This window comes from Papaver somniferum, unplaced genomic scaffold (genome assembly GCF_003573695.1).
Source record: "Papaver somniferum cultivar HN1 unplaced genomic scaffold, ASM357369v1 unplaced-scaffold_52, whole genome shotgun sequence".
NCBI classification, from domain to species: domain Eukaryota; kingdom Viridiplantae; phylum Streptophyta; class Magnoliopsida; order Ranunculales; family Papaveraceae; genus Papaver; species Papaver somniferum.
Genome location: NW_020647860.1, coordinates 1,956,337 through 2,028,425, shown reverse-complemented (window position 1 = coordinate 2,028,425; position 72,089 = coordinate 1,956,337). Strand labels below are relative to the sequence as shown.

Sequence of the window (72,089 nt, the reverse complement as noted above, 5' to 3'; positions counted from 1 at the left end):
AGTCAAGGAAAGTTCCATACTAATGATCTTAGTATTGCTTTGATGGCTTTTGGAAAACTTGGTATTCCCAATATTTGTCCCTCCACAATTGAAAATTCTTGGTGGATTCATGAGTTTGCGGAATTGGTCTATTTCTTTGAAACGGATATTCCTAGTCTCGATATTTGTGGTTTTATTATCTCTCAAACAATTTTGATGACTTCACCCGTCAAGACGTTGGGATATCCATGCTTGATTAGTCAAATTTTCCATGATCGTGGGTTTGATTCAATTGGAAACTCTCTTGGGGTTCCCAAACCAGTTCGTCTGTATACCTTCAGGCGCATAAGGGAAAATGCCTGCAAGCGTCAAAGAATCGCTTCTCTTGATTTCAGTAACCCTACCACCGTGAGACTTCTTCAAATAATTCATAAAGGTGTGTGTAAGGTTGATCTAAGAGTAAAGTGTGTTCAAGAACAATTGTCCTTGGTTGCAGTGAAGTTTCCCGAGCTCAAGGAAGATTTGAACGCAATTCAAGCATCTTGGAGTATCTCTGATGAGGAAGAAGATGAGTAATTCGTGTTCTTATTGTTGCCTAGTATGTCTTCCTTTTGATTTAGTTGGAAGAATAACTAGTGCTTGAATAGCAATGATTGTGACTACACATAGCTATTATTTTTCATCTTCTTGTTTTTTTTAGGTTTATTGGTTTAAATTCTAAAAATATTTGGAGGATGATGTTTTTGTAGTATTAATCTTTATGGTTTGTTATATTGCAATTTGTTATGGGATATGTATGTTTACGTCCGTGAACTTGAAGGTCCCATATATTGTCAAAAGTAAAGTCGTTCATGAGTTTGTATTCACGAATTGGTAAAAGAATGAATAAACTTTTGACAAATACAAAATTCAAGCGTATATTGTCAATTCTTTGATGGAAGATAGGTTAAAATCTTTTGTTTTCAAGGATTGTGTCTATTAATATCGTTATGCAAATATTGATTGAAGATGGAATGAATCCTTGAGTATTCCGCAGTATTGATCATCCCTGATCCATATTTTATGTATTATTGTGAGGCTCCGTAATGTGTCTGATGTTGAGCACGATACAACCAAGTTGATTATTTTTTGATTAGCTTTGTTGGTTGTTCCGTAAGGTACTTTATGTTGAGCATTTTTGAACTAAATTAATCATCTTGTTTAGTTATTTAGTTATTGCTCAATAAGTATTTTTATGTTGAGAAAAACAATTGACAATTGAATTGATTACTTTTGTAATTAGTTTGGTTGTGTATTCCAATAAGATTAATTATGGGTTCACATGTAATTAATCTAGCTGAGTATCTTCATACTCCGTAAGATTCCTCTTATGTTGAGTATATGAACGACCATCCTATTCATTTTCTAATGGTTATGTTAGTCGTATGCTCCGTAAGTTTCCTTATGTCGAGCATAATCAATTAAGTTGATCACTTTTTGTGTTTAATTTAATTGAGTATTCCGATTGAATTAATCGTGGGTTACTTGTGATTAATTTGATTGAGTTTTTGGATATAGAAAATCATTCTCATGGTTTTTGGTGTCCAATAAAATCCTTCTTTTCTTTTGAAATTAAGGTCGCTCTTGTTGTTCTTTCGGGAATGACATCAAATGGGGGAGAGTTCTTTTGAACTTGTGCTTAATGGTAATATCTTGAGGGGAGTGCGGCTGTGGAATATTAGAGGGGTTTTCTTGTATCTTAAAACTCCTTGATGAATGCTATTAGCTTCGGCTATATGATTGCATCCAAATTAGATGGTATGTATTTTTTCTTCTAGTCATGAAATGTTTCTTACGAAATTTCATTATGATCCCGTTCTTGTACCTTTTCCAATTTTATTGACAAAAAGGAGGAGAATTAATATGTAGTTCACACTACAAATACATATGGTTTTCGGATCATTGTGTAAGGGGGAGTGGTTTCCATGTGAGATGGAGTATTGACTAAGGGGGAGTGATACATATCACCATAGTATTATTGTTGAAGTTGTGATATAATTGAACTTTGACACTGTGTAATAATACTATGACACTGTATAACAATGATCGAGATAGATGCTTTCTCATTGTTATAGCTACGGAACTTCAACAATGGTGATGCTAAAATTACAACCTTTGGGATCATTAGAGTACTTGGAAGTGACGAAGATTTCGAGGAATGTTGAAGATTAGACATGTGGAATAGGAGCTACTAAAGTTTCTTTATCTTTATCTTTTTTGTATTCCATATGTATTGATAGTTTTTCACTAAAATTGACAAAGGGGGAGATTTTTAGAGCATTGCTTGGTTAAACTCGCATGCATTGCTATCTCAAGCATGTTTGTCAATGTTAGTGATCAAAACTATAACTCTTGATTTTTTGTCTATTATAGCTATGTCTCGGACTAGGATAGAAAGTGTAGTTGAGCTCAAGGACTTCATGGCGATTCATCATACAAGAAGAAGAAGTACTCAAAGAACCGTGGAACTTCTCGACAAAAAGGTATGTGAAGACTTGAACTTATCTGTCACTCAAAAGTCTATCTACTCTATCTCCTACTCTTTGAGACAAGAAGTCGTATGCTATATATATAGACTTGGATTATGCACATTTGGTATTTCGAACCGAGTATAGCTCGCCTATCTATATCTCGAAATATGTGTTGGTAAGCTTTTCACTTCGATCAAGTTTATCTTTACCTAGTGACGAAAGTCATGATATGTTTCAATCACTTTTGAAAATTGCTTTGACGAGAAATGGTTTGTGAATAACAACTGTATAACGTCCTCTAAGAAAGTTTCAATGATTGAAATGAGAGTTTAAATTACATAACCAATGGGGGACATAAACATTGTTGTGCAAACACATTTATGTATAAGTCCTATTCCTTGAACCAAAGTTTGCGAACTTTGTTGATCAAGAGAAACCGGAAGAATGGCTTTTCTAAGTCCGCGAACTGCCGAACTTCTCATCCCGAAAAATTCTGTTGGAGTTGACAAACTAGACTAGTCCGCGAACCGGCGAAAAGTTTTTGCCGAGATATTCTGCTGGAGTTTGTAAACTCTACCGGTTGCTTAAGTCCGCGAACCTAGTCTGCGAACTTGAGAAAGGTTATATATCTGAAGATGATTTCTGAACTTAAACTTAAAAATACTAAGGAATGCAGTATGCAAACCGTGGATATAAAAGTTCATGAACCGATTCAAGTGAATCAAATCATATTTTCTTTAATTGTGTCTTGTGTAGTACATGAGATTTCCTTGCAATTGAAAAACTCTCTAACTAGTTCATTTGAAGTCATTTGAACTAGTTATGGTGAAGAAGAACATGGTTGATATGAAATGCTCATATGGCTAACCTTCTGGTTGACTATTATTGAACCAACAAGTGCATATGTTTGGTTACGTTTAACAAACCTAGAAGTGTACATTGCCAAGTGTGTGTGACAAGCTAAGTTTTCGATCTAACGGTTGAGAAATATTAGCTTGAATCTAAATCAGGTTTTCATCTAACGGTGGATATTGTTTGCTTTGTGACCAACGCAAAACCCTGATTTGAAAGACTATATAAAGGAGACATCTAGTATTGTGCAAAACTAATCCCCAAACCTTACGTGTGATATTAGTTTGCATACTAGAGTCGATTCTCCTTTAAACTCTCCGGAAATAATGAAAATCACTTCTCCGGATCTATCTCATACCAATAATTTTAACAACAACCTGTTTGTAATTTTATTTATTTACCTTCAATAATATAATTATTAAATAAGATTAAATCATTATGTTATTTTTACCTTGTTACTGGAGTATCAAATTCTTTGATGCATCCATAGCAAGTTTTTGTTTCATCCATAATCGCAGCTTGTATTCTATCATAATTTTCACATGCTAGGTAAAAATTGTGTTGATTTTTGTACTTCCACGACTGTTGCTTTGCATGTCAGGGAGTAACCCTAATTAATAATAAAAACACAAAAGATTAATAACTCATGCTGATATCATAATAAAACAATCATACTACAAACAATAATATTCTAGTTGTACTTACATTTTGTTCCTCTTTAAAAGCTTGCGTGCTTCTTTAATATTCTTCATGGTTTTTATTCCTTTAGTAAGCCTCGACATCATTTTTCTTTTCTTCTTGCGGTGGAATGTGTTATTTTCAATTACTATAGGTTTATATAGATTTATTAGATCCTAAATACTTTAGGGTTAGTAATTTAGATTTGTATTTAATTTGCAGTGGATTGTGGTTTTCGTCTTCCTTCAATAACGTAAATCTTGATAAGGAAATAATAATTTATTTATTTTGGTTTACTTTTAGCTAAATATTCTCATATCTTACGTAAATTTTGATATGGAAGTAACATGGTTTTTTGACTTTCTTTAAGCTAAATATTTTGGATTTATCCAGAGTTTGGGAAGGTAAGGGAATATAGATTTTTATAAGGTACAATAACTTTTCTCTTGCATAACCATGTAAAAGAAAAACTCTAACCTAACTTTTCTCTTGAATTAACTTCTATACACCGTATGCTTAAGACCACTCAATGAATTGCACTTGCACAGAAAAACAAAAAATAACTAATATTCATGATATTAAACTACTAAGTGATTTTTTGTTTGCCAGATGTCAATGTTTCTATCCCCATGCATCATCTTCGCTCTCCTCAGTCTCATAGTTATCATTGTTTTCATCAGTCATATCTTCGTACTCACTATTCACCGCTTTTGACATTTTATCATCAGTCATATCTTCGTACTCACTATTCACATCCATTGGAATTTCATCACCATTTTGCAAACTTTCTTTTTTATCTTCATTTTCGTCTTCACTGGTATCGACTTGGTCTTCATCTCCATCTTCGTCACCACTTAAATCGACCAAAGATGGCATTTCATCATCGATTTCACCACTTTGTGAAAAAGTGCGGGTCTAACAACACCACCGAATATTTCGCTTATCAATCTGTATGGACTAACTCCAATATACTTTACTAGAGAATCAACTAGACAGTCAGACTCAATCTAGATTAAAGTATATCGAGGAGTTAATATCTCTCTCTAGATTTGATCTTTACTCAAGCTAATAACAATCAGCGAGTCTTTATCAAATACAAGGAATAACTTGGATGGTACCAAAGACCAATATCCAAGGATCAATCAACAACCAAAGGTTGGATTTCCAATTGATTGATTCAAACGCACAACCTGTATTATTTCAATTATATAAACAAATATAATGCAGAAATAGAAATAACACAGACACCAGAAATTTTGTTAACGAGGAAACCGCAAATGCAGAAAAACCCCGGGACCTAGTCCAGATTGAACACACATAGTATTAAGCCGCTACAGACACTAGCATACTCCAAGCTAACTTCGGACTGGACTGTAGTTGAACCCCAATCAATCTCCCACTAATCCATGGTACAGTTATGCTCCTACGCCTCTGATTCCAGCAGGATACTGTGCACTTTATTCCTTTAGCTGATCTCACCCACAACTAAGAGTTGCTACGACCCAAAATCGCAGGCTTTGACAATAAACAAATCTGTCTCACACAGACAAGTCTATCAAAGGATCAATCTGTCTCCCACAGATAAACCCTAAAGGTTTTGTTCCGTCTTTTGATAATAATCAAGGTGAACAGGAACCAATTGATAATCCAGTCTTATATTCCCGAAGAACAGCCTAGATTAATCAATCACCTCACAACAATCTTAATCGTATGGTAACGAAACAAGTTGTTATGGAATCACAAACGATGAGACGAAGACGTTTGTGATAACTTTTTATATCATGCCTATCGGAGATATCAATCTCAAGCCAATCAATCTGATTGTACTCGTACGATAGAAGATGCAAGATCATATCACACAACTACGATAAAAGTAGTATCGGTCTGACTTCACAATCCCAATGAAGTCTTTAAGTCGTTAACCCGGTTTGAGAAAAGAAATTTAAAGAGTACTCTGTTCAGGATATAATTGGCTGAGAGGATAGCCTGCCCCCACAAGTTCGAAGGTAATCCTGAACTAATCAACATGGCATTCATCATATCCTTAAGGGTACAGTTCTTACGTTCAGCTACACCATTGGATTGAGGTGACTAAGGGGCTGTAGTTTCATGTATTATGCCATGTTCTTCACAGAAGTTTCCAATAGGAATTTCATATTCACCACCACGGTCAGACCTAAAAGTTTTAATGGTAGCATTCAATTGGTTTTCAACTTCACGTTTATATATCTTAAAGGCTTCTAAGGCATCGTCCTTCCCTCTAAGCAAATAAACATGACATTACCTTGTACAATCATCTATAAAAGTGACAAACCATTTCTTACCACCTCTAGTTTGAACTGACTTCATGTCAACTAGGTCTTAATGGATTAACTCTAAGGGTTTAGTGTTTCTCTGGACATTCTTATTAAATGATTTCTTAGCGTGCTTAGATTCTACACAAATCTCACACTTATGACTTTTATCTAAAGTGAATTTGGGTATGCAGCCTACACTAGCCAGTTTATGCATTGATTTGTAATTTACATGACCAAGTCTACCATGCCAAACATTCGATGACACACACATGTAAGCAGAAGAATCATTCAATTTCACTTCAGGACAGGTTACATTAAGTTTATAAAGACCCCCAGTCTTATAAGCCTTACCCACATAATCATTTCCCTTAGTTACTATAAGTTTTCCAGACTCAATTGAAACTTTAAAACCCTTTTCATCTAAAACAGAACAAGAAACAAGATTTTTGCAGATATTTGGAACATGAAGAACTTCATTCAATGTGAGAGTCTTGCCAGATGTGAGCTTCAGACCAACCTTTCCTTTTCCTGCAACCTCTGATGCAGATGAGTTACCCATATAGAGTTTCTCGCCTTCCCCTACCCTTTGGTAGGAGGTTAACAGGTCTCTGTTCCCACAAACATGCTTGGTAGCTCCAAAGTCTACCCACCAGTCCATCACATTGGTCACCAAATTAACTTCACACACTACAGCAGAAAACTCGTCCTTGTCCTTTTCAACCAAGTTAGCATTATCCTTCTTGTCCTTACGATGTCTACAGTGAACTGTCATATGGATAGTAACTCCACACGCATAACAAGCCCCCTTAATTTTAGTAATGCTAGACTCTGGTTTTCGAAACATACCTTTCTTTGGAGGACCACGCTTAGAGTTACGATTGTTACTCTCACTTTTTCTAGTTTTGGAAGATCTGTGTTCAGTCATATGAGCTTTGTTACTCATGTCCCTTGCAGAAGACACATTCTTGTCCTTGGTGCACAACATCTCTTCCACTTGAATTTTCTTTCCTAATTCAACCATGTTGATCTCGCCAGTTTCATGTCTTAGCTTTTTCTTGTACTCAGACCAAGAAGATGGTAACTTCTCAATTACCGCAGATACTTGAAACGTCTCATCAATGACCATACCTTCAACAAGAATCTCATTAATGATCTGTTGAAATTCGAGGAATTGATCAACAACAGGCTTATCATTCGTCATCTTGAAGTCCATAAACTTCGCCACCAGAAATTTCTTGCTCCCTGCAGTCTCCGCTTGATAATTTGCTTCTAACACAATCCACAAATCATAAGCACTGAAATTTTCTTTAGCATTGTAAAAATCATACATCGCATCTTCCAAACCATTCATGATATGATTTTTCGCCAGAAAATTACACCTCTTGTTATACTCGATCGACTCCTCAGTTAAACCTTCATCATTCATCATGTGGAACAAGTACATAATCCAGTTCATGATGGCTTAGATAACACAACATCTTGGGTTGCCATCTCTTGATCCTTTCCGTTAAACTTCTGTGGTATTTCAACGTCGTTCTTTCCCATTGTTACAAGGAATATTAATGTGTTAAGATTGTTGGAATCTTGCAACAATAGAAGAAACGTCAGATGTATCAAACAATAAATATAAAGAACCGTATCAAACAACTTTACCACGAACAAATTGATGAGGGCAGAATCACAGGTTCAACAAGCTGTCCTTAACACATTAGTTCGCGGGTATACTCTGAAGTAATGCTAAACCCCAACGTGCGAAGATGTGTCCAGGATAAGACTGCCCGATATAACTTGAGTTAGCACAACGCAAGTTACCCACTCTTGAACTCAGCAACAGGGATGGAAGTAAAACGCCGCACAAAAAATAAGAAGAAAAAGAAAAGTAGACCTGGAGATAGTCGTTGCTTGTGTGTTTTGAAAACAGAATTTCGAGTCATATTTATAGGATGAGATACTTGCAAATCAAGTTAGGTTTTGGTTTTCTTCAAAAACAAGTAAAACTCGTAAAAGGAATTTCACACAAATAAAACTCTTAAGAAAATATTTTCGGAATTAATTTCCTTAAGAAAAATTCGCCAAAAATAAATACGAGTAGAATAGGAACTTGGTGCATGGTATACGCGCATGGGCATGGGTCGAAACATGTATTTTTCGCCCCCCTGCTCCACTCACATTGTTTTACAACATATCCATGAGCACATGGTTATATAGTGGAGCACCTCTTTAGTTTTCCACAATGTGGGACTAAAGGTTCCATTTCATTCACTCAAAAATGAGTGAGTATCCTTAGACCTTTAGGTCATGAGATCAAACCACACCAAGACCAAAAACCCATTTATTAAATAATTCATTTTCTCCAACATCTCTTCCATCTGAGTCTCTCTGAATTTTCTATACTCGAGTTATCATCCACAGCAGCCAACTTCCATGCATAAATACCGAGGTTATCTCCATAACCACTGCCAAGCTTGAGTTAAACCAAAACCCAACTCGAGCAGCAACCTTCCATTGATCACGAGCAAGATCAATCATCCCCTTATGTCCTTATGAACTCCTCCTTTCATCTCTGGCATCAACCCAAACTCAAATGACCATCGTTCACTGAACTGGTTTTCTGTTAGAAGGAGAAGACGATGGCAACCCGTAGAAGAAACGACTGGTGCCTTTATAAATATCTGAATTTCAGCTTCCCCCTAGTAATTCTAGCATATACCTTTATCATTTTTAGTTGAACTGTCATTTCCGGAGAACCGACAAGCTAAACTTCTCGTTTCCGCCATAACTTCTTCATACAAAGTCGAATTGATCCATTTCTTTCGCCGTTAGCTTCGCCTTTTCGTCCTTTTCGAGATGATAGTAAGAACTCTTGGATTCGAACGAGTTCCACTTGGTATTTGGCCCTTCTCCGCTTGTAGACTTCACTTTTGTAGCTCTTTTCACTTCTTTTCGGATGATTCACCTAATAAAATATAAATAGAGAAAAACAAACGTAATATACAATAACTTGCAAGAATAAAAGCAATTACTAGCATGGATTCGACACTAAATATATGCAAAATATGCACTTAACAGGCGACAAGATGCGATTCCTTTGAATTTGCCTGAAACCTAGCGCAACAACCAACACTAAAAGCAATGTCAGGTCTCGTGGCCGTGAGATACAAAAGACTTCCAATAATAGATCGATAAAGTTTTTGATCCACATTTACACCTTTCTCATCTCTATGTAGTTTACTGGTGGTAGGCATAGGAGTGAGTTTTGGAGTTGACTTATCAAGACCAAATCTTGAAACAAGATCTTTTGCATATTTTTCTTGAGATAAGTAAATTCCATCCTTGTGTTGTTAAATTTGTAAACCCAAAAAGAATTTTAATTCACCAACATTGCTTATCTCAAACTCCTTACCAAGAGAAACTTGAAAATCTTTTGCAGGTTTCTTCGATGTTGATCCATAAATGATATCATCTATATAAACTTGAGCAATAACAACATCTTTTCCACTCCATCTGGTAAACAAAGTTTTATCAGCTCCACCTCTTGAAAAACCTTTCCTAAGAAGAGAATTAGTTAGTTTTTCAAACCAGGCACGAGGTGCTTGTTTTAACCCGTATAATGCCTTATTGATTTTAAGGACATGATCAGGGAAATCAGGGTTTTCAAAGGCTTTAGGTTGAGCGACATAGACTTCTTCCTTTAAGTTTCCATTTAGGAAGGCAGATTTAATGTCCATCTGAAACATCTTAACCTTAAGGAAACAGGCATGAGCTAATAACAAACAAATGGACTCAAGGCATGCCACATGAGCAAAGGTTTCGTCAAAGTCGATTCCTTCAATATGTGAATAACCCTGAGAGACAAGTCTAGCTTTGTTTCTGACAATGGTGCCAAATTCATCAGACTTGTTCTTAAATATCCACTTGGTACCAACAATATTTATATTGGGGGGACAAGGTATGAGTTTCCATACATCTTGTCTTTGAAATTGATTTAACTCTTCATGCATTGAGTTCATCCAAAATGGATCACTAAGAGCTTCATCAATATTCCTAGGTTCCACTTGCGATAGATAACAACCAAAATTGCAATTATTTTGAAGTTGACCTCTCGTCTTAGTAGTAGAGTCCTTACCACCAATAATATTGTTAGTATCATGATTCCTTTGAACCCAAAGGTGTCGTGTGGAGACACGCTCTTGTTCAAGAGGAAAAGCCTGGCTAAAGCTTTTCTCCCCATCACTAGAGACATCAAGATCAGCAACCGTTGGAACAACTTCTTCTGATTCTGACGTTTCTTTGACATTCTCAATTGTCTCGGTTGGGGGAAATTCAGTAGGAGAGTCATCATGATGAAAGTTACTTAGATCATCAATGATAACATTAGCTGATTCCATCATGACTTGGGTTCTGATATTAAAGACTCAGAAATCACGACTATCAGATGCATAGCCGAGAAAAATACCCTCATTGCTTTTTGAATCAAACTTCCCTTTCTGTTCTCGATCCTTTAGAATGTAGCACTTACTGCCGAACACTCTGAGATAGTGTAAGTTGGGTTTCCTACCATACCACAACTCATAGGGAGTGTTTAAGGTCTTTGACCGTAAGTAAACACGATTGATCAAATAACAAGCCGTAAAAATAGCCTTACCCCAAAACCTTAATGGTAAGTTTTTGTTATGGAGCATTACCCTGGACATTTCCTGAATATTTCTATTCTTCCTCTCTGCAACTCCATTTGCTTGCGGAGTGATGGGTGATGAGTATTGTTGAATAATTCCCAGAGAGTCACAATATTCAAATACCTTGGTGTCTTTGAATTCTGTGCCGCGATCGCTTCTAATTTTCTTTAGTTTGCGACCTTACTCATTCTGGATTCTATTAACAATAATCTTGAACTCGCTGAGAGTTTTATTCTTGTGAGCCAAAAATGCCACCCAGGTAAATCTAGTGTAATCATCTACCATAACCAAAGCGTACTTCTTCCCAGCCACTGTAGTTTGTTGAATTGGGCCAAAAAGATCCATACGAATTAAATCAAGTGGAGCTTCGGTGAGAATATCCTGGGATGATTTGTGTGGAACTTTCATTTGTTTACACTTTTGACAGGCACCACATACACCTTCAACCTTAGAGTTGATTTTGGGAACGCCTCTAACAAGTTCTTTATTAATGATCTTAGTTAGAAGACGATAATTGATGTGACCATAACGTTCATGCCAAAGGTGTGTAGATTCAACCTTAGTCAAATTGCAACAATTACTAAACTGGGTATCTAGAAGATAACAGTTATTTTTGCCACGTGATCCTTGAAAAATCACTTTTTCAGATTTGTCGACACTGTCACATCCTTTATCATTGAAGACAATCTTATGTCCCTTGTCACATATTTGACTTATAGAAAGAAGATTAGAAGTCATACCTTTAACGTATACGACATCATGAATTTCAGGAACGCCGGGTAATTTGATCGTCCCTTTCTTGCTTATGTAGCAGCAGTCTCCATCTCCAAAAGCTATGGGTCCACCATCAAAATTGCTTTAATTGATGAACCATGAGAGATTTCCAATCATGTGCCTGCTACATCCACTATCAATGAACCATTGAAAAGGTGATGTTGACTTTAGAGAAAAAGCTCCCATACTAGCACTACTAGCCATTTTGGGCTTTCTTGTTAGTATTGAATGTCATTTAAGAGATAACACAAGTTGAGTAGTCTTTTTATGAAAATCACTAGCAACCTTTAGTCTTCTCTTGAAAGACAAACACACATGTTGAAAGTGATTGTGAGAACCACAAAACAAGCATGTACCAACATCATTAACCTTGTTTGAAGAGTTCTGAGCGCTGTCAGATTTCACAAAGCCTGGACCTTGTTTATCACCTGACAAACGACGATTCTTCAAGGAAGAATTAGAGTTGTTATTCAAAACTTTTGAAACAGTTTTTTACGGACTTCAAATCCTTAAGCTTTGTTATTTCTGCAGCAAGATCAGAATTGATCTGGATTTGTTTATCTAACTTTTTTTTGGAGCTCAACAACCTCTTCAGAGCAGTCTTCAACTTAGCTTTTTTGATATAACCTTCGCAATGAGGATTATCGATTTCTTTCATCCATCGAAATTTTTAGAGACGCAAGAACTTGATAAGTTTTTCTAAATCAGGATTCTCAACCTTTTCGATGGTTTCTAGAACACACTCGATGTTGAGTTTATCCATTTCTGGTGAAGCGTTTTTAGAGACAATATCGTCCATATAAGATCGCTACAAACACAGACTTATGAGGTCTGGTACCAATTGAAAATGCGGGGGTCTAACAACCACACCCGACAATTCTTTTGGCAATCTCAGAGGACTTACTCCAATATATTTTCTAGAGAATCAACTAGATAGTCAGACTCAATTTAGAGTAAAGTATATCAAAGAGTTTAATATATCTAACTCTTAATTCAATCCGCAATCAGCAAATAGAAATCTGCGAGCCCGATTGAATAAGAGGAGTAACTTGAACGGTACCAAAGACCAATGTTCAAGTGTCAATCAATGTAAATCAACAACCCAAGGTTGCATATTCTAATTGATTGATCTTAACGCACAACTTGTGATATTTCAATTATATAACAAAATATAATGCGGAAAAGAAATAACACATACACCAGAATTTTGTTAACGAGGACACCGCAAATGCAGAAAAACCCCGGGATCGAGTCCAGATTGAACACCACACTGTATTAAGCCGCTACATACACTAGCATACTACCAATTAACTTCGGACTGGACTGTAGTTGAACCCTAATCAATCTCACACTGATTCAAGGTACAGTTGCGCTCCTTACGTCTCTGATCCTAGCAGGATACTACGCACTTGATTTTCTTAGTTGATCTCACCCACAACCAAGAGTTGCTATGACCCAGAGTCGAAGACTTGATAGACAAATCTGTCTCACACAGAAAAGTCTATAGAATTGAATAAATCTTTCTCCCACATAAATACCCAAGAGTTTTTGTTCCGTCTTTTGATAAATCAAGGTGAACAGGAACCAATTGTAACCCGGACTTATATTCCCGAAAAACAACCTAGAATTATCAATCACCTCACAATAAACTTAATCGACTAGCGAAACAAGTTATTGCGGAATCACAAATGATGAGACGAAGTGTTTGTGATTACTTTTCTATCTTGCCTATCGGAGATATAAAATCTCGAGCTAATTATTTCAATTGTACTCAACACGATAGAAACAGCAAGATCAGATCACACAACTACAAAGATAATAGTTGGGTATGGCTTCACAATCCCAATGAAGTCTTCAAGTCGTTAACCTACAGGGTATCGAGAAGAAACCTAAAGTTAAAGGAGAATCGACTCTAGTTATGCAACTAGTAACACACAAGAGGTGTGGGGATTAGGCTTCCCAGTTTCTAGAGTTCTCCTTTATATAGTTTTCAAACCAGGGTTTGCAATCCAAGTTACCTTGGTAACACAACATTCAATATTTACCGTTAGATGAAAAACCCGATTCAACCAAGCTAATATCTTTCAACCGTTAGATCGAACTTAGCTTGTTACAGACAAATGAAATGTACCTCATTTAGGTTTATGTAACGGTACCTAAACGTGTACACCATGTTGGTTCACAAATAGTTAACCGAGGTTAGCCACATGATTACTCTCATATCAACCTTATTCATCTCAACCATAACTAGTTCAAATGACTCAAATGAAACTAGTTAAAGAGTTGTTCAATTGCTATAAAAAACACAATTGAAACCAAATCGGTTTGATTCACTTGAATCAATCATGAACATTATAGCCACGGTTTGCAAATATTGCATTCCTTATGATTTAATTTTCGGGTACGCATACTTGAGGTGACTAGTTAAGAGTTTGTCAAAACCAAACTCAGCAGAAATTTTCGTTCAAAAACTTCCGCCAGTACGCGTACGGGTACGCATACTTAACCTGTCTCCTTCACCAATTTCGTATACACACATATGTATACACTTGGCTCCCGGTTTATGGATTTATACACTAATGTGCAAACACACTATATATGCTTATATCCAAACATGGTTACATTCTCAACTTTTTATTTCAATCATTGAAACATTCTTCTATAATGACAATAGTCGTTTTCACACACTATTAGCATCAAAGCAATTTTCAAGATATTGAAATAATCATTATCGAAACATTCCAAGCCTACATCAAATGATTGTATCACACAAACCATGTAAGATGTTACGCGGCAATTTTCTTATGTGATAAGATGAACTTGGTCGAAGCGAAAGCTTACCAACACATATTTCGAGAAATATGTAAACGAGATATACTCAGCTCGAAATCTCAAATTTGTATAGAGAAAACTATATCTTAACACGACTTATGTATCAATATAGGAGATAGTAGAAATAGACTTTCCAAGTGATAGATGAGTTCAAGTATCCACATACCTTTTGTTGAAGAAGTTCCACAAGCTCCCCTTAGTAGTTCTTCGTCTTCAAATGATGAACTCTGTGAAATCTAAGCTCAATTACACTATCTATGTCCTAGTCGAGACATCTATAAATAGGCTAGAAATCAAGACTTATACTTTTGATCACTAACATCGACAAACATGCTTGAGATAGCAACGCATGCGAGTTCGACCGAGTAGTGCTCTAACAAACACGGTTAATAAATACAAATGAGATAAACTTAAACTCGATAATTAGGGTTTTAATGCCCTGTAGCAGACAGTGGGTTCTATGATTTCCCATGGAGGTTTTCTTGTTTATTTGCTCCGAAATATCTAAATCGTCACTCTAAACAATGATTCGATCAAGTCTCTTATACAAATCCATCATCAAGGCATCTCTAATTGCTCGAGTCTCTGCTTCTTTGCAGAGAAACATACCAAATAAGGTGATTGAGCATAAAAAATGTATGGTTTAAATCTATGAGAATGAAATCCATTCCTCCATTTAGAGAGCTTGGGAATAGTCTCATGCTATTATTTTTGTTTTGTTCCTTAAAAAGAACGAATTACCGAACAATAAAAATCTTACAGGGGTATATTGAATTAGGAGTTATATGGATATTTAGCAATCCTAAAAACTCCTAGGTATTCAATTAGGATATGTAAGGAATCATGAAATATCCATGGTATTCAAATTGGATTTATTTAGATTCCACAAATATCCTAGGTATTCAATTTATTTAGGATTCCTTAAGACTGGTTGTTACGCCCGTGCGACCTGGATATATTTTGTATAGAATGAGTATGTTTAAAAAAAATATTTGGTGTATTAAAAATAAAATAATAAAATCCTTATAAAAATATAATTCTTCCAAAATAATTAAAATAATAATAAAATTCAATACTTAAAAAAATAATCAAATCTAATATTCTTTAATAGTTTATCTTCAAGCCACGCTGTCATCGTTGTCAGATAGTATAACTACTATTTGGTACCCCCTCGTTTTCAGGTATCATCATAACATTACTTTTCCATTTATTGTATTTCCCTTCATATTCCTTTGTGAAAACGGTCGAAGGTTCCGCGTTTATTATCCCAATTCTAGATCACTATGCTTTTCATCTTCTCATTTCATCATACGTTATCAATTCATTTAAGTTGATTATTTTTGGCTTCAAAATCAATTTAATTAGTATCAGTTTTTCCAATTCAATCCTCATCACCGTGATCTTTATTTTACTCTACTTTCTTTATATTCTAAACCCACCTTTTGAAGGGCTTTGATATTTCTCATAAAAACATTCTTCTCTTGAAAACAAAATTTTAAAGTTTAGACGTTCAACTTCTAATTGTTTTATTATATCTCTCGTTCTTCAACCTTTGCATTTAGACCTTTTTTCTGTTTGTCTTAAGTACGCGGAAAAATGACTAATGCATCTCAACTTTAAATCTTTGGAATCAAAAAATATTGAATCAAACCAATCATTATTTTACCTCTTCAAGAGTTGCCAGCAAACCATCGCCTTCACAAGATATTGAGTAAGGCGTTAAGTGCTGGGATTTGTTGTTGGAAAAACCAGCCTAGCATTCTCAGTGTGTGTCAATGAAGTTGAATCTGAATCTCAAACTTTGAGGGATATTCAAGAAGTGTTACTAAGCAAACTGAGAGAAATATTTTTATCTTTAAGTGCAAAATTGTCAGAGCATAAAGATTATATCATCCGGCCAGCTCCATGGTATATAAAGCTTCTTGATAGTCAAACTTGAATTTAATTCAGGATTATAATTCCATGAATATGATTTTACTTATCAGTTTTCATGGTATCACTTTTCAATCTTCAACACGAGAACTTGAACCATAGATATGTCACAAAGATTGTGAAACCTACTGGAAAGGTCATCAAGATGGAACCAAAAAAATGTTAAACCAAAAAATGACTACCTAGTAAAAGTGTGGGTTAAGGTTGATATATATATATATTATATATTTTGTATCACCCTCTTAGAACAATATTATTAGCACAACGCCAGTATAGAGTGATAAGAGATGAACTACAAGACCTACACTTTTGATCTGGTAGTTATCTAATACAACTAACTGGATTTGCATTTTATAGATTATCTTGGAAGTTTTTACCACTTCATTTATCTTGATTGGAGTCACCGGATATTACAAAATATCTACAGAACTGACTTATCCTCTTTTGACTGCACCAGCTGCCCCGGTCATTCACTGGAGTTTATTAACAACCTCGGCTACTTGTGTGCGATATACCGTAATATTTCCAATACCCCCCAGGTTGGATACAAAATTTTCTTGAAGTGTACAACTTTTGTAACGTAAAACTGAATAGGTTGAACTTCGAGATTCAATCACGGACCACATCACTTGAACACATGTACAAAAAGCAGCAGAAAAATCTTTATAATCGTGGATAATGATGGGCATGAAAAGAAAAATTGAATGAGTGAAATTGAGTTGATGGGAATGGTTTGTAATCACTAACAAAGAAAAGACGAACAAAGTTTTCTTACAAAGTCATGAGATGCACATATGGACATCTGTTCAAGTGAGTTTTTTTGAATGAAAACTACTGTTGGAAATGAGATCAGAAAGACCATGTATTTTCAGAAATAGAGAAAACATTTTTTGGGAATACATTATGAAATGGTAGGATATTCTCGAAGATCAGAAATATTTTCGGAATTAAATTCTCAGATAAAAGGAAAAAATATACATGATACGATAAGGGATGTAATCACATTAAAATGATAAAGAATCATAGTTATAGATAACCAAACCTTGTTAAGGACAAGTGTTGTGATGTAATTATGCAAAATTGCAAATGATACTTTCAATAGAACATGATATCCCGATAGAATGTTATCAATAATATCATGCAAAACAAAAAATCTGAAATGTGAAGAAAAAAATGATAGCGATTGTAAAGAAAGAATAATAATATTCTTTAATACTGAAATTTGATTTTGGATCATTAGAACATGCCAATATATTAAACAATGTAATATTTTTTAATGTTTGAATGAGTTCTATTTGCAGTAAAGTCCCATGAAAGTTCTAAAAGTTGTGTTATTCTCGATCGTTCCTGAGAGCATTGTGAGAATGTTGCTCTCTAACTGGCACTTAATAGTTTTACTGAGGAAGAAATAAAAGTGTAAAATCATATTGAGGATGATGAACATATTGAGGAGTACCCTAGAAATTTTAATCGGGAAGAAGAGCATTTTGTCCCTACTAAAGAGTATTGAGTTAAGAGTTAAGTGCTAGGACAATGTTGTTATTGGAAAAATTATCCGAATTCTCAATGTGTGTCAATGGAGTTGAATCTGAATCTTAGACGAATGGAGGAATATTCAAGAAATGGTTACTAAGCAAACTGACAGAAATATTTTTATATTTAAGAGCAAAAATTTTCAGAGCATAGAAATTATGTCATCCGGCTAGCTCCATGGAATATCTTAGCTTCTTGATGGTCACACTTGAATTTAATTCAATATTAGAACTCTATGAATACGATTTTACTTATCAGTTTTCATGGTCTCACTTTTCAATATTCAACGTGAGAACTTGAACCGCAAATTTGTCAAAAAGATCATGAAATGTTGTCTTATTCTCGATCATTCTAGAGAGTATTGTGAGAATGTTGCTCTCCAACTGGCACTTAATAATTTTACTGATAAAGAAATAGAAGTGTACAAATCCAATAATTTCATTAAGGATAATGAAGATATAAAGGAGTACCTTAAATATTTTGACTGGGGAAAAGAGCCTTTTATTCAAGCTAAAGAGTAATATGATAAAAGTGGGTATAAATGTCACAGATTGGACCGTTCCAACATTCATATCGCAAATCCTCTCTCAGTTATCCATCAAAGACCTTCAGATGATTCTTTTTCGCAATGCAACTAGATATCGTGTTCCAAGAGCTGCTTAGGTTGGTGATGAAGACACCTTGAGTGATGTTGCATCTAAAATAAATTTGGATGAAATGTTGTAATTCAGGATCATTTTATTTCTCTTAATCCCATTAGTTCTTTGTATATCTCGTATTAACTTTATCGAACTTTAGTTGTCTAGTTTATCATACTTAAATACTCATTTTACCCCTTAAATTTGGTAGCTTTTGTTGATTTAATTTTCTATTATATCATTTGTCTGCATCATTTCCCTTACTTAGTAAAGATTGACTGTAACATATTTAAAACTAGAACTTGACCTGTACCATAATGGCACGGCCTCGAAAATAAGCAAAAAAAAATTATTTTAATTTTGGCCAGTGTTATTCATTAGTTTGTACTATATAAGGTGTCAATTGTTCTCCATACTTTTTGATTGTTATTTTTTCTTTTGTATTATCACCTAGCTTATTTTAACTCTAAGAAATTAAGCAGAATTTCCATAATATAATGTTACTTGTGTCATAACAATATTGAATAAACATTGCACATTACTACACTGACCAACTGTAGTACCACAACCAGAAACAGCCATTACGACTACCTTTTCCACCAGCATCACTACCTTGACCATCGCCTCAATGCATGTACCACCACTCATAAACACCACCTTGGCCATCCCTAATATCTACTGATGTAATTATTAACAAAGTATGTATCTATTTAACGGGAGTGTATATTTATTAGGATCATTAATAAGACATTTATCATGATGGATTAATAAAATATTTATTATGGAAAATTAATGAGACAATAATGATGTACACATATTAATACTATTGGATCAATCATAGATGTCACCTATTAACACTTACATAAACAATCATTGATTTATCTTCTTCCTTAACAATGCCTGAGGATGATACCAACACTAACCGATAAATTGAGGCACATGTCAAATATTTCGAGGATGATACTAAATCATGAAGGAAAGAAGGTTGAGAGAAAGTATGTTCTTGGGTTTAAGTTCTTTTGTCTCTAGGGTCCATCTCTCTTTCTGAAATTTTCTTCTGATTTAGGTTTTCTAAAAAGTGGGGAACCAAAATTTTTTAACCCACTTCTCCTACCAGATGTGAGTGAGAGAATCAATTATTTAGTTTATGGGAAGGCAAAGTTGTTATTCCCAGTGGATCAAACTTCTATGTTTTGCTTTTGACTTTTGAGATGGGAAAAATAGAATACGTAATGCATTATTTCTCCATTAAAGCATGTATTCATTGGGTCGACCACAACCGTATTTTATGTTGACTAACTTATCCAAAACTTATATTATAATATAGGACATAAAAACAGAGAAAAAAGATCACCTAGCTAGGATACAACCCATGCCGTAACAACACGACTGAATAATGAGTTACTTTATTATGTGCTGATTTTAACTCGTACAGTTCGTTTGCAGTTATTATATAATGTGACATTCTAGTATTTTTTTAATCGTCATGTATTTTAACCGAGTTTATTTTATCATTAATACGATCAAACACATCTTCTCTGCTTTATAATGTCAATTGATTTGTGGAGATACATAGTTAACATAACATATTACTACTCACCAACACTTGTCACCACCACAAAATCACTTGATACCGCTTCTTTCGCCCACCACCGCCGCCGCTCTCGCCCACCACCCACACACACCCCACCCCATCCTGAACACTAAAAACCACGATTTATTCTATCGAGTACCATGGATAGTAGGGATACAATTTGGATGATCCAACAATCATGATAATATTGTGTTATTTGATCTGGTATCATTCTCAAAATATTTCGTTTTTGTCCTTACCTGCAATAATATTTTCCGTTTTTGTAAAGACGCGAAACTATTAATGTCCACTACATTCACCAACACCCACCTGCCATAAAAACCAGCTACTGCTACTATTGGTTTCACCGCCAGTAATGTTACCACCTTCACTACTCACAAACACCCTCTACCATTTCTTCCACTCACTACTTCTTCCACTACCATCATTAATATGTATTAATATAAACTTTTAGTAAAAAGTTATTTATTAATAAAAATATGTATTGTATTATTTTCATAATAAATTAAGATGATTCCTTGGGTTGGAGTCAAGCTTATTGTTAGGATTCCTTCCAGTTTCTTGTAACTTAGATTTATTTATTTTGTTAAATTTAATTAATATTGTTATATTTGTTATGTTACAAAAATAAAAAAATTAAGGAGACATTTATAATGAAAGACTAATTAATCATTCAATATGAGCAATTAATGAGACACTAATTAATAAAATATTTAATGGTAAAATTGAACAAACCACGGCCGTGGATTTATCTTCTTCCTAGACAAATCTTGACCACTCTTTATCTAGGCTAAGTTATCCAAGCTTTGTTTTGTATTCTTGATAATGCATATTTTGTTACACAATTGTCAAGGCTTTGGAAACAAATTCACTAGGCAAAATTTAATGGATATGATCAGGTTTTAATCTCCTGGAATCATTTTTACGCCAGAGATCAAAAATAAAGGAGATAATATGAATAGATAGATTAGATCCTTTGGGTATCCAAACTACTGGTTCTCTAAAATAATAAATGAAGCAGGTGGTATTGCTCTAATATAGAAAGACGGAATACATCTTGAAATAACTCGTTCGGTAGCTGATATGGTTCATACCTTAGTCAAATTTCTGAATTGTCGGAAGAAGTATTGACCATATCTTTCATATATGGTTTGAGATAGATTGATCCTAAATGAGCAATGACGCTTTATTGAGAAAATAAGCCACATCAAACACCCATCGTTTCATAATGTGAGATTTGAACATTATTCTAGACCAATCGGAAAGTGTAGATATAAGATGGTATTTATCCACTTATTAATTATGTACATCAAATACATCATTGATACTATTGGACTAATTAATAGATGTAGAATTTCCAGGTGATCCTTTTACCTGGAATACTGGTAGAAAAGGTGAGGCATCTAACTAGATGATAATTGAAACAAAATACTTGATTCTCATTCATTATGGCACTACCAAAATCTGACGTGGAGTATTGAGAAATAAAACTCTCTCATTAATTCTAACCCCACGCAATTAACTTTAATACTTCGTCACACCTCATTTACATTTCCCACTCAGGGTCCAGATCATGGGACTCATAACTTTGACACATGGTTTTGACAAAAACGTCTAATTGTAGATTACAGTTTATCCAACGGTTGTGCAGTTTGATGAGGTGGCATATATTTAAGCCCAAATAAACTATACGGCTCCACCCGAGCCGAAGAAAACAAAGTATATCTTCCCACGTTTTTCGGGTTAAGTAGTTTAGTCGTCTTCCCCACTTTTCCATTACAGTACTGTGAGCTTTTTTATTTCTTCTTCTTATTCTCATTTGGACTTTTGATTATCATAGATTTTTTTAAAATCATATGCTTCCTTATTTTCATATGAAAGTAAATATTTTTGCTAAACTAGCTTGGGCAATGCTATGTCTTGTGATTAACATGGCTAAGAGGGTACTCGATCCGTTGATTGAGTATTTTTTTTTTATCACTATTCAATTATCATATAAATTTATTTCTGATCGAGTATCATTTATCCGTGGGGATGTTATGCATGTACTCTAAGTCCATCGAATTACCTGTTGCAATCGCATAAATTCCAATACAGCAGCCGATGGTAGACTTAAGTATGCAAATCATGAATGGATTTCATATATTCGACCTACATCTTGGGTTTATTTATTTGAGAAATTTATTGAAAATGGAGAGGCGTGTCTCAAGACTTTCATAGATTTTTTATTTGAGTGACTTCTAAAGATTCTCTGAAATTCTAGAAATTTCTAGTAATTCTCTAAGAGTATTTTAGAGAGTCTTTATGACTTGTAGAGATAAAAAATGAGACTTTTAAAGAGTCTTTCTGATTTGTAAAGACAAAAAAATATATAACATCTAACTAAAAGTTCAAAAATCTATCGTTTTTATTATTATGCACGTTGTAATATTAATAAAAATACCATGAATACATAGTAAAATATGTGTTCATTGTCAAAATAAATCTCACGCCTATTAAAATATGCATTTATTGTAAAAATAAATCTCACCGTTATTCTATGCCGAACTTTTCATTCTCTTTATTCCACCCATCCCTCATTTTATTTCCCATGTTATCTTGCCACTGGTAAGAAGAAGAGAGAGGAGGCGTCCAATATATTAAGATGAGATCAGCTGGATTACTACGCAAATGAATCGTCCCCTAGTCATCAACTCAAACCAAAAAAAGAGGACAAAAAATGGTTATACTCTTAAATAACAAATATTCTCCAAATTTCCAGGTCTCCCAAAATATCACCTATTGGGGAGAGATTTCTACCATGCCTATTTTCCTAAAAATGTCTCTCAAAATCTCTGAAAACAACAAATCAATGACTTTCAATTCTCTTTCGAATAACAGGGATGTTGGAGTGACTCTTACGAAATCCTAATCCAATAACATTGAGTTTCAGAAAATTTAAATGATTTAAAAAAAACATCTCTAACCAATAACAAAAGACATTAAGAGGCTCTCCAGAAATCTTTATGAACTAACAATAGATTTGGAAACTCTCTTATAAGTCATTTGAAATCTCATTTGACTAACCCCCTATTAGACGACGAAGATTAACAGATATTCCTTGGTCGAAGAACTAAGTATAAGAAGAGATTATTGATACTTCTTTTTCCTTAATTTAAAATTTTACTATTATTATAGGTAAGAGTATTATTACAAGAAACTACTTGGAAGCCTAACAATCTAAGCTCCAACAGTGTACTACTACATTAATTTAATAGGTTGTCATGCTAGCCTACCAGCGAGTCTCGTGAAGAACCTAGCCAAGGGAGTTGAAGTGGATGGGAGGCTGAGATTATGTCGCAAAGGACAAGCTAACTCCACCTTCCGTGTCAAATTCTGCAATATTCTACAATTTTCCTTAATCGAATTATAGCTCGGCTTGACTGGAGCGGTAAAATTGTAGGTTAAAAACATGGCACCTCGTCAAACTTGCAGCCGTTAGATGATACACAATCGACAGTAACATATTTTTGTCAAAACCATACGTCAAAACCCTGCGTCAAAGTTATTTTGAGTCCCATGATCCAGACCCTTTGCCATAACCCAACTTTCTCTGTATGTAACTGACGATCCCGACCAAAAAAACACATCAGTCTCGGAATTTCATAACTGCTATCTTCGTTTTTCACAACCCCCTGTTTTTTTGATTTGATCTATGTTCCTGAACCTGACTAATTTCATGTATGTTATTGTTCTCCTTGAAAAATCAAATAAACAAGCTGATTAAAAAAATGAAACAAATAAACAATCACCGTAAACAGGTCTGGCAACTCTCTCGTCACCGTTTTTAATCATAGTTATTAATTTTGGTTTTTAATCTCTCACAGATTTAAACTAGATGACTGCTACAGCAGTGTAAGGCCGACGAAGGTGACCGCGCGCGGTGTGGGTTGAAGTGGGGTGGGGGTGGGGAGGGGCAACTAACAAATTGACCGTATAGGAAGTTGTTGTTGTTTTTTAAAAGAGGTATTTATTTATATAGGCGACGATTAGTCCAGGTTTACATATTTTAGGAATGTAGCATTCCCAGTCTTTACAATTGGGTAAAAAAACAGTAGTTAATTCAATTCCCAATTATAAGCATTAACTTATGACGGAGCTATTCTTCGCGACCTTATCCCCTTGATAGCATTAGTATTCCTACGAGTTTTGATCCATGTTACCTGCACAGTTACATCACAAAGTTGGTTGTTTCCTGCCACGGATGTCTTAGTCCACAGTTGGTATAGAACACAACTGATATAGCTAGCCAAATCTTTGTTGGTGGTGTTATGGTGATAGATCCGGAGTGTGAAGGTTGTTAAACCTTCTTCAATGACTATCCACAAGAATAGCCTAATTTTTAACGGATACTTTAGTGTTTGAGCATTGAAGTGATCCATTGGTATTGATGATGGTTGTGTGGTGGAGCGGTTGGTGGCTCGGTAGTTGTTGGTGTTGCTGCTATTGTTGTTGTGATGTGGTTTGTGGCTGTCGCCCCCATCGTTTGTGGGCACCTTTTGTTTTTTTTATTGATGTAAAGCTTGCATAGATGACTCCTGTTGTTGTTGACTTGTAAGACCAAAAGTACTTCTAGCATACTTGTTTGGAAACATAGAAGGAAAATACAGGAAAGGGAATACTAGAACTAAACAACAAGTAACACACTTGACTAGCTTATTCATAAACAGAAAGGAAAATACTAGTCTAATTTCCATGTTAGGCGAGAAAGAAACAACTGACCTGGAACTGTGCGTAGGACTACGTAAATTTTGGACCGTCAATAATTGCAGCTTTTGACAGCCCGGCCCCATGGTATTCATTGAACTTGCGAGAGTTGGGTCTTACCAAAATCTCGCATTTCTTCATTGACGGCATGTGTTGTTGGGCCTCCCATAAATAAACTTGCTCCTTGTTCATTATCCCTGCCTTCAAATATAGATATAACATTAAATGGGCTTGGCCTTTAGTTGCAATCGTTCTTTTTATGGGATAAGAAAAATCCACGTGGTCACCACCCCCTTTTTGTCCCATCTTTCTCTGCCTAAATTTGTTCATGTGTCCTCCAAATGAACCCTTATCCCTTCCGTTGTCAGAGACAACGACAGAGACACCGACAAACTCTTTCCCAAAAACGAGAAATGTTCCCTCTGAAGAAATTGTGATCCGAATCCAATTCATACCGGGTCGAAAATCTTGGGTGTTTCTAACTGGGATTGATTCCGATTCCATAACCCAGGTTTCTTTTGACTCGGACAAACTGCTCCGTGAAGAAAGTGAAAAAAAAAGAAGAAGAAGAAGAAGAAGGTAATGTCAACTTCCCTATTGATGTAATATTAAAATTGCGGTAAATACGGATTCGTTGCTCGGACTTGAATAGATTTAAAAACTAAAATATATACAAAATTGTCACAGGATCAAGAGATACTAGGACTAAGGATTTCACCAATTATTATACTCATGCGATTCATGTATTTATTCTAAACAGTTATAGCTTCTAAACATCGACTCTTTATTTGCCAAAATAGATTTTAAAAATATTAAGTGTAAATATTAAGCATGGCCTATCAAAAGGATTAGTCCCAAGCATAAACCATCAAATGAAATCACAAATAATTAAGAAAAATCATAATTCAATCCATAATAATGCAAATAGTCATAAAAGAATTAAATAAAAATTATTCATGCATAAACAATGGTTTCCTCCATCATCCCAGTATTGGGGTTTAGCTATTCATATCAATCACACACTCAACATATTAATTCAAAGCTCAAAGTGTGATTAAAAGAGTCAAAAGTTATAAAATAGTAGTTCTGAGACTCACAAAACACGTCCAGAAAAGAACGACAACAGAAAACTGCAGCGAACTGCGACACCTCTCTTTTGCTGTTGAGCTGCTGAAAATAAAACTGTTCTGGAGCTGCTGAAAAAAAGACTGTCCTGCAGAGTCTGTTCTTCGTGTTCTTGAAGCTTTTTAATGGCAGCAGCAGCAGCAGGTGAACATTGTTGTTTTTCCTTCTTCTTCGCTCCTCCTGGCTCTGGCTCGACCCCAAAATCTTCATCCCCTTTCTATGACGTAAACCCACTCTTATATAGCCCTCAAATCCCCCAAAAATCTCTACTAACAGCGACCATTCTTTTTATTCTTCTCCGCATGCAGTTGAGAGAAAATCTCTCCTGTGACTCTCTACGCGTGCTGTTAGCTATGAAATAGCAACCAAACTATTCTTAGGACTTGAACAGGACCAAATACATGTATATCCAGCGTGAAAGTCTCCCAAAAATTTCTCACAAAATATTTGAACGTGAAAAGAAACATACGTGTCCTGTTTGGACTTTGATTTCTTCTCCCGGTCATTCCAGCCACTTCTGGCCCTTAAAATCTCCCCTGTTAGCTTCCTATAAGTCCATAGAGTAAGCCCAAACATTTCCAGCCCTTTAATCGCATTATAGCTCCTTCAAAAATTCCGATCAAAAACTGCCAGTTAACAAACTCATTTTCCCGCCAAAACTTCATTTGAAATGTGAAGAACAGATGCCCCCTATCCATCTCCGGTGTCCCTTTAGCAGCTGCCTGGAAATGGGTCACCCCTTAGTAATTAGGTTACCCCTTATCCAAAATTGAGGGTCCGTATAGTGAGTTTTCTGGGACATTTTCCGCACTTTTTCGGGGTTCCTCCGAGGTATTTCTGAGGTGCTTCCGGTACTCTATCAATGGAGGTCCAAACGCCGCATTTTCAGCCTATTTCGCCGCAAATCCTTATTCTTCTAAAAACACCTACAAATAAATAAAATATCATAATAAGTACAAAATGGGTACTAACAATATATACAATTGGGCTATATTAGACACATAAATGCGTCTATCACCTATAGAACACTTAATAAGGAGTGAAATTTTCTCGATGCATCCAGTTTGTACGGAGCTTTGAATTCCTCCGATTCGGTGAAGTTTTAGATCGAATCCCAAAGTTTTCTTACAACCATCGTTTTGCAGATGAAATATAACCAGATAAACTGTTTTTCTTCCAGTTCTTCTACCAAATGTGGATTAAATATCTTCTTTGGTTGATGACTTACGAGGAACTGTGAAGCGATGACTTTAATCCTTTTTATCCGGATCGGTTTTAAGATCCATATGTGGATCCTTTTGAAGGTCTTTGGGGTTATGAGACACCCATCATATATACACCGATAGATATATGAGTTAGAATGATGGAAGCAAATAAACAGATTGTGAGGTGGTGTAGGTGATGTTGATGGAGATTTAATCATATAAGGATTGATTGTGGAAACTGCTTGGACTGATTTTGGCATAGAAATGGTAAGGTACAAATATCTAAAGGTATCAGCAAGGATCATGAGGACTATGGATGTAATCCTGGTCTGTTAACTATTTTTTTATCAAACCTGAGGACCACAAAACAGATAGAAGATGAACTAAACTGAAAACCAAAAAAAGGCACGATGCTTAAAAAACTTGCGAATACTTACAAGAAGGAAAAAATGGAGGAAGATTCCAGGAACTCAACCTAGTTTTCGACTTCTGGAACAATAAGATTTGCATCTACTTGACCAAATACAATATAGAAACTCAAGAGGTATGAAGAATACATGACGTCTGAATCCATCAACTGCAGAGCTATTCCAACTCAGTCAACATCGAATTGAAAACCCATTCTGATTTAGGTTCGAATTAGCTGATTTATTAATAGGGAAAATAAGACTATGACGAAGAAGGAGGGGTGTTCATGGGGGATCGGTTACAAACTCTCATAGAGACCGAGTTGCAGAGCAAACTCGGAAAAGAGAGAAAAAAAGTTTAGTTGCGTCTTTCCTTATTGATCGGAAGTTACATTTACGTCAAAGTCAAACTGGACTAAAACTTATCTGAATTAATCTTGGCCGTATATTTGTTTCACTTTGATCCTACCTATCTTGAATATAAAATCCCTAAACTTAACATTTTAGATATTTTTTTGTTTTCCGTTTTTTCTCCTCCCCACTTCTACAGTTCTACACGCCTTCACCACCTCCTTTCACTTCATTTCTGATTCAAGTAAGTATCAAGAATCTGATATTTTTGTTTGTCCACCAATTTATATCTCATCTCAAGTAAGTATTGGGTGTCTATAACTCAGCTCAGTGAGATAAATGGATAGAGTTAAAAATCGGTTTCTACTCTATCAGCTTTTCCCTTCTTTATCTCGTTCTCTATAAAAAATTGAAATTCGTAACTTTTCATTTTCATTTTCATTTTTTTTTTTGTAAATACGTTGAATCTCAATAGAAATTGTGTTACATATCTTAGTTTGCTGTGTCAAGAAGAAGAATTTCCATCTATAACGACTGAAGTGTTTACTGAGTCACCCCGAGTCAGTTTGTTCTTTGTCACAAATCTCTGCTACTACTGTAAAAAAATTAAATGTTGAGTTGAAGTTGAGACTGATCTAATTTTTTCATTTGATGGGATATTGCATAATTGGTGAATGTTAATTAGTGGTATTGGGGAAAAATTGATGTTAACTGATTTTTTTTTTGATCAACTGTTCTTCAATCTTTTTTTCTGTTCTTTTTGACCCAATTTTTGAAAATCAAAACGATTCAATGGATTACTTGATGAACTCTGTGTTAAGATTATTAGTCCCACATTGTCTGGACATCTAAGATCCTGCGGTTTATAATCTCTTAGGGCCTCTCCACTCATTGCCAATTGGTTTTGAGTTGGATGCCCGTATTCTAACATGGTATCAGAGAAGGCTATTTGCGACGAGTCATTTGACCGCGCCTTTACTCCGCGTCACCCGATTTAATTGTCACGTGTTAGACCCAACGAGGCTACACGTGAGGGGGCATGTTGAGATTATTAGTCCCACACTGTCTGGACATCTAAGATCCTGCGGTTTATAATCTCTTAAGGCCTCTCCACTCATTGCCAATTGGTTTTGAGTTGGATGCCCATATTCCAATACTCTGAACTGATGATTTCTTTTTATAATTCTGTTTGATTGAAATTTCTAATTAATTTGGTTGATATTGTGTCTTAATTTCATGTAATTGTAAAAACAAAAAAACCAATTTCAATTTATGTGCACAAATATTGTGACGGACATATAGAAGGCCTCCTTTTGGTCGGCCAATTAGGCAATTCCGGATTCTGCATGTGATGATTATCAATTTTGTGCGCTGTTTTTTGAGGTAGGCCTGAGTGTTTTTAAATTGCTTTTGTGTTTACTGCAATCAAAATCAATTTTTTTTAAGATGAACCCTAAATCTTAATCTAAAGTTAGATTAACAATCAAATCCTTAAGGTTATTAAGTTTGGTTCTTGATCTCTCCCAGATTTCGGGTTCAACAATTTAGGATTTTGATCATTCTGAACTTTCTATGCATTCTTTTTTTTTTGGGTGAATTTAGGATTCAAATCAGTATGAGACATTTGACTACATCATACTTTCAGGAGGGAAGTGGTTTTTAAGAACATAATCTATTTTGAGAATCCGAAAGTCTGAGTTTTGGACTGGGTGATTAGAGAAACGTTTCATAATGTTAGTTTCCTTCAATTAGTTGTTGATTACAGTGGCAGAATTGGTTGTTGTCACAAGTTGTTACTTCCCCATAATCTTCTCTTCATTCTGTATTCTATTTCATCTTTTATTATGTGTCTCCTTAAGTTAATTGATTTCAACATAAACCCACAATGAAAATTTTCTTCCAATTCTGTTTCAAATTACTAATTTTTATTCTGTTTGGTTTGTTTTGTTCTTTGTTTTGGAAGTTTGTGGTGAACATACCAAAAATATTAGCACTCAATCGAAGGGTTTTAATGGTTATGGGTGGGTGATAGACAAAGGTAATCTTCTTTGTAATTCAGTTCTGCAAAATACTACACATAACGGAGTATTATGCCTAATCCCACAATTTCGATTTGTATTTCCAGATTTTGGTATCTGGAATTTGAAGTCACCGAAATCTTCCTCCTCTTCAGCCTCCATTCATGGGGTTAGTGTGATATTTCTTCCTTTAGCATTTGATATTATTTTGTTATCTTTTCAATCGTTCTAATCAGAAATTTAAAATAATAAATGGATTATTTATTTGAAGATTGGATTTTTGAAATGTCAGCATAAAAATCCAAATTATGCTAAAATGGAAAGGAAAAAAAAAAAGAACTTGGATTTCCTTAGCTTACAAATCCATAACCTTAAGCACGATCTTTTATCAGATACATTGATTCTGCAGTGCTTTTATTTGTCTCGATGTTTCTATGCATAATTGTTGTTATGGAGAATGTAAGGTTTAGTTACTTAAACTTTAGGAGCATAACGTACCATGCAGTATTGCACATATATTATACCATAATAACATACCATTCGAGAGATATGATTTAGAAATTAAATAACCTACACATTGCATGATCAGTTGTTTATAAGGATAAGTCCGACCACCTAACCTTTCTGATCCTACTGGGATATGATTTCATCCATTTAATGTCATTTAACCAGACCTTAGAAAATGACACCTTTTGGTGTATGTTTAATGCACATAATTGACGTAATTGGATGTTGTTTGAAATTATTGATGCCATATCAAAATTTGTCCTTGCTTATTTTTAGACTGATCATAATTTGCATTTAATTTGGAGAACGGGGATGTAAATCATCCAGCCTCAAGCTGAAGAATTTACATTAAATTATTTACAAAAGCTAGAAATGATAAGAAGACTAATGCTCGGGATAAAGCTTCACCCCAATACAATAATGATATTGCTAAACAACAACAAAATCCTCAAGACTAGCAGTATCCCTCACCAGTATGACAAACAACACAAACTTCGAATATCGTTTTCTCTTTTTCCAAAGCATAGAAATATTTCAATTCTTAAACTTATGTTTGTTGTTTCTGTGTGAATTTTGGATGCAGATGAAGTGGTTTTGTTGTGGTTGAACCCACTTTGTAATTTGGCAACAAAGTTTGCACAAAATAAAGGTAAGTAACTTCATCAACCCTCAAACTATTGTAACTTGCTAAAAAAAATGAAGTCATCATTTGTCAGAATATGATGAACAGTGCCTTACATATTATGAAACCAAGGTAGTGGCTATGACTCTTTTTTAGAGTTTCATAATATGAAACTAATTTTAGTTTTGATTTAGTTCTTGATTTAAGGTATGGTAATCCAGTTATATTTTTAGGACTTAGATGACTTTGGGAAGAAACTCGAGATCAGAAAAGGCTAGCAAAGTTAAGGAAAGATAATTTTAGTTTTGATTTAAGGTGGATAGTAATCCAGTTTTTTTTTTTAGGACTTGGATGACTTTGGGAAGAAACTCGAGATCAGAAAAGGCCAGAAAGTTAAGGAAAGATATCTTGGATGTAAAGAGACATCAACAAAATCGTGTTGCAGAGTGTTGATACATTCTGCTCGGTTGTTGTTATTAATTAGTTAACTTTTTTTAACTGAGCTAATCAAAGGTATAGTAGTGGTAAGTCGTGGACTAATGCCTTAAGCATGAAACCATGCGGATGTGTTTTGTTTTTTCTACCAAATTGTAGAACACTGAGAACTGCATGTGAAAGAGTCGATTTGCCTATTCCTTATGACCAAGATATATCTTTTTGATATTGATTGATCAATGGTCACAGCTCAGTCTGCTTTGTTTCTGCTCTTTTTTGTAACTTTTTTTTTACATTCGACCAGTTACTTTGGATGTTAAACTCGACTGTCCTTTGCATAATACTTTGACGGAACCTCATTGTTGGTCATGGATTAAATTATGGAAACAATGTAGGGAAAACCAGCTGCAGATACTCCATAGCTGGCAGCAACATCTGAGGTTAGAATCATCTGCGAAGTATTGTAGACAAAGCAATAAAGTAACCCACCTGGTGCGTAGCACGGGTTACTTCCTAGTTTATAATATCGTTGTTAATCAGCTGGCAGCTGTTGCAAACCGCGCAACTTTTGAAGAAGCGCACGGCTCTTGATGGACGACAATGGACAAACCAACAGATATACCCATCCGTTTTTCTGTTTTGGTCAGTCCATAGTGGGATCAAAATGAGCAAATCTTTGATCTGATTTTCCCACCCCATAGAAATTTCCCTAAATCACATAATAATAATAATAATAATAATAATAATAATAATAAATATAAATAATAATAATAATAATAATAGTCCCGTTTCATGTGCATTAGTTTCTTATATAAGTCATACCTATATCAAATTGTCCTTTAAAGTAAATTATTTTCAAATCCATATATCTTTTTAGTTAAAATAAGCATGAAAAAGTACATAGTATTGCAGTAGATAATAGGGAAAGATAAAGAGGCATAGAAAGAAAGATATTTTATTCATTAGCCTTAGTGTGTTATATAGATAGTCCTTTATATATAATAGGAATAGAACCCTAGCTACTATATTGGGATGCACATCCGTGGGCTAAAGCCTTACAACACTCCCCCTTGTGCGGTCCAATAGAACTCCATATGTTGTACTTCACATACAGTGTTTCAGAAGTAGGTCTTCAAATGTAGTTCTCTCCTTGATGACTATTGTGTCTAAGACAATTGCTTCATTAAAACTTTGACAAAGAAAAACTCAATGGGACAAAACCTTGGTACATCTCTTAACATGTAGTACTTCATATATTGCCTCGTATTTTACATGTAGTTCATCACATGTAATACGATCTTCAAAGATCGTCGAGTCTAAGTTAGTTGTCTCGTTAAAACTTCGACAGGCTAACCCTGAGGGACAATACCCGAACTAAAGAAAAAGAATACAACATTAAGTAAACTTAGAACATAATTGGATGCGTATACGTTTCCTCATTAAAACCTTGACAAGGAAAACCCAGTAGGATAAAACCTTGACGAAGGGAAAAGAGTAAAACGTGACAGATGCAAGTAAAGGTGATCTGTTGCAGATGATCACTTGGCTCCGTCGAAGTTGACTATTTGATTCACAACTCCTAAGGAATAAAATCCTTATGGAAAGACAATAGTCTTAGCTAGGAAATTACATTCCCGGTGTTTGTTGTTGTCTCATTAAAAACCTTGCCAAATAACAAAATCCTGTGGGAAAAAAGTAACCTCGGTGAAGGAAAATAGTTCAACACACCATTAGATACTCCCCCTGATGTCAGACAATTTTCATTAGTCTAATACAGTCAAAAGGAGTTTATCACACTGTACCTTGGTGACTTGAAAGCTTATAAGACCATGTTGTTGATTCTGGAAGTTACGTTGCTTAACAGACTATCGCGTTTCATATTTTTTTTATTCATATATTTTCAGTAATATCAACGCGATCTTTATGTCTTCAACTTTCAACATACTTCATGGTTTAGTGTTGTCTCGCTAAAAACCTTATCGAGTAACAAAACCCTTTGGGAAAAACTATTCTCGATCGAAGGGAAAAAGAGTACAATACATCTTCAATTTCGAAGTAAAATATGTAGATATCGTATCCTTGGATCCTCCCCCTGATTACTTTCAGAGTTGTTCCAGACAGTTCCTTTAGTCATGTATTTTTCGAAACTGAATATTGGTAATGACTTAGAAAATAGTCTACCATATCTCCCCCTGAATACTTTCGTTGGAGAAGAGATTATTGTTCCTTCATAATCAACAACTTTTGGATTGCACTTTCATTAGCATTCTTTTTTATGTATTTGTAGGGATAAAACAAATTTATGTCAATGGTTACTTTAAGTACATAATTACATTCTCTATACCATTCCAATGACGTTGCGTTGGCGCAGAGCTATATCTAGCTAACAAGTACCCTGAGGATGTAAAATTTAATCGAGTACATTATTATATACTAAGTACAAAAATTCATATATTGTACTTAGATATGGGAATTTCATCTCCCAACACATCTTCGTCATATTCCTTTGGACGAAATGGTTACTTACTTACATTTGAACCTCGACTAATCATGGGAGTGCTATCAGGATGCATGTCATTGTTAAATTTCCTGACAACTTTAGGCATATGCAAACTGGTGAAATAATATATCACAAGCTCAGTATTCGATCGAGCTTCCCCTAGATTTTTCATCTCAAATTCGGATTTTAAATAGCTTTTAAGGTCTCTTATTACATCAAAAGTACACATCATGTATGTACCATCAACATAAATAGCTACAATTCCAAATCAAGAAATTTCATATGAATATGCAAGGAAAAATAACTTACTTGTCTATCCCCTCCAAATCAAATAGCCACTTAGACGGGTATACCACATCCGCTTGATTGCTTGAATCTATAAGTGAGAGTTCTATCTAACTGTAAATGCACTCTGTGGTTTAGATTCATTTGATTTGGGAAACAAAAGGATATTAAATACTTTTGTAAATAACTACTATCTCTTGATTCTTTCAGAGATACGTAACAACCACATACATATGCTACATTTCAAGTCTTTTTGAAATTGCCAAGCTAACTAAGTAGCGAAACACTATAACGTTCATTACAAGAGAACAATTCCAGGGTTTGTGATAAACCTCGCGCCACAAGGAGGGTCCTTTTACTTTAAGACTTATTTTTTCTCATTATGCTTTGTGACAAATTAATCATGTATGTCCAATAGGTTTAACACTTGGTTGGTTAGAACTACCATACCAAATACTTGTATATTTGTCAAAGAACTAAGTTCTACTTGGATTGTATAGGCCAAATATGCTCTTCGTTGAAATTAAGAAACAAGGAGCTTGGTTCGATCTCATCTTGCTTTATTTCCTTAAGCAAGTGTATAAGAAATTAATCATCAATATGCTCGCATGATCTTTCCATTGACTCGTGCGCATTCTCATAATCCACTTGGGATGTCATTGTTCTCTGGAATCATTAAACTTCGGAGCGTCCTCCAGTTTGATTCATGGACATAGTCAGAGACAATCTTATGAGATGATTTATGATGATATAAATAAGTTGTGCCTTACTCACCTATTTACTTTCTAGGTGAGGATTGATCGAACCAAGTGGTCTCTCCAACTTTCTTTATGGAGCCACGGCCTTAACCACACTTCCACTGAGTGTAGTTGCAACACCTTAGTGTATGGTGTATATCCCTTATTGAGGATTCGTAACCTTGCAGGTAGGTTTTGCAGATGGTATGTGTGAGCTCATCACATTAGCGACATCAGTGTACATTCTGAAAATCGATTATTCTTTGACACTTCACATTTACATTTGTGGAGTACAAGAATCAATATGAGATACAATGGGAGCACACCACGACAATTCCTGTCGTTCCCTTAGAAAATACTTTTTCTTATCTCCCCCTAACGACGGGAAGACTGTCTCATTAAAGTGATAACCCGCAAATCTAGCGGTAAGAGATCTCCTGCCAAAGGTTTTAAAACGCGGATAATTTTTAAGAGTAAATATCCAACATAACTACTTAATCGTTTTCGTGGCCCATCATAGTACGATGTGGACTCGTAATGGCACATATATAGTGCAACCAAAAATGCGTAAGAATACAAAATGTCAGGCTTATATCCAGTTACCAAATGGTACGCAAAGAATGGTTGACCAATTATGGGTCTAAAACGAATAAGTGAAGATGCGTGTAATATTGCATATTTCCCAAGCAGTTAAAGGTAGGTTTGTACGCATAACCATGCCTTAGGCACCATCTGTAACCTTTGATGATAGCCTTTGCGAGACCATGGGGTATAGGATGCTCTACATTGATCCTATTAAACATGCAATAACCATCAATTCCTTTTGATGTATACTCTCTAGCATTTACAAAGGGTGGTGAGTCCTTACATGTATAATATGTGCTAGTAGTTTTTCAAACGCAAAATTACTTGGGAACTATAACTAGTCCAAAATGTCAAAAATCCACGAGAGCTTTAAGTCACTTTAATGGTCCGCATTTTACATGGATATTTTTCTAAATATCACCTTGTTTTGTTTGTAATATATATTTTTTACCATTTGCATCTTAGGATGATCTCGATCCTGTTTTACTGAAGACTTTGTAAAATGAGTGATATGCTTTCTTACTTAAAAGTTAATGGGGGGGGGGGGGTTGTGCATCTAGTACTTTAGAAAACACATATTTATTGAGAGATATGCCATTACTTTATATTCTGTCAATATTTTTCCCGTTGTCTCGTCCACTCAAACACAGTGATGTACGTATGAGTCCTTTCAAAACGAAATATCATGTCACAACCAAAGTTCCTTTATGGTTATGTCAAAGCCTGCATGAGTCAATTCCCAACATTTCATCATCGGAATCAATATGGATTCAAACCCAAATACTATAGTGATTTACATTTTACTAGTTGACTCATTAGTTTCTCTAAAATATATTTCCTTCCAAATATATTAGAGACTATAAAAGATGTAATTACATTCTCACCACTATGAGGTTCCACATGATATCCATTTGCATGGGTTTGTTTGGAATTTAACAAGGTGTGATTATCTCTCGGTACATGTAGAGATTATGTGACGTCTTTGTTCTATCTTGAAAACAAATTTATGAGCAGTGTTGCGCTCGATGATCCAAATCTCATAGTTACATTATAAGGAAATAGTTTCAACAGCTAGTGTACATTCCTTAAATTAGTGGGAGAAAACCACTATCAGTAAGTCTTGATAGATTTAATAAGTGGTGTGGCCTTATTACGTAACAAAAATGGGATTCAATTCAAGTACTTTAGAGTAAATATATGTTATGTTTCAGGGGGATGATATACTTTTCTTCCAGATATATCTCAAGCGCTTTAAAGAATTTTTTGTCTCATGATATATAATTATGTACTTTTCATAAGTGCTAAAAATGGGTCTAGTTCAACTGAAATCAAATGGCTAGGAAAAGTTCTTCTTGCCAATAAAGTTGACGACTAAAGTATTCCTACGGAATATATTGTTACTATGGTACCTGCATTACATTGCTTGTACCAATACTAGTAACAAGATTCATTCCCAACTCTTTTATTTTGATGCAAGCTAGAATTACATCTTAGCTTAATCCAATGTTCGGTTGATACCTGTACTTTGATGTCACTACTTCCGGGTACAAAAATACATCTTTGTCTCATAATACATATATATATATATATATATCCATTTTCACATGCTTCACATGAGTTAGTACATCTAACCTTCATTACTTCGGGGTTCTTTCCATTTTCAATTTTGCTACGTTTAGCCTAATTTGAGAAATTTCTTTATCACAACAGGCCAAGAGAATCTCATTTTGAATGTCAACCATTTACTTTAGGTTGAATAGCTTACTAAATATAGTGAATCTCTTGTTGATACTTTAACATATACTGGTTCATTAGTTTTGATGAAGTAGGAAAAATGGAAGAGGGGGGAAAAAATCGGACTCATGTCACTTTTTGTGAGTTCTTCTACAAAAATTGGGATGCATGTGTTTAGAAACACAAGGGAATATGTAGCTCTACCTTTTAGACAGTGCATTGTCATTGACCCTTTTTCTTTTTCAAAGAAATGATTTCCACCTCAAATGCACAATAATGATGCTCAAGTACTTCTGAGTCCAAAATGTCATTTTTGAGTCGAGTTGGGTCCAACTAGAAAAGACCCTACTAAAATAAAACTATAACCCGGTTAATGGCCAAATTACGATGATCCATTTAGTAGTGTTAAGTCGTTAAGGTCATAACGTGTTCGAGGCCCATGGAGAGTTACATGCCCATTTAAACAGGCAATATTGCAGTTTAATGTTTTGGTTTCACATGAAATAAAACAAAAAATTAAATAACACCATTTTTAAATAAGTGTGATATTTATACAAAATAATTATAATTATTATTCTAATTGTATATGTGCATGAATGTATTTGTGGAAACTAAAAGTTATCTCTATATTGACTTTGCATGAATGCATGAATATATTTTTATTATTTTTATTTTAATTGTATTTGCATGTGCATGAATGTATTTGTGGAAACTAAATTGACTTGCATGAATGCATGAATATATTATTATTATTTTAATTATATTTGCATGTGCATGAATATATTTGTGGAAACTAAATTGACTTGCATGAATGCATGAAATATTTAATTATTATTTTAATTTTATTTGCATGTGCATGAATGTATTTGTGGAAACTAAATATTTATCGCTATATTTGACTTTGCATGAAAATATTTTATTACTCTTATTTATGAGTGAAGGTAATTATGGATATTAATATTAGTTACCATTAATTAATTCATTTTTAATTAACATGTATATTATTAATTAACTATATTACTATTAAGAATCTTTTAATTACCATGTATCTTATTAATTAGTTCAAATGGTATATTAATTAACGTTGATTATTTTTACGAAGCTAAAAAACGTTTCATTATAATATTCATTTTTATAATACAGACGTTACAAATTAATAAAACAAAATGTACGAAAAAAATGTAGCAACACACAATAAATTTATAATAAATAAATATCACAAAATCATAACTATACAGGATTAAATGAAATCTAACCTAAGATTTTGGCGTTACACAAAACAGTTTTAAAAAAAAAAAATCAATTAAAATACTCCATGACATACAAATACAAACAAATCATCCCTCATATTAACAGTACAGACATCGACCAAATTTGTAAACAAATAATACGTACATAATATGAATACGGCATATACTAGATAAAATTTAACATATTTCATTGACACACAGACAGAAGACTTTCATATACTGATAAAAAATTTAGAAAAATGTTAAAACAATGAGTCTTTGTTGAATGTTAAAACAATGAGTTTTTGTTGCTATTATTATTATTATTGTTATTTTTTATTTTATTTTTATAACAAACCAAATAGGTAGTCCTACAACTCTAGGCTTAAAAGACAAAAGATCGTTGATTGCAAAAGAAAAAGTAAATGATTTTATAAAATCTATATGATAAACCCAGAAAAAAATCATTTTGCATCTATAGCAAACAACATAGGACAAAAATCATAACCAAAGACTAATAAACAAAGGTTAATCTATACACACACATCAATCATACTCTTTCTGATAATAGATTATGAAGCAAATAATAAACAGTATTAAAACAAGTCAACATAGAAACAGACCCATGTGAAACGACAAAGGTTGCATATTATCAAAGAAAAAGATCGATTAAGAGATACCTTATCTTGAGATACCGTACTTGATTGTGCGGAAGAACCAATCTACGGGATCAGAATTTCTCCACCACGAACATGAGATGTTCTCCACGAACGTGAGATTTAATAGGACCAATATCTAGATCCATAAATCCCCAATTGCAGATGACCTAAACGATTGATAAGAACTTGAAAAATAATAATAATAGTTCTTTGGCGCAGGGAAGAACTCGTGCTTATAACGTATTGCAGTAGATAATAGGAAAAGATAAGGAGACATAGAAAGAAAGATATTTTATTCATTAGTCTTGGTGTGTTACATAAATAGTCCTCTATATACAATAAAAATAGAACCCTAACTACTATATGGCTGCACATCAGTGGGCTAAAGGCCTAAAGCCCTACCACACCTAGAAAATATTGTAGCCGACAGTGGTTGTAAGTTGTAAGTTTTTTCTTTTTTTTGGTTTTGTTTTGTTTTGTTTTTCTGAAGCATGTAAGTTTTCAGTTGGATATAGATCTTGGAACTTTCCAAACTTGTTTCCTTTTCCCTACATTTTTTTTTCTGGACGAAATTAATCGTAATACTCGACTAACGTTCTCCATTTTGTTAATCAACGTAGACAAATTTCAACCTCATATAGTGAGTATAAATTCTCAGCAACTTAATTTGCCACCATGCTGATCATGTGTGGTCTCTGCCTTCACTACAGTACTGACTAATCTATCTAATCCTCTTTGGATAACTCTCTTGTTTTGTTTGTTTTTGTTATATATGGATGAGTTTTTGTATGGTTTTGATCACTTCAACTTCAAACAACTCCACAGATTGGAAAGTCTTTTACCTTTGACAGTGATCATGCTAGCTAATAAAACACTTCTTTTAGAGAGCTGAATCCTATAAAGTTTTGAACAGTAAATTATCATTTTCATGGATTGTTTTTCGCTTCAACATCATCCATTGGTTCCTCATAAATTCATTAATTCTGTCAGGTACATATAATTTTAGCATTAGAAGAATAGAATTATTGGTGTCCCAAACAGACTGATCGATAGCTGTTTTTATTCTTCTTAGTAATTTATTGATGTCTTCATGTTTGTTTCAGCTGCAACAACCGCTACTTTGTGGCGCCTTGGAGTTTAGTACCAATCAAGACAAACTCTTGGTGTAGAGAAGTTGGGTTCACAGGGAGTGTATTTGATGAAAGTTCTCTGAAGAAGGAAAATCAAAATGGATCCCTTCCTTTTAAGACTTTAAAGGCAGAAATCACTCAAGAAACTGTTGATTTCTTTGTTAGTGATGCAGAAGGTGATCCCGACTGCCCAACAGATGGGTTTTCTCCCATTGATCAGGCACTCGTCGCGTTACGCCAAGGGAAGGTCGGATATCCGAACTCACCAGTCATAAGTTTGGTTTCTGGGCATAATTCTTTTACTTTATTGATTTGTGAAGAGTTTTGTGAATTTTCTGGTCTAGTTTGTAATTGCTGTAGATGATGAAAATGAGGGAACTGAAGGAGATCTTATCATGGCAGCGTCTCTAATAAACACTCAATCCATAAGATTTATGGTTAAACATGGGTCAGGGATCATATCTGTAGGCATGAAAGAAGACGATCTTGAAAGGCTAAATCTTCCTTTGATGTCATCTTTTGGCGAAGACGAGGATTCTGCTGCCCCAAGTTTTACAATCACAGTGGTAAGCTCATTACGTGAGATGTTCTTGGGTTTATAAGAACTAGCAGAATGATTTACTCCCTCCGTTACTTTTTAATAGGCCAGTTTCTTTTTTTTGAGAAAATTAAAGATATTAAGAGAACTAATTATTGAAAGTGATCCTCTAGACACTTGTCAATAAAAGAAGTGAAGTGAAATGGTCCCCATGACACTTGTCAGCCGAAGAAATAAGTGAAATGGTCCACATAACACTTGTCATCAAAAAAAGTTAAAAGAAAAGTTGTCCCAGAAAATTAAAGTAACATTTGGTTTCCCAATTACGAAACTGATATATTTTTCTGAAATATTTATTTATAGAAACTGTCCTATTAAAAAGTAACGGAGGGAGTAGTTTTCTTAGTAGAAGTTTCTGTTTTTTCACAGGATGCAAAAGTTGGTGTATCGAGTGGAGTTTCAGCTTCAGACAGGGCGACAACTGTGCTTGCACTTTCATCTCCTAATTCTAAAGCTGAAGATTTTAGAAAGCCAGGGCACGTGTTTCCGCTCAAGTATAGAAATGGAGGGGTTCTAAGTAGAGCAGGCCATACAGAAGCTTCGGTAGATTTGGTTGGGCTGGCTGGGTTCCGACATGTATCTGTTCTTTCTGCCATCATTGATGCTGATGATGGTTCCATGGCCCGCTTGCCATATTTAAGGAAATTGGCAGCGGAATATGGTTTACCAATCATATTGATTACTGACTTGATCCGGTATGTTTTGATCCTGGACATTGTTTGTAAATTCAGGGAAGGATGTAATGGTGTTCACAGCCAGGTCAATTCACTCACTTCAACGTCATTCATTTGCAGGTATAGAAGGAAGAGAGAGAAATTGGTGGAAAGAACTGGTGTATCCCGTTTACCAACTAAATGGGGTCTATTCGAGGCTTACTGTTATCGTTCAAAGTTAGATGGAATGGAGCATGTGGCTGTCGTAAAGGTAATATATAATCCATTCTGGTTATGTTCGGATTGATACTTCAACTAGTTGGGATCACAGAGAACAATCACAAACTAAATTCGGCAGCAATCTCATTTTTTTACCACCCGTGATTGTGTGCTGGATTCTCCTAAGCAAAAGTGGATCTTCTGTTTATTTCATTCTTTTGGCAGGGAAGTATAGAAAATGGGGAAGATGTTCTTGTAAGGGTTCATTCGGAGTGCTTAACCGGGGATATATTTGGATCAGCCAGGTGTGATTGTGGAAACCAGTTATCTTTGGCAATGGAAATCATCGAGCAGGCTGGCCGCGGAGTGATGATTTATTTACGTGGCCATGAAGGCAGAGGAATTGGTTTAGGTCACAAACTTCAGGCCTACAATTTGCAGGACCAAGGGCATGATACTGTTGAAGCTAACTTGGAACTTGGGTTCGCAGCCGATGCTCGTGACTACGGAATAGGAGCCCAGGTTAGTCTCACTAAGACCATTTTGTATCATTTCCACTGAACTCGCTGTGACATTTTTTTTTGCCGATTCCTTGGTTTTGAAAACAAGCTAACCCTGAAAGCCACTTATCTACTTTAAAATCTAGAGGAAAATGCATATTCGAAGCAACCATTTTTGACAATTGAAACTTGAGGTGATAACTGCTGGCTGCATCTGTTTTTAAGAAAATTACGAACAATAGGCAGATTTGTGTTTACAGATTGATAGATAGAAGTTACATATGATGAAACCAATTTTTTGGATGGTCTCCTTCCTAGTCTTTTAAAAACGGAAGATGAATTTATGATCTCAAACCAAAAGATGCTAAGTAACTGTTTGTTCCATTTCTTGCTACTACCAGATGCTAAGGGACATTGGAGTTCGAACCATGCGATTAATGACCAATAATCCAGCCAAATTTACTGGTCTAAAAGGCTACGGTTTAGCTGTGGTGGAGCGAGTTCCAGTAATCACACCTATAACCGAAGAAAACAAAAGATACTTGGAAACTAAACGTACCAAGATGGGTCACATTTATGCATCTGATTTGTCTGGAGCATTAGCCAGTTTTCGTGACCCTGATAGAAATGTGACAGACCAGGATCAACAAGACAATGAGATATAGTCACATAGTGCATTGTAAATTGATGAGGCAATCTCATAAAAAAGAGTTAAAATTTTACAGATTCATTTTTGTCGAATTGTACTTGGACCACACTTATCTATTCAGTTAATGCAACTGTCAAACTTAGATTCTATCACAGCAATACACGACTAATTAAACTCACAAATTCTTAGATTTTTATGTGAGAGTGAGCCCGCCTCCTATTCTAACTACTGCAGCACACATTTGAAAGGCAATGACAAATCCATTACTGAATTTGACGTAGCATTCTCCTCTATGAGAGTGTTCATCAGCTGCAAACTGCCTAAATCAATGGTGTGCGTCATAAAGTGATCCAGAGATTTGGGTTAATCACATTTCTCATGTGCTGAAATAATATCAGGAAATTCCGAAAATCGTCGTCTACCATACATCCAAACAACAAGAGCATCTCCGAGCATAAGGACTATTTAGTGTAACTATGAACCTGGCCTCCAACGCGTACAAATGCAATCCCTTCGGGTTGGGGGACTTGCAACTGTCGGACTTAAAACTTAGCGCTGCCTGCCTCCCTACTAGATTCACGTGGGCCATAATAATATGCCTGTGTATACATATATCTCACCATCAAACACGTGTATATAGAAAGATACGTGGAAAGCATGCAGGCCAAGACATCAAAATACGATGCACTACGGAACACCAAATAAACCCCAAGGAGTTACTTTATCTCATCCCCAAAAGAAGCTAAGATCAACGGTGGAGAGAAAGTTAGCTGACACGGACGTGACAGGGGCAGAAGACACTTGTCTGACACGAGCAGGCATCTCAACTACCCTCATTAAACACTCTGAGCAGTATACGTGTCGATCAACCCGTGGGACGAGCGAGGATGTCTCTGCGTGATCAAGTGGAAAACGCAGACCTCTGCGTGATGGACACAAGACACTAGAAGATAAGGTTCCAACGGCCTTCAGAGAGGGGTCCCACACTGTAACCCTATAAATATCCCTCTCCACCAAGAGGAAAGGGGATCGGAAAAATCAGGAAGGGAAGGAGAGAGAGATTTCGAGTGTAAGTTAATCTTTTAGAAGAGAAAATACATGTAAGCCCAAAAGTCATTCGACTACTCTTGTAACCGTGAAGAACATAGTGAAACAACAAACCCCGTGGACGTAGGCCTTAGTGCTGAACCACGTAAACCTCGGTCTTGTTTATATTTCAGCACTTTATACTTGCCTAACCCCATGGATCTTTACTTGTATGTATTGTTTCCTTTGTTTTTACCTATAACCCGTGCGCAAACGCCCCGCATGGAGTTGTTAGATGAGGCTGTGATAAACCCGAAGGTTTTGAGCCAAGGAATCAACACTAAGATATCATCATCACAAATCACTCTAGATTACGATGATTGGTTGTGAGCATTCGGATGCCTTCGTGATTTGAGTGTTCACAATTTGGCGCTAGAAACAGGGACTTCGTCCGGGTAAAAGATTTATCTTGTCCTGTGATTTCATCTTAAACTGGCATATGATTGCTCTGATTTATTAGCTCGGACCGTATAGATCATTTGTTAACTTCATTATATTCAAAAACGCACCCATTATCTTCGATAAGATTTATTGTTTTGATCCGTGGATTTACGTTTTTCTTTATATCTCGTGCGAACCTGTCTCTCAGGGGGGTTTTCGTAGTTTTTTAAGGATCTACTTGCATTTTTAAAAAGGATCTCTTTTAATAAAACTTTAACCCGTGTAAAGATATTTCGCAAACTAACCCGATTCACGCGGATATTCCCGTTTTTCGCTGTTTGAAATTCCCTTGTGCAGAAAGAATGGATTGTGAGCAAGGAAGGCGAGTTTCTGCGAGATCTCATTGTCGACAAAAGGGCCCGTGATGGAAAAGACGCAGGAAGCAGGAAAATCCAAAGCTTTGTCAAAGGAAACACCCAGGACAACCCCGGTCATCACCCGAAGCAAGCAGAAAGGAGACAAAGCTAAAATGACCAGTCAAAGGCAAGATACTGCGGAAATCACTTCACCTATGAACGCTAATTCAGTTGCAGCCGCGGCTCTCAGAGCAGCGGCGACAAAGTACGGTGCGGCTGCGGTAGTCCCGAAGGCTGCAGAGGCTAGCAAAACTTGTGTTATGAATCAATTCCATCAACCAAGAGAAAGGGTGGATGAATCCAGAACATACCAACCCGTGCACCTTCCAACTTTCGGAATGCCACCAACAAATGATCAAAATCAAACCATACCGGCGGCTCTAGCACCGCAGAGGGGCACTCACCCCGATTTGGAAATGCCAGCAACCGAAGCTGAACCTCTGCCACCTTTAGTGCAGACCGTAGAGGAAGGCGACACCATGGCCGTAGTGGCACGAGCTGGGACTCCCAATCAGGGGTCCAACCAATCACATCGACTGATGGCTGAGCTCGAAGAATTGAAGAAGAGCCAGCAGGTTTACGCAGATGTTGTAGCTCTGCTGGCCAGAGAAAATCAAGATTTAAAGGATCGGATTGCTCTAAGCACGAAGACCAGCCAACAACTTGATGAAGCAAATTCCAAAGCACCAGAGCCAAACCGAGACCGAAGAGTCGTCATAGAGGCTAATGGAGACGCGACTAGGGGAAGTAGCGTATCCGACCCGGATTATGACGACGGGGAATCAGACTATAACGAGCAGAAGAACTTAGGGCACCACTGCGCGATGGAAGAGCTACGAGATGAGATGATGGCCGAGATCAGGCAATTAAAAAGTAGACAAGGAGGGGGGAGGTTAGAAGAGGTCATGAGAGAAGCTAACTTTACGCCCTTAACTCATCGCTTGGCCAACACCCCTATTCCGCTGAAATGCCCTGTCCCAACGTTCGAATGCTATGATGGATCCAGCGACCCTGCTGCACATATTTGGTATTACAACCGTGTCTTAGCTAGATGGGTTCAGAACGACGCCGTACTCTGCAGATACTTCCCGTCAAGCCTGAAGGGATCGGCATTATCCTGGTTTTATAATCTGCCACCAGACTCCATCCACTCATACGACCAACTCGCAGAGAAATTCTTAAGAACATACATGTACAACAAGACTGTAAACACCGGAATGGATAAGCTCTTTTCACTAGCGATTGGCTACAAGGAAACCACGAGGGAATACACTAACAGATGGCACAAGATCTCCAAGCCATAGGGAGTGGACCCAGTGGTAAGCATCAATTGCTACAAATGGGGATTAGACCGAATGAGTCCCCTGTTTGTTGAGATTCATGGAAGCGTGCCTAAGACAGAGGGAGATCTTCGAATAATTATTGAAAAGCACGCTCGACTGAAGAAATTCAACGGGAAAACCCGAGGGCATATCCGCAGAGATCTCTCACCGCACCAATTCAGCAGAACAAACCAATGGGGCCAAAAGGAGTTGCTCAGTGGAGAGACCTCACGAAGATAGGAAGGAACGAAGGGATGAACGAAGAACAGGTGACCGAAAATTCGAAGATCAAGTTTACACGAAACTCAACGCTAGCTATGCTCGTATCCTACGAGAGATCAAAGGGAGGGAAAACTGGAGTGGCCATGGTCTAAGGGAAAGCAGCCCCCGAGATCCGAGAGAGAAGTCTAAAGATTACTGTGAATATCATTGTTTCAACGGACACCAGACCGAAAAGTGCAAGAACCTTAAAATAATGATCCAAAAATTAATTGATGCGGGAGAGCTCAAACATTACGTACGAAAGGATATACCGAGGATAGATCCAAGCGAACCAAACCAGTCCAACTTCCGGAAGGAAACCCACAATCAACACCATCTCGTGTTCGAAGCCACAGGGCCCTCACTTACAGCGCAGATAGGAAAGAGGTTACGGAAGCAATTCGAAGACCGCTGCGAATTGTATAAGGTCGATGGGATAGAGGTGGACGAGCACGAAGATGGATGGAATCTCCTATCATCTTCGATGCCGAGATATCGAAGAAGATATGGAAGACCATAACGATCCCTTGGTCCTAACACTACCAGTAGCTGGATGTAACCTCAAAAAGATCCTCATAGACGGGGGAAGCTCCGTAAACGTCCTATTTTACGATGCATTCAAACGGATGAAGCTCCATGATGAACAGTTAATGACCTCTTATTACACCATCTACGGATTCAATGGAGCCCACGAAGCCCTTGGGAGACATCGTGTTGCAGGTTAACGCAGGGCCCATGAAACTAGAAACCCGATTCAGTGTGGTGGACACCCCTTCCCCCTACAACGCATTATTGGACGAAAATGGATACATAAACTCAAAGGAGTTGCGGCAACGTACCACCAATATCTCAGATTCCAACACCTGAGGGAGTAATGGAAATCAAGGGAGATCGGGTCACTACGAGAGAGTGCCAGGCCACTCAGGATCATATCAACAACGAGCAAGAAGAGCAGCGAAAAATCCGAAGAGTAAAAAATAAAGAAACCGCGAAAGAGAAGGCCATAGACCTGTTCCTCAAGGAAACTACAGGGAAGGGCTTGACGAAAGATGATAATGTCCTAAGCACAGAGACAAGTACTTCAACAACAACCAGGAACAAAACACGCTAAATAGCAATTAAAGAACGTCCCAGTCCTCGGAAATCCGAAGCCTGTGTTCACACCAGTGGAGCCCGTAAAAGAAATCAACATAGGAACGGAAGAAACCCGAAGATGATCAAAATAGGGACCATAATGGACGAAGGAAGGAAGATTCTTTAACCAAATTACTTAAGGAATACGCGGATGTGTTCGCCTGGAAGCTAGGAGATATGCCGGGGATTGACCCAAAGTAATCCAACACGAGCTACGCATCAAACCGGGCACGCCCCCGTTCAGGCAGAAAATACGAAAAGTAGCTCCAGAGTATCATGAGGCAGTAGAAACAGAACTTCGGAAACTACTAGACGCAGGATTTATCAAGGAAGTCAAGTACCCTACCTGGATCTCCAACATGGTCATTGTTCCTAAGAAAAATGGAGGGGTTAGAATATGCATCGACTTTACTAATCTCAACAAGGCATGTCCAAAGGACAGCTATCCCCTGCCGAGCATAGATCAAGGTAGAAGCAGTAGAAGAGTAGAAGGATATGAAGAACTGTCATTCATGGATGGACATTCTGGCTACAACCAAGTAGCCCTGGCAGAAGAAGATCAGCCACACACAGCGTTCTACACCCCACATGGCCTTTATTGCTACACTAGAATGCCCTTCGGACTTCGAAACGCAGGGGCAACATACCAAAGATGGTCGATGCTATCTTCAAGCCATGGATTGGAGGAACCTTAGAAGTCTACGTTGACGACATGCTCGTCAAAAGCAAGCTGCGCAAAGATCACCACCAGGATCTGAGAATATCTTCGAAGCAATGAGAAAACATCACATGAAAGTGAATCCGGAGAAATGTACTTTCGGTGTCACCTCGGGGAAATTCCTCGGGTATCTGGTAACAAAAAGGGGCATCGAGGTAGACCCAGCAAAGATTCAGCCATAGTAGAGATGCCGTCCCCAAAGAATTTAAAGGAAGTACAGAAACTCAATGGATCCATAGCAGCTTTGGGCAGATTTATTGCCCGATCCTCGGACAAATGCAAACATTTCTTCAATATTCTCAAAAAAGGGAGCAGGTTCGAATGGACCGTTGAATGCGAGGAAGCATTCCAAAAAATCAAAGAACACCTAGCCTCAATCCCGATCCTGCAGAAGCCAGATCCTGATGAGGTTTTGGCATTGTACATAGCAGCAACAGAAGACGCAGTCAGCGCAGTGTTGGTCAAAACCAATACAAAGATAGAACAACCTATCTATTACGTCAGCAAGACCCTCAATTCTGCGGAAAGGAACTATAAGATGAACAGCTCATCCTCGCATTGGTATGGGCTACTCAAAAACTGAGAACCTACTTCCTAACTCACCTCGTCAGGGTCCCATGCAAAGCACCATTGGAAGCAGTCCTCAAAAGCACGGGAAAAGTGGGCCGAATAGCCAAATGGAACACCCATCTGGACCAATTCAACATCATTCATGAAATTCAACATTCTCGGAAGTCCCAAGTTCTGGCGGATTTCTTAGCAGACCTCCCCCTTGACAACGACGAAGAGATTAAGGGAATACCAGAAGCCGAGGAAGAAAACAAGGATCCAATGGATATCCTCGAACCTGCGAGTCAAAGACAATGGGAAGTCTTCGTCGACGGATCCAAAAATAAGGAAGGAGCAGGAATAGGCATTGTCATCATCACCCCAACCGGAGAAAGGATTATACAGGCACTTAGGTTAGAATTCAAAGAGCATACCAACAACATCGTTGAATACGAAGCTGTCGTACATGCCCTCCGTATAATAATAGAGATGGGGGTAACCGATGTAAGGCTGACAAGTGATTCGCAGCTTGTCATACGGCAAATAGGGCTCGAGTATAATGTGTACGATGACACCCTCTCAGCTTACATGGCCTTGGTCCAAACATTGGCATCGCAAATCCCGAACATAAGTTCCGGCACTTATGCAGAAGGGACCTCAGGCACGCGGATGCCCTAGCATATATATCATCCATGCTGAGGGATAAAAACGTCGAAGCTATTAAAATAGCAAGGGTATACGAGCCTTCGATTGCATCTCAATTCTCCTTCGCTACCAATCAAGATACAGTGGAAGAAAATATCGAAGACCAGGTAGGAGAAGACATCCATAACGACTTTGACGAAGAAGATATCCTGTCAAGAGCAAATCAAGACGAAGACTTCAGCAACGAAGATGACTGGAGAGTGATGATCCATGCCTTTCTCGAAAAGGGAAGCTTACCTGCGGATCAGAAACAAGCTAGGAAGATACTCTCCAAAGTAGGAAGATATGATCTTCGGGATGGGGTCCTGTACAAGAAATCCTTCCTGGACCATTACTACGTTGCTTGTCCCGGAAAGAGGGGCATCGAATTCTAAAGATATCCATTATGGTGACGCGGGGAATCATAGCGGCATGAGATCACTAGCTGACAAAGCAAAAACGCAAGGATATTACTGGCCGACAATGATACAGGATGCCGCGAGGATGTCCCGACGGTGTGAAGAATGTCAGCGCTTCGCCAAAAAGATCCACGCGCCGGCGGAACAATGTTAAACTCCGTCGATAGCCCGTGGCCATTTGCAAAATGGGGCGTAGACATCGTCGGGCCTTTCATCGAAGGATCAGGGAAAAGACGATTTTTGATAGTAGCCACGGACTACTTCAGTAAATGGGTGGAGGCTAAGGCCTTGGCCAGGATCAGAGACGTGGATGTGTTTACTTTCATATTCCAGAACATCATTTGCAGATTCGGTATACCCGCTGAAATTGTGTCTGATAATGGTAAACAATTACAGGGGAAAAATATAGACATGCTCTTCGATACTTTCAAGATAAGAAAGAACAAGTCCACCCCCATATACCCTCAAAGCAACGGCAAGCGGAAGCTACCAACAAGACCCTCGCCCTTATACTCAAAAAACAATTAGACGAGCATAAAGGGAGATGGTGTGAACAGCTGCACAATGTGTTATGGGCATACAGGACAACGCGAAGATCCGCCACGGGGAATCCCCGTTTCTTCTCACTTATGGAGCTGAAGCAGTCATCCCTACAGAGATACTCATGCCAACCACGAAGACCGAAGCGTGGGAGAAAAATCTCACAACAGATGATGTTAGAGAGATTGGACGACTAGAAGAAAGAAGGGAAGCAGCATTACAGAAGATGGAAAATTCAACGAAGACTTGCAAGGGAGTACAACAAAAAGGTAAAGCTCGGAATTTTGTAGAGGGCAGTATGTGTTGAGAACAATCCCACAGTATCACGAGAGAAGAGATGGGGAAAGTTAGCACCTACGTGGGGAGGACCTTTTATAATACATGATTGCGGGAAGCGGTTCCTACTACCTTCGTAATCTGAAAGGCGAGTCCTCCGACATCCTTGGAATGCTAAGTGGCTCAAACCATACTTCCCATAGGGCAACGCAGCCTTGCAACTGCGTGAAGGGTACCAGAAGAAGAAGGGAGCTGACCACTCTACATGTTTCTATCTCTGGACGAGGAATTGCAGGCCTCAACCTATCAATCAAACAAGCTTTCTATGTTACTAAACCTATCGACAATATTGGGGAAAGTAGTTAATCTACAATCTCTCAGGGCTCCCCCGTCAGTGTCCATAAGTGTAAGACCAGGGGGAAGGCACCCAGCAGAAAGAGATACCCAACCAATCTTAAGGCAACGGGTCGACGGAATGGGTGTGTAAATTTTTAACCCCATATCCTAGAACGTTGCCTCGGCCCCCACCGTCTGGGAATCCTCTGGCCAAGGGTTCGCCAGCGGGGTGACAGGTCTCAACGATCACGAAGGTACCTCCTTCGGGATCGCACCCAAACACTTAAAATCCTTTTATTTTTAGAGTCTTTCATCACAATGCTTAAAATAAAAACAAACCAACATTGCAGGTATATCAAGAAAAGGATCCATTTCATAAAGGACGATTACAAAAAGTGAAGGCCAATTCAAGGAAGAGTACACATCAAAAAATATTCCTTTTACATGATACTAGCAAAAAATATTCTTTTACATGATTACAAAAAGTGGAAGGATAATGACGCGGTCTCTACAAAATGCGGTCTCTACCTAGATGATGCCGCCCCATCAGCAGGATTGTTCCGAAGACTTGAAGGGACGCTCCCACCAGATGAGGGTCCCGAGGAGCCAGGCAAGGCAGCAGGAACTGGACGACGCGGATAGTTCTTCACAAGACCATGCTCGTTCTTTAGGCCAAGTTCTATCTTCTCTAGCATCTTGTTCGTCTCCTCAGCCAATTGACACCGACCCTTGTGCTTAATAACTGTCGTCCGCTGTTGGGCTTGGGATAACAATGAAGACAGACGAATCACTTCTTTAGAAGCAGCACCGACGGCCTCTTCGCGGGATGCCGCCAAACTCTTAAAATGCTTAGTCTGTTCTTCCTGCTGCGCTAAGGAAGATTGAGCCTTTTCAAGTTTTTCATTTGCAACGTGAAGTTGTCCCTCGAGTTCTGAAAAAGACAACACCAGGGAGTTAGCACAGAAAAGACACAATCACACTCGATGAATAGGGTTATACCTTCGACACAAGCCGAAGCTCTTCATACTCATTAACAACCGCATCTCGCGCTTCATCAAGATGATCATATTCCGCGGATAATTTCTTTAATCTAGTTGAAGGTTGGTGAGAGTAAATTGACTGGCATCTAATTCTACCTGCTTCATCGAATCCATGTGACGAAGGTGGTCGACTCTTTGTTTATCTCTGATACCCCTTGCTCAATCTGTACATACACACTTCAAGATTCTCTCAGACTCAGCCTGACGAGCTACTTCAACGCGGACGCGGACAAGGGCCTTGCTTAGAGCATGGCTTCGGCACGGGCATTGTCCCTTTCTCTGATAAGACACCGCACACTATCCTCAACTCCTGGAAAAGGGAGGGATCGAGCCTTTGTAATTCCTCTTCCAGAAGTTGTATCCTAGACTCCAACAAAAGTACGCTCACGGGATTCCCGCAGACTATCACGTGTCCACAGCAGCGTACCATTAAATAAAGCACGGTCATGGTTATACAGATTTTGCATGTCGACCATCTGAACATGCCTTGCGCGCCATACCTCAGCCCGAGCATCCCATTTCTTGGCTTCACTCTTAATTTTCTCAACAAGATCTTTAATACGAGATCTTTGCCGTGCTCTTTCGTTTCGAAGCCATATCAGCTCGGGGACGCCACCCACTGGAGATAGGGTGGGGAGACTCAGACAGAACAACTAAGAAATAGAGGAATGACGACACACTGCGAGGGAAAAAAAAAAAAAAGAACCAAACCTGTGAAAGCTGAAACTTGGCCGCGAGTTTGCTCTAACTCAGCGCGAACAGCAACAAGCTCTGAACGAAGACCGGCCTCCGCTTCACCCAGCTTTTCTTTCTCCTTGAGGCTTTTCTTCAGCTCTTCTATTTCCACCTCAGCCGCAGATAATTCCTTTTCTCTGTGACGAAGCTTAGCCTCGAGCTTCAGAGATTTCGCTTTGAAGAACTGATACAGCACGTGGTTACAATGCTCACTCCTCATCATCTACACATCAAGACGAAAAACATTATTTCACCGAAGAATTGGATCGTCACGTAGAAGTATGTACGAAAATTTACCTCCAAGACACGCTGCTGAGGAAAGCCATATTGATACCCGTCGGCTATGGCCATCATATCTGCAACGGAAGTAGGAGGCTCCGACACAAGGGTAGCTTCGGGAACACTCAAATTTCTTCCCCAGGCCTCAGACACCCGCGCCTTGGAAGACATTTCCATCATACGACGGGTATACGCATCAGAATCCTTTTCACCAGCAACAACAGGGGCGGGATGAGGGACAAATAGCAGATTCTTTTCCTTGAGCCAATCCATTATGGCGTCCTCACCCTCAGATGTCGGCGAATGAGGAAGATCCGCAGCAGGCGAATCAATCACCGACTTCCCCTTTTCTGACACGGCCCCTTCAGCACAAATGTCGGCACCCACATGCGCACCATGCTCCTCCGCGCCACCATCTTGAACAGCAGCGTCTCCGTTACTAGCACCCCGAGGACATCCCAATCATCATTGGGGGAAAGTAGAGAGAAGTCCTCAGGAAAATCGAGGGCATCATCCATAAACTCCCCTGGAATACAGCCGATCAAAAGAAAACTCTTGAGAAAGGGTGGGGAGAGTATCCGCGGCATCCCCAACAGGGACAATATCACCAATAACACCGTCATCAGCTACCACGGCGTTGTTTCTCCCTTCATCACCATCATGACCCACACAGACCTCTTCTTCGACATTGATAGGGGAAGTACCAGTACGTTCCTCCCCATCTGTAATCTCCTCATCCTCAGCAAACTCTTCGTTCACCGGACTTGTAACTTCTTCATGGGCCTCAGCCTCACCCATCACAATGGTAGAAGACTGCTTCGGCTTAATCTTTTTCTTCTTCGACACCTGAAAACCAACACCACAAAAAGAATTATTTTTCCCGAACAGTTGAATTTCTAAAGGAGAAGCGCAGCTAGAATCCGCGTACCTGAGCAGTCGAGGCACTCCTCGGTGGAAGTATAGCACCAGAACCTTCCTCCTCGTCTCCCTCAACGACGTCAAGGGCATAAGGAAAATTCATACCTGCGAAGTTTAAACGCCAGGGACAGAAATCTCCATAACGAGCAGGAGGAGATTCACGTGGCTTGCTACTCTCAGTAGGACGCCAACCGCGGGACCAGGGATCCAACCGTACGCCCATGGACCAACAACTTCGATAACGGTAGCGTGCCACTCGTAGTCATGGTCGCGCTTGATCCTCTCGCGGGCCGGGAAAAGTTTCCGCTGACTAGACCCCTCCGTGCCGGGAACATACTTCAGCTTGGCATCGCTGACCTCATTTAACAGACGAATTTCGCCCCAGGAGCAGCGAGATTCCGAAGGCTGACACTCCACGGCTTACGGTTCCTACTATTGACGTAATCACCGAAGGAGTTATTGAAATTCTCAGGAGTATACCATTCCTTCTCCGCGGGATTGGGAACGTAACAAGTCATTGTCGTCTCCCCTTACTCCGCAGATAGCACCCTCAGGGCGCGGAGATAATTCCCCGATAGTTGCGATACAGAACGGCTGTGAGTATTGGTGGAAGAGCCTTCACGACTAGCAAGCACATCATAGTAGAAGGAATCACCTGACTTGTACAACGGCAGCATAAGACCAGCTTCGAACGCTCCAACCGTAGTCAACAAATGAAATTCATCGAACTCATACTTTGAGATAAGCTCATAAGTAATATCATCCTCAGGGGCATAGAAACGAACCTCGAAGGCTTGAAGCTCATGCTTTTCCTTGAAAATTTCGAGATCAATATGCTTGAACGTTACTTTTTTCTTGCTGACCGAAACGCTGCGTATCAATGGGGCAGCCTCATCCTCCTCGGCGGGACCGGATGAACCAATGAACGCCTCGGAAGCCTTTCTCTTCAAAGAAGGATTTTTTGAAGATTCAGCCCTCGGAACACCACCTTTCGTATTCTTCCCTTTAAAAGAAGTGTAGGAGGGGGCGGCAGATGATGCTCGGGCACTACAGAACGTAGAGGAGGAACATCAAAAGCGACAGCACGAGTCGGTGCCTGCGTACTCCTAACATCATCACGAGGACGAGACACCGCGCGATCAAGACTTTTCGAGCCCCAGAAGGATTTGTCGAAGGAATCTCTTCCCTAGAAGATGAGGCCTTCGCCCCAGAAGAAACTCGACTTCTACGAACATCATCTTGAGACTCTCTACGCGGAGGAGATCTCGATAGACCAGAACCAGGAGTCTGATAAGGAAGCCGCGGACGGTCAGACATGGCTGCGAAAAGATTAATCATAAACAAGTCAAAAACAAACTCAAGGACATTACCAACGATCAAAAAACCACATAAATAGCAATCCACACACGATAACGCAGAAACCCTAAAATTAGCATACATGCTCGAAATTCCATAAAATCCCCCTGAAAACTCAATACAAGAAAACAATGGCCTCCTTGATTTAAGACGAAGAACAGGGGCAAACTAGCATGCAAGCATTAAAAGAAGTTCTTCATCACAAACAAGGAACAACAGTAGCAGAAAATTTACAAATCAACATAGCACAAAACCATGGAAACAAAGAAAAGAAAAACTTACCAACAAAAACAGCAGCAGAAAGAACAAATCAGAAATAAAGAGGAAGCAAGCGTGATTAATGCTAAGGTGGAGAGAATTTAAGGGCTGAAGAATGAAGACTGACAGAGAATTTAAGGGCTGAAGAATGAAGACTGACAGAGAATTTAAGTGCTGAAGAACGAAGAATGAAAACCGAGAGAATGTTTAGGAAGAATGAAATTAATTTTCTTTCTCTCCTTAATATACCCGAAAGAAAGAAAAGGAAATTAATGGAGGAATGGGAAACGTGCCCGTTACATGAGCAGTTAATGCACAAATAAAAGACGTGCCCAAGTATCTAGGAAAAGTTATTAGGAGAGATAGAAGAATATGCAACGACTGTTTTCTTCAATGCACCCATTAAACATTCAAGCCCGAAGAAAAGGGGAAAATTGAGTATACATATATCTCACCATCAGACACGTGTATATAGAAAGATACGTGGAAAGCATGCATGCCAAGACATCAAAATACGATGCACTATGGAACACCAAATAAACCCCAAGGAGTTACTTTATCTCATCCCCAAAAGAAGCTAAGATCAACGGTGGAGAGAAAGTTAGCTGACACGGACGTGACAGGGGCAGAAGACACTTGTCTGACACGAGCAGGCATCTCAACTACCCTCATTAAACACTCTGAGCAGTATACGTGTCGATCAACCCGTGGGACGAGCGAGGATGTCTCTGCGTGATCAAGTGGCAAACGCAGACCTCTGCGTGATGGACACAAGACACTAGAAGATAAGGTTCCAACGGCCTTCAGAGAGGGGTCCCACACTCTAACCCTATAAATATCCCCTCTCCACCAAGAGGAAAGGGGATCGGAAAAATCAGGAAGGGAAGGAGAGAGAGATTTCGAGTGTAAGTTAATCTTTTAGAAGAGAAAATACATGTAAGCCCAAAAGTCATTCGACTACTCTTGTAACCGTGAAGAACATAGTGAAACAACAAACCCCGTGGACGTAGGCCTTAGTGCTGAACCACGTAGACCTCGGTCTTGTTTATATTTCAGCACTTTATACTTGCCTAACCCCATGGATCTTTACTTGTATGTATTGTTTCCTTTGTTTTTACCTATATCCCGTGCGCAAACACCCCGCATGGAGTTGTTAGATGAGGCTGTGATAAACCCGAAGGTTTTGAGCCAAGGAATCAACACTAAGATATCATCATCACAAATCACTCTAGATTACGATGATTGGTTGTGAGCATTCGGATGCCTCCGTGATTTGAGTGTTCACAATGCCCTAAACCCTTTAAAAAGGTCTGTGACTGTTCATCACTGTGCTCTTCTCTCTCTATTTGTTCTATTTTTCTTTACCCTCAGGTATAAAAATTCCACTCAGTTTTCTTTTTCTTCTTCTTCTTAAGTTTCTCACATTTTGGTTTATTTAGATTATTATAAAAATCTAGTTTTAGATCTAGTTTGTGTCTCTCCTTGGAACAAATTAGGGTTTTAGGTGCTGAATCAAAGAGTATCTTTCATTTATCTCAAAACCATGATTTTATAATCTCTGTTGATTTCTATAGATTGTTGTTTTCTAACCATGATTTTAGAATCTGTATTTTATTTCCTGCAGTTGTGATGTTTGATTATAATTTCAATATTTGTATGTAGATGTTTATTTTGATGTATGATTATTTTTAGGTGTTAGAACCCGTTGTCCCCTTCAATTTTGATGCAATTTCTTCTATAAACCCTTGTTGAGAAATCAGGGATGATAAGCACTTAGATGTGGTCCAATTGATTTCTTATATGACTTCTGTGGTTTAGATAAGTTGCAATCTATTAATACCACTGATTCTTTCCACCTAGGGTTTTCAAACCACTAGTTTGTTTATTAGATTATTATGTCAATGACGATGAATCATAATAGTGGTCCATTAAGGAGATGTAATTTCTGTGAACTTCACTCGTGTCTTTATGCAATAATTTTGGGGGTTTCATATGATGATTTGAGTTCTTTGACATTTTTTAATTTTTGTCAAACTGCTAGTCATTGAAGGAAGTATGTATGCCTTCTTCATATTCCTTCTTGTCTCTGATCAATTAGCTTTGACAAGTCTTATTTCTTTTGAATTACAGTGTGACATACATGGTATTTCATGACATTTTGATTGGTTGTTGTTTGTTAAACGATCATGACTTTACATGATGTGTTTAGTCTCTTCCTTTTGAATTTGCAATTTCATTTCATTATCTAAAAAATTTCTTTGCACAACTATACCAACATTTACGCATCTTTATTCCTAGTTTCCAACTTTTTATGTAGACTAGGATGTTCTTCATTTATTTTATTTTTAGATTTGAGTAGATTGTGGGTACTTGATTAATTGGCTTCTACAGTTTTTGGTCATAATCATGTATTATGCAGGTGAAGCTTATCTGTGAATCACATTACTTGCCGTCATTTGTTGTACTTCCCTGATTAATACTATTTCTTTTCCTTTTTTGTAGGGTTTGAGCTTGCAACACAAGAAGGTTATTAGTCTCAACATCCATCATTGCCTAGAGGTTAGCTGGTCTGTTCTGGACAACTACTAGCTAGCATGGCGGCCGTAGCCCAGCTTCGGTTTTCTCCTCAATCAAACCCACACGATCTTGCTGGGAACTCTCAATTCTCAACTCGAACTTCTTCTCGTCTTCCATCACTCCCTCTTTCTAGTCCATCAAATATCTCATTCAACTCTCCTTCTCCTACTAATCTATCACTATCTTTACTGCAATCCAAATCTTCAAAGCCCCAATTCTCTGTAAATGCAGAACTATCCGCGAACACTGGTGGCAATAGTGGCAGTGGGATTGGTAATCACAACACAGGAGGAGGTGGAAACAGTGGTGGAGGGGAGGACTCTGGTCGACATAATAATGATGGTGATGGCAATTCAGACAACCAATTTTCTGCATCTGGTTTTGGAATTTTAGGGCTTTTACTGAATGGATGGAGATCCAGAGTTGCTGCCGATCCACAATTCCCGTTTAAGGTTTTAATGGAAGAAATTGTAGGTGTGAGTGCATGTGTTCTTGGTGATATGGCATCTCGCCCTAATTTTGGGCTTAACGAGCTGGATTTTGTTTTCTCGACTCTTGTTGTCGGATCAATTTTGAATTTTGTTCTGATGTATCTGTTAGCCCCAAAAATGGGTTCAGCTTCTTCATCTCTTCCTGCCATCTTTGCCAGCTGTCCACAGAGCCATATGTTTGAACCCGGGATGTTTACTCTTCTCGACCGATTTGGGACTTTTGTTTACAAAGGAGCTGTTTTTGTTGCGGTTGGGTTTGCTGCTGGACTTGTTGGAACTGCTATTTCGAATGGATTGATTATAGCGAGAAAGAAGATAAATCCTAATTTTGAGACACCAAACAAGCCTCCACCTACACTTTTGAATGCAATGACTTGGGCGGCTCATATGGGTTTGAGCAGTAACTTTAGATATCAAACTCTCAACAGAATCGATTTTTGTTAGCCAAGGGTCTCCCTCCAGTTGTGTTTAAGGGCTCAGTTGTCATCATGAGGTGTATGAATAATGTTCTTGGAGGAGTTTCTTTTGTGACTTTGGCAAGGTTGACGGGATCTCAAAAGGTCGAAGGGAAGCCAGTTGTTAGCATAAAAGAAGGTGTGGAGGAAGAAACAGGAACTGCTGAAGAAAAGGTTAACTTGGTGGAAGAGAAATGAATTGTAGTGAGTTATACTGATCAAGTTAGAATCTCTAATCCAGCAAACTTTGCGATGTACATCTTAGGATCACTCTAATCAAGCCAACATTAAATGTCTCCCTTTAGATCTCTCTCTCTCTCTCTCTCTCATAACAATAGTTGCGGTATCAATTGTGTTATTTTTGATGTTTTTACTCTGGAATAATAAAGTAAGTTGAAAAGTAGTGAGGTCTCTCTCTCTCCCTCCCCCTCTCTCTCGTAACAATAGTTGCGGTATCAATTGTGTTATTTTTAATGTTTTTACTCTGGAATAATAAAGTAAGTTGAAAAGTAGTGAGGTCTCTCTCTCCCTCCCCCCCTCTCTCTCTCGTAACAATAGTTGCGGTATCAATTGTGTTATTTTTAATGTTTTTACTCTGGAATAATAAAGTAAGTTGAAAAGTAGTGAGATCTAGCTTGTTATACTTGGTATGTGTAAATTGAATGTTTCTTCTGGTGATATCAATATTCTATGTGTGTGTTGCTACTTCTCTTTCCTTCTAGTTTGATAATCTAGTAGGAGTAGGGCTCTAACTAATGCCCGAAAATACTTGACCTACCTCTACCAGGCTACTTGTTACATGATGTTATGGGACGCATGGACTGATTAGTTTAAATAGGCGGGCTTGGAATTGTTCCTAAAATTTAATGGAAAATTTGTTGATTGGTCCAAAGCCCATATAGTTATTTATAGTAAGGTCCAACCAGAATCTTTTTTTTATCCGGAGGTCCAAAATTAATTAAAAAAATAGAAATGACCATAATACCCCCTACTACCAAACGTGTGTGTCTACACTGCTTACAAATTTGAGTACATATCTGGCACACTGCTCACAAATTCGAGTACATATATGCTAAAAAATTTGAGTACATATATGCCGCACTGCTTACAAATCTGAGTACATATCTGTCGCACTGCTTACAAATTCGAGTATATATCCGCTGCTTACAATTCGAGTACATATCTGCTGCACCGCTTCCAGGTAAAGTACATATCTATTAGAATCAATTATAAATAAATTAGCACATATTTCAGTATTGCGCATACGTACTCATGGATCAAACAAAAAAAAGTGACAAAACTCTGAATAAAACAGAATCAAAAGAAGTTTCTATCAGTACGCCTTATACGTACTGCGTATTCATGAAATAAAAATCAACTGCATGTAAAAAAGAATTGATGAATCCTCCAAATGTCAGAGTTCAGTGCCGTACCTCAAGCCAAACTGATGTAGTTTCACTTCAAGTGAACATGTATTGACCTAGAAAGATGGTGTCTCCTTTCTTTACTGCCTGCAAAGAATCATATAGCTTAGGATAACATAGTCACACAGGTATCTCAAAGACAACAATTGGAAGGTTCAATGGAACATCTACACTGTCATCCTTCTTCCTAATCATTGTTTTCCAATTTTACGATATACATCAACAGAACGCAAACATATTCGAATTATGTGACAACAATTCCCAAGCCCAAACTGAAATTACACTATGATTTAACCAAAATTTCAGCACACCTTTGCTAATCCATCATAATTGATTGGCAATACATCTGAAGTTGCTTCTTTATCTTGATCCGGAGTCAAAACAACCGATGATTCAGCCTTCAGTGCAATCGATTTTTCACTTTTATTAAGAACTTGCAATTCAGGGCCTATTGTATCTAGCATAACCTGAAACAAGTGAACAACAAGATATGCACATTTATTATCAATTTTCACTCTATAATCCATAATAGCAATTCCAAAAAAAAACGATTCAAAAACTGCAACAACAACGAAGATCATGACAATTCCTTAAACAATCCAATTCAAATCAACAAAACTTACAACACAGAGCTTCTTAGTACTCTTAACAAGTATGATTAGTATGATTTTGAGAAAATAAAGAAAGAAAATAACTAGAAAATCAAATTGAGAGTTCAAATAAGCTAAAACCATCAAAATATAACCAAAAAATCGAATAATTACGATCAAGATTCATAAAAACAGTACGTCATATACGTACTGATGTTTAATACACAAGCAAAAACTGAAACCAAACATATAGAAGCATAGTAAACACAGAAAAATCAGTACGTCATATACGTACTGATGGTTAATACATAAAACTAAACTGAAACCAAACCAAAAGCCAACAAAATGAAACTAAAATTCTAGATCTACAAACGAAACAAACGTAAAACATGATTTTATAACTAGATCTGGACTATTTTCATCAAAAACCTTCAGTACATCATATATGTACTGATGATTAATACACAAAAGCAAACTAAAAACAAACCAAAGACCAACAAAACCGAGTTAAAATATCAGATCTAATAATGAAATGAACATAAAACATCACTATCTATCTAGATCTAAAGTATTTTTACCAAAATTGAAGTAAAAAATTAACGAATCAAGCATGAAGATCATAAACACAAAAAAACTGAATTTAATTCCTCTTTTCGGAACCTTAAAATCTGAATTTTGAATTCTTTTTCCCATGAAATCAAGAGATTTGGATCTCAGATTAAGATAGAATCAATAAAAAACTTAAAATAAAGATCAGTATAGGTAAATCAACTTACGAAATACCTCAGAATCAAAACAAATATTTCAGTATTACATATACGTACTCATGGATCGAACCCAAAAATCAATTAAAGAACGCTGATAGAATCCAAAAACAATGACAAAACTTTGAATATAACCGAATCAACATCAGATCTAATACCTAAACATTAGATTTTGCTATAAACATAAAAATTTCTCTAATCCGAGAAGAAAAAAAACCTAAATTAAAATTAGCTTTTGAAGAAGAAAGGGAAAATGAAAACCTAAACTATACCAACAGTAAGGAAGTGAACCTACCGATTAATCTTATTTTGAATTCACGAATTGATCAACACCTCAGAAGATCTTCATAGCCGGAGCTTTTCACCGAACCACAAATGAGAAAATGAAGAAGAAGAAGAAGAATAGATCGAGAAATGAAGAAGAAATGGATTTGGTTACTGCTTTATATACTTAAGGGTGTTTTCGGTATTTAAAAATACGTCCTCATATGTTCTACACGTGTGCAGGACCTGGGATTAAAAAATTTGGTCCATTTTCATGTTTTCTTTTAATTATGGACCTCTGATTAGTGGGCTTTAATGGGTGGACCTGCCACTAACTAAGAACACTATAATGGTACCTATTGGTAATTCCTACAAATTTAATAGCATGGCTTTTTTCATTCAATCTCCAAAATCTAAATAGGAATCATATTAGTTATCATAGAATTTTTAAAAGTAAAAAAAGCCTGTAGTCTGTTTAGCCTGCCTGGTCTTACCTGGCCTGGTTAATGAAATGGGCTTTGGGCCTCAAAATAATTGTTTCGGCCTGGCCTATCCGGCCTGATAGGCTCTTTGGGTAGTGGAACGATTTTTAGGGGACCATGCTTTTTTTTGAAGGATTAATTGGGCATAGTGGAAATAATTTGGGATATTTTATTGTTCATGACGGCATGGAAAAACCATGTCGATTTTTCCCGATATTGAAAAACCATGTCGATATGAACAGTAAAATATCCCCAAATTATTTTCGGTATACCCCAATTAATCGTTTTTTTTTATGGAGACCATGATTTTACTTTTGGTAAGACATTTAGAAGCAAACTGAAGACACCCCTTTATCCAAATATTTATGTTAATAACAAAATTACCTTTCCTAATTAAATTAGTATAATGATTAAGTTAAGATAATTAGTGATGGTGAGGTTTAAAATAAAATATTTTGCTCGAGTAATGTTACAGACAGAAGTTCAGTTAGGATAAAATATTTGCGACTTAATCGAACCAAAAAATTTGGTCTTACAGACAAAAATTCAGCTACCATAAGAGGTATTTGAATTACACTTGCAGAAAGTGCGGCTACTTGCAACGTCAGCCGAACTACATATACAGAAAGTTCGGCTACCGGAACAGGTAGCCGAACTTATATGCTCAAGTAATGTTACAGATAAGAGTTCAGTCAAGGGAAAATATTTGCAACTTAACCGAGCCCAAAATTTGGTCTTACAGACAGAAAATTCGTCTACCAGAAGAGATACCCGAACTATACTTGCAGAAAGTGCGGCTACGTGCAACGGTAGCCGAACTTCATTTACAGAAAGTTCGGCTACTATTTAGGATAAAATATTTGCGATTCAACATAACCAAATTATTTTTTTTACCGATAGAAAATACGGCTACCGAAAGAGCCACCCAAACTACACTTGCAGAAAGTACGGCTACATGCAACGACAGTGGAACTATATTTACCCAAAGTTCGGCTACTAGAACAGGTAGCCGAACTTGTATTCTCAAGTAATGTTACAGACAAGAATTCGGTTAGAAGAAAATATTTTCAACTTAACCGAATCCAAAATTTGGTCTTACCGACCGTAGTTCATTTCGGATAAAAAAAACAACTAACCGAAGTGTTTTTCCTGTTATTCATTTCCTAAAGTTCGGCCGCAAAACTAGGGTTCGAAAAAAATATTTTTTAGCCGAATTTGTATTTGTAACTTGTTTTTTGCACTATTTTGACGATTATTACTCAAATTTGTGAATCAAAAACGAACTAAAAGTAATGTGTATATTAGAATCAACGATGATTACCAATCAATTTTTTTTCCCCGTTATCTTGACTTGAGGTTGAAAATTTTATGAGTCGACCACGAAGAATAGTTAGGAAAGAGGGAAGAAGAGAAGAAGAAAATTTGATACTTTTGATTAGATTTGTATATGATTAGGTTTAGGTGATTATTAAATTAGATATAATTTTAATTAGGTTAAAAGAAAATTAGTCATCTCCACCTTTTAGGACATCCCTTATAATTACAGGGGGAAGGTGGCATATCAAATCACCATACCCAAAAAAAAGCATGGTTCCCAAAAAATCATTTTAAATATATCAGACCTATCTGGCCTGACCTGGATTAAGAAACAGGTCAAGATGCCCAACCTGGCCAAATCTACACCCCTATGCAGGAGCTGCTGGTGTACTTGTATAACTAATTGGGACGTCACCCCCACTATCTATCTTTTTTCTTCCCTTTCTATTTAGGCCCTTTTTATGTGCTACTTGTTGCCTTTTAATGTTTCTTGTTCCTAAATAATACCATGTCTTTGTTATCAGAGAGACTTACCAAAAAATTACTATCTTTTCCTATTTGCTGTTAATTACATAAGAGGAGAATTACAACAGGTTGGAACTAACTCAAGCTTTTCTTATCAGAGACAACATCCTAAAGGTAAGTTTGCATTGTGAGTTGATTGAGCTTCACACTTGTGAATTTGAACGGAACTCAAATCCTTGTTGTTGCCTGCTGTAGAGACGAGTGTGTCAACCACAAGAAAGTATTAGTTGGAATGACATTGTCCAGGTGGTGTAAATTAAAGAAGTGTTTATAAGAGTTCATGAGGATGGTAAAAGGAACGAGCATGATTATACGTTAAAGACTCAGTTGGAGGTTGTTATACTCACTTCAGGTTCTACTAGTGATAGTCATGGTAGTGGGAAAATGTTAGCTAGTGCTTCAAGTCTTGCGACAGATTCTTCTTATTACCGTGATAATTATTTGATTATTTTTGGTGGAGCTAGGAAGAGTATGATCTATCCTTGTTGGCTTTAAATTTATATACAAGTTTTATTGCCGTTGATGACTTTTTCATCTGAAGATAAGAAACTTGAGTTACTCGCCAGCAATGGAGAAGGTTGTCTCATACTCAAAGGTGATTGTACAGTCAACCGATGTTATTTCTAAAGGAAGGACCACAGCCAAGACTCATGTTGCAAGAGGTATTTATACCATTGCCTACCAAGTTGTGAGTGCTGATGATAAGGGGCTTGTGTACCTTGGCAAAATAAGTAGATGAGGCTATGATCCTTACTGTTCACAAGAGGGAGACAAGTTATTGTGGGTCTTGGTGCTTAAATTGAGAATGGTGACTATGTTCAAGTTGGTTGCTGTACAGGTGCTTATTCTCACTACATTACACGGATTTGCGGTATACATACTACACAGTAAAAGGTATATAGTCCTTGGATGGTTTTGGCCAGAGTTGTTCATCAAGTTAGCTGCTTCTCCTCAACTCATCACAATTCGCCACCCTCGAACAACTGGTAATAGTGAAGAAGCTTTATTTCTCATATGTGTTTTTACGATTAGTGGAAGTGACATTTTTAAAGTTATTCGAAACTGCGGTGGAACCTTGGCCAATACTGGCACTACACTTTATGCTTCTTTTAGTACTTACTGCGAAGTGACTTATGAAACTGTTGGTTGGTTAAACCTTGAGATAATAAGAACCAGTGGCTCGATTCCGCTGATTATTTTTGAAGAAGAAACCACTAGCATGTATGGTTTCAACAGTTCACAAGAGGATACCAGTCGCTATGGGCTTTGTGTTGAGATCATAAGTGTCACAGCGGTTCCAGCGTCCGTTAGGAAGCTACAACAATAGTGCCTTCCGTTAGACGAGCTTACCTATATCTTCTATAGCCGAGGTCATTTCACATTTTACATCCTTGAGGACAAGGATGATTTGGAGAGGTAAATATTTTTCATGAACCTACATGAGGCAGACCATCTTGGTTATGGGCAGGACCTATCTAGTTATAAGCCAGACCGTTAGTAAATCTATTTATTGTTAATCATGTGATTGGCTCGTGCTCTGCACGTTAGCAGTGTGTCGTCCAGCCTTATATATGGACTGTTGTACACCTATGAGAGGTAGCTAATGAATAATGTAAACCTTTATCATCTTCCCTAAATTCTTCTGCAACTTCTGGTCTAACAATGTCTTCTTATTATCCCCTCAATTCGTCTGATTCTTCTCCTAATCCTCTAATTCCCTTTATCTATCCCAAATCACCCTTATCCTTAGAGATCCAAGTTGTTCCTGATAATTCAATTTGTAGTGGGATCATTATAATATAGGTAAGGATCGGTTCTACCAAGACTTCCGACAAAATCTAGGATCGGTTTTACCATGTATCCCAACGTAGGTAGGGATCGGTTCTACTGTAACTCTTAACATAAGTTAAGATCGGTTCTACTAGAATTCCCACCTTAGGGTCGAATTGGTTATCCAATAGATCTTCATAGAAAACCAGACCAAAACACCTATTGATTTCTTTTTGATAACCAAACAAGTTTCTTATATGTACTTCCTTTAAATATATAATAAAAAATAGTTTCCTAGGATGAAATTACCCCTATATCCAATATACAATCAAGTAACAAGTTACATAGATTATGTGGATATAGCATTTATGAAGTTCAAAAGATAATATGACCAACTCTAATACTATAATATTAAATATAACCTCGCATATTATGTTTTCAATCTTAAACTACTTGAAAGTAAGGATAGGAATGAAAACAAGTCAAGTCAGTATCACGAACCTCTAGTGGAAGGATGATGTCTTCATTGTAGTCGATACGTCTTCACGTTCTTCAGGTCTTCAAGATAATAATTGTATGTCTCAATATTCCTAGACTTTCTAGTTTGACCTAAACGAAGCTGACTCTAGGACATTTAATCAAGCGATTCTAATTGAGTTTTGATACTAAAATATGACAATCAAACTTGACATACCAACACTTGGTGGGTTCAACTGAGCAATGCTCTAACAACACACCTATCCCAAACAGTCGGGGACAGTATAATATGGTTGGTAAACTCACTTTACAACCTTTCCAATTTGTCTCGCATATTTGGCATGCTCGCAAATCCAATAACCGACTGTAACTGTCACTTGACCCATTATGCACCACTATTGCGCATCACTGTGCCATGGCCTTGAGCTAAACTTGCTTGGATGTTTAAGCTAATCCAAACTTATGAAAAAATGCCTACCAACTGATGCCAATAATGCACCATGAATTATTTGCTCATCTGCCAATTGCTCGACAATAGTAATGCATCTTCTTGGATAACTAGTTTGCTTGCACTGTTCAAGCTTTGACCACACTTAATTCCATGGATATGCATCAATTCCAACATTGCATATTGCATTTGTAAATTTTTCCTTGTCTTGTTTTCCTCAATGAAGCTTCATTGTATCGGCCAATGAGCTTCATTACTTGGCCACTGACTCTACAGTGTCGCGTTATCTTTGCGCATTACTGTCCCTGCAGGGTACCGCTATCTTAGCGCTTAAAAATCTATGCAGTACAGCGCCATCATGGATGTGAAATGACTAGGTCGCTTAAGCTGTAAAGCGCCACTATTGCGCTTCACTAGCCAGACCTGTAATAGACCTCCCCCAGCCATTTTGTTCAATGTCCTCGTTGAACGCAACCAAGTATAAACTCTATACTGGTCTAAATCTTTGTTGCATGCATTCTCAGAACCATTCTGAAATTCACCAAACTTAGTTGGCTTTAAAAAATATATTTACCCAATTTTTATGCCTTAGCATCAGCATCACTTAACTGTGCTACCTCGTCGTTGATCCTACTAACTAGAACTTTGTTGTTGCGTCGCAACCGCTTTAAAATCTATTGCAAGTCATATATCAATATCTAGGTGTAAATTGAAATTATTCTTGCCAATTCCCTGAATTAGGCTTGAATTTCACTTGAATCAATTGCGCCTAAGTGTACGCATTTAATGATTCTTCCCAAATGATCACAATGATCATTGCCGTAATCTTTTTCCTTCATTCTCTGACTTTAGTTGCACCAAGCAACCTAACCGGATTTATATAAGACTCGTAATTTTTCTTCAAACATCAGGACCTTCGCTATATTTGGCTTCTAAATCATGTTGCAAACTTCACCTCGTATCTTTGCACCATTTGTGTACAAAGAACCAGCACCTTGATGTTCTTTGCTTGCATTGTCGCAACATCATGATTGAGATGCATGACTTTGGTATAGTCGTTAGGATTACCCGGGACATCCCACCGCCACTTTGGACAAGGCATCATCTTCACGCGCTTTTGAAATCAACATGCATCACTGTTCTTTCAAACTGCTACGCTTTAAGGTAACGGAAAAACAACATGTTCTTCCAAGCCATGAATTTTATCTCATTTTACTTGATGGGATCATTTTTACATTCTTGCCGCGTTAGTCAATGTCGTCGTTGCCAATATGTTGTCGCATTTCTACATAACTCTCAACAAAAAATTGGTCATATGCCATCAACTTTATTTGCTTCTTTCACTTTCAGCGTCTTCTATTGCATATATTGGCTTAATATTTTATGTAGTATCTTTCCATGTGAACTAGCTTTACTTTGATCTAAAGAGACAAGAACTCTCGTCTCAAATACCCCCATTCACTACTACCTTATATAGAGATACAATTCTCAACACCAAGGTCCGCTCGACCCAAACTGAAAGTATAATCAAACTCGAGTAAATAATCGCACCAACTGATTATATACTTGTAAAACCTAACAAATCTTGCAATAATGCCTTCATCTTCGTTTTTTAAGCAAAAAACAAGGAATCAAGATAGCACATGTTGTCTTCAATGTTGCAAATCACATTGCCACGTGTATTCTTCTAATTATCAACGTTCTTATGCAACTCCCATAACGAAGCACAATAAAATTGACACTTACTTGAATACTCCTTCAAACTGAGGATTTCATGTTGCTTTAGCTTCTATGAAGATTTCTTCAAGAATGAGCATGTATATTCTTATGCATCACCTCTATTTTGTCCTTCCCTTTTTCTTGCATCAAATAATATTCTGCCTAACTTGCATCTTTAGGCATATTGTGCATTTTTGCCATGCCCAAATCCTATCTGGCACATGCTAATGTTGCATATCTGTCATGTCAGTTAACACCCGAATTTTTTAGACAATCTTGTGCACCTTTGCACAACTGGATTAGACTTAACTTGGTGATTCTGAGCATCACCATAGAGCTCAGTAAGCAACATTACTTAATGACTTTTGCGGACAAATCGCCTGGACAATTGAAAACAAGGTCACAATCCTTATATATGAGGCACCCACTGCCTACGTTCCTTGAAGAAAGAATAACGCATTCTTCTTCAAACTTGGAACTCATTTTACTGTCCATGCACATCTGTTTTCTCTTGTCCCTTCTCCAAAATAATCTTAGTAGCAACAATCGTTGATTTGTAATTAACAAGAACATCCATTTGTGGTTATGAACGAATGCATGTCTTTGGACACCCTTGTCCAAGCATATCAATCCCACTCTTATAAACCATATGCAAGCACACTCCTTGTGCACATATAGCATCACAGAAAACTCTTTGCAAACTCAAGAGCATGGTGTATCAATTTTTCCCTAACTTACGTTTGTTTCTTCAGTCTTTCCATAAAATTTATGTTAGATAAGAACTGTCCATCCAATTTTTCTTTCATGGCATCACATTGCCACAAAAATGCTGGTTCACAACTAGACTTTGCATTACCACCAAGGTATATGCATTCGAGATAATTTACTTATATCTTCCACCAACTGGCTACAATGAGACACCTTTAATTTTATCGCCTAGACAGGTTCTTCATCTTCTTTGCCACTTCAAAGGTCAATAACATCTTTGAGTTCACGAATTTTCACAAAATTCTCACTACTAGTTGTAATGTGTACGGTACTGATAACACTACGAAGACATTCATTCCAAATGCATAATCTTCATATACTTGTGACAAACATGGGTTTAAACTTCTGACTTTCACCATAGAATTTAGCATGCTCCTTAATTTTATCATGCAATCACTTGAAAACCGGATTTCAAATGATTCTCGCATATTCGTTTAACACTTTGAACAGGAATTTTGACACCTTTGTCATAAACTTTCATAGCTTGTTGGTACCTCAAGCTTCAAAATTCATTCCAATTGATCTTTCCACACAAGATCAACTTCTCTTAGTCTCAATACTAACAAAACCCAAATGCTTCATTACTGAATTCAACAAACAAATTACACCAACTTGAGTGAAAGAGAGAAAATTCAAGAACGGTGTCCCAAAAACACAGCTCTGATACCAGCTCTCACATGCCCATTTTGCGGCATAATATTTTTCAAGGGACATGACCGTCGATACTCCATGGTTCGGTGAATCAACATAAGTTTTTATCCTTTTCTCTCTAATCTTTATGCCCCAATAAGCATAAGAGGTTTGCCAGAGGTTTGCCATGCACCAATGTACTTAAAAAATCTCACATAAATCAATAACACAATGAACACAAAAATATAACACAACATACCATTTTATTGGATTGAGGAAGATTCCATCAAACAGTCCATGCATGGACCAAACAAGTTATTCACCCTCTTTGATGAATGCCTAACTCTCTTTACAATTCAGTGGTTCTTCTCCAATCAAACAACCCTGAACTTATTGATATCTAAGATAATATTTATACATGCTAGGATCAGGCTAAAAATTATATGCAACCGTTTTCACAAGCCTTGGACAGCCAAGTTTCCAAGGGGTAGTTTCCGTAATCGCCTAAAGTTATGCATAACTGACCACCTTCTCTAAATTAGAAAATTCATGCCACACCTATCCCAAACGGTTATGTACACTCTAATATGGTTGTAAACTCACTTTATAACCGTTTCAACTGGTCTCGCATCCTTGGCATGCTCGCAAACGAATAACCAACTATAACTATTTCTTGAGCCATAATGCGCCACTATTGCGCATCACTATCCCATGGCCTTGATATGAACTTTCTTGGATGTTTAAGCTAAGATAAACTCATGCCAAAATGCCTTCCAACTGATGCCAATAATGCATCATGCATTATTTGCTCATATGCGTCATTCTTGCTTTACTTAGCCAATCATTCGACCATAGTAATGTATACTCTTGCATCACTAGTTTGCTTGCATTATCCAAGCTTTGGTCAGACTTAATTCCATGGATATACATCAATGCCAACATCGGATGTTGTTTGTCAATTTGGCCTTGTCTTGCCTTCCTTAATGAATCTTCATTTTGTCATCCAATAAGCTTTATTACTTGGCCACTGACTCTACAGTGTAGCGCTATCTTTGCGCATTACTGACTTTGCGAGATATCGTTATCTTAGCGCTTAACAATCTATGCAGTTAGTGCCACCATGGTCGTTCACTGACTAGGAGGGATATGTTGTAACGTGCGATTATTGCATATCACTAGCCAGACCTGTAATACCTAGTTACTTAGTTTCCTCAGTATCCCTGCGCCTACAACCAATCTGGCCGACACACATGAATCCTAAGATAGGGTCCACTATCTTAAGTTGCTTCAGCCTCTCTAAAGACTTTAAACACTCAACCATTTCGATCGTCTTCCAAACAGTAAAAGACTAATTTATTTGGTAACCACTCTCTTATACCAGGAAGTTAATCAATGATATGTATGTTGAGCATGACAAAGGCTTTTCTATTTAAAATCAATTGAAATCATTTTCCCTATTTAGATCTTTCAAGATCTGGATTAACAAGTTAA

The 72,089-nt window shown here is 37.3% G+C and overlaps 1 protein-coding gene, 2 long non-coding RNA genes and 1 pseudogene across 3 annotated transcripts; 3 read left to right on the top strand and 1 right to left on the bottom strand.

Annotated features, from left to right (window-relative positions):
* The first annotated feature begins 30,252 nt into the window (after positions 1-30,252).
* On the top strand, positions 30,253-31,699 carry LOC113343036. The gene is made up of 3 exons (XR_003356992.1): positions 30,253-30,316; positions 31,238-31,303; positions 31,621-31,699. It is a non-coding gene; the product is annotated as an uncharacterized LOC113343036 (long non-coding RNA).
* Positions 31,700-40,116: 8,417 nt separating this feature from the next.
* On the top strand, positions 40,117-43,338 carry LOC113343033 (monofunctional riboflavin biosynthesis protein RIBA 3, chloroplastic-like). The gene is made up of 7 exons (XM_026587367.1): positions 40,117-40,430; positions 40,544-40,817; positions 40,915-41,136; positions 41,538-41,863; positions 41,963-42,092; positions 42,266-42,562; positions 42,942-43,338. The coding sequence occupies exons 1-7, from the start codon at positions 40,369-40,371 to the stop codon at positions 43,203-43,205; spliced, it is 1,575 nt and encodes a 524-aa protein (XP_026443152.1). The 5' UTR covers positions 40,117-40,368; the 3' UTR covers positions 43,206-43,338.
* Positions 43,339-57,164: 13,826 nt separating this feature from the next.
* Positions 57,165-59,932, top strand: LOC113343039 (annotated as a pseudogene).
* Positions 59,933-60,894: 962 nt separating this feature from the next.
* Positions 60,895-62,547, bottom strand: LOC113342998. Its single transcript, XR_003356975.1, has 3 exons — positions 62,494-62,547; positions 61,156-61,311; positions 60,895-60,931 (listed from the first exon to the last, which is right to left on the bottom strand). It is a non-coding gene; the product is annotated as an uncharacterized LOC113342998 (long non-coding RNA).
* Between the last annotated feature and the right edge of the window lie 9,542 nt (positions 62,548-72,089).

Coding starts and splice junctions, on each gene's coding strand:
- LOC113343033 (XM_026587367.1), top strand. CDS start 40,369: ATGGATTGTTTTTCGCTTCAACATCATCCATTGGTTCCTCATAAATTC. Junction 40,818..40,914: donor TCGCGTTACGCCAAGGGAAG/GTCGGATATCCG, acceptor TTTCTGGTCTAG/TTTGTAATTGCTGTAGATGA. Junction 42,563..42,941: donor ACTACGGAATAGGAGCCCAG/GTTAGTCTCACT, acceptor TGCTACTACCAG/ATGCTAAGGGACATTGGAGT.